This window comes from Carassius gibelio, chromosome B16 (assembly GCF_023724105.1).
Source record: "Carassius gibelio isolate Cgi1373 ecotype wild population from Czech Republic chromosome B16, carGib1.2-hapl.c, whole genome shotgun sequence".
Taxonomy (NCBI): domain Eukaryota; kingdom Metazoa; phylum Chordata; class Actinopteri; order Cypriniformes; family Cyprinidae; genus Carassius; species Carassius gibelio.
Window position 1 is genome coordinate 7,711,392 of NC_068411.1, and position 72,089 is coordinate 7,783,480.

At 38.9% G+C, this 72,089-nt stretch overlaps 2 protein-coding genes across 2 annotated transcripts; both read left to right on the top strand.

Moving 5' to 3' along the window:
* Positions 1 to 31,736: 31,736 nt before the first annotated feature.
* Positions 31,737 to 36,590, top strand: LOC127974511 (uncharacterized). Its single transcript, XM_052577845.1, has 2 exons — positions 31,737 to 32,881; positions 35,968 to 36,590. Exons 1-2 carry the CDS (start codon positions 31,861 to 31,863, stop codon positions 35,970 to 35,972), a joined length of 1,026 nt encoding a protein of 341 aa, XP_052433805.1. The 5' UTR covers positions 31,737 to 31,860; the 3' UTR covers positions 35,973 to 36,590.
* A 1,890-nt stretch (positions 36,591 to 38,480) lies between these two features.
* On the top strand, positions 38,481 to 43,158 carry LOC127974580 (uncharacterized). The gene is made up of 7 exons (XM_052577949.1): positions 38,481 to 38,833; positions 39,662 to 39,854; positions 39,958 to 40,026; positions 40,209 to 40,310; positions 41,477 to 41,882; positions 42,007 to 42,144; positions 42,335 to 43,158. Exons 1-7 carry the CDS (start codon positions 38,652 to 38,654, stop codon positions 42,553 to 42,555), a joined length of 1,311 nt encoding a protein of 436 aa, XP_052433909.1. The 5' UTR covers positions 38,481 to 38,651; the 3' UTR covers positions 42,556 to 43,158.
* The last annotated feature ends 28,931 nt before the right edge of the window (positions 43,159 to 72,089 follow it).

The window sequence follows — 72,089 nt, forward strand, 5'->3', positions numbered from 1 at the left end:
ATATTAATTCTGGTTCATACTGGTCACTTATTCTCCAGAAACTCCAAAGTTCCCTATAACTTTTTCAACAAACAGGTTTCATTCTCCTAAATTTCTATGGTAAACATATTCCTTCTTCCTTCACCGTAAGCATGATACGTCATGTTTTAAAAAGTAATCGCAGTCATACATGACCACTTCTGCATCTCCATTTCCTCGTTTAGGGTTTTCCCATAATATCTTAGATAATAAACCTGACGTATTAGTTTGATGTGTACGTGTGTGTGCTTGAATCATTTTCTTGCCTGTAAAGGCAATGCAACAGTGTAACTTCCAGAGACATCATCAGGCTGTGTTTGATGTAAGACCTACCACAGAGACGAATCGCTCATAGACAAATGAATGATCATAATGCTCAATATGGCAGCTATAGCAACGTTTTCAGTAAATACATTTTGAAACATTGCTGTATTTTTATTTGCAGGGCCAGGCTAAAAAAAAAAAATCCAGTTTGTTTGTTCATTTCTGTGTTTAACTGCAGAAAGACCAATTGACATACAGTATTCACAATGTTAAAATTTGAAAGTAGCTTGTAGACCTATTGCCTACATAGAAAATAGCTGAACGGGTGTGTGACTTGCCTTAAAAGGAATTTTTGCTGCCTTCAAGGCTTTCTGGGAAGCTCGTAATGGAAAGCTGAGAATTATTGGGACATGACAGGCGCTAAAGTGATTTTGGTAGGAATACAGTGATGTGCTCAACGGGCGTGTTTTATTCTGTCTTTTTCACTTAGATCCAAACAGTGTGAGCTTTTAAACAAAGTGCAACAAAAAGAAGAGCAAAGGATGCACATTTGGTGTGTAATCAATGTTTTATTTATGATTATGTGCAGGGCTTGACATTAACACTTGCCAATCCGCCAACTGCGGGTGGATTTTACTCTTGTCGGGTAACACAGTGACATAGCCACTTTGGTGGGTTGAATAATTTTAGTGTTTTTAAAAGGCATCTGAAATAAGCCATATTGCAGTGTGATACTACAACTCCCATGAGTATTACATGCACACTAGTGATGTGCATGCAACATCACCCCCGCAAATAAAGTAAAATTGCCTTACCCGCCCCAACCCAACCGGCAGGTTATGAGGTGGTCTATTATAACTCAGCTATCAAACTGCCCAGCTATTTTACTTCAGCACCGCATTTCACACACGTTCGTGCAAATGAGGATTAGTGCATGTAGCCGTTGAAGTCTCTATCCACAAACAGTATACATCATCTGCAGATATAAGGCATTTCATTGCACTTTAACAAGTAATCTGAACGGCCTATATATGTGCAATATTTTAAACGAGCCCTCACTAACTGAGTTTAATGCCACAGTTATGTTAGAATGCATCTCATTCTTGTTTCTGTTGCGGTGCATCGGTCTCGTCAGGTGCACTCTCCTGAGCGCTGTGTGACTGATGCATCAGTTCAATTCAACTTTACTCCAAATATATGAACCTGTTTTGAATAGCCTACTTTATATTTAACGTGTTTGTTTATGCCCAATATTAGTGTTAAACTGTTGGACTTCAAATGAAATATACTATTGATTTTCACCGTTGACTGATTTTGCAGAACATTTACACTAATAACTTCTGTGCGCGGATGCAGCAAATTTGTCACATTACGCATGATACAGTATGACAGCTGCGTCTGACTATATGTGAACTAGCTGTTTTACATACAGTATTTGTATATTTAACGTTAATTTATCAGTATGTTTGAAACTATTTTTTTCATTATTGGTGATTCCATAGGCTCTCTCTCGCGCACCTGTGCGGTTTAAAACACCAAATAGTTATGCTATGACAAGAACAAAGAGTCTCTCTCTTGCTCCACCCATGCACGATAATATCGTGTATCGTCGATCTGATCTGATTTGAAAAATGACCATATCGCCCACCACTACAACATATATGGATTTTTTGTTTTGTTTTGTTTTTAATGACCAGCCCCAACCGGGGGCAGGGTTTCATACATTATTGAAGCTTCCCCAGGCGCCGCCATTGGCTAGCGGACCCCCACCTGCTGTTAGCATTCCATTGACTCCTATTCATTTTGGCGTCACTTTGACAGCATATAACTTTACCTCTGAGGCATTGAAAGACTCCATTTGTCCATTAATTATTTCTAAAGAAACACGAAAATTTATAAAAGGCTCCATTACCTTGTATCTTACGTTATCGTCCCGTAGAAGCAGTTTTTGTAAAAATAGGCTAACTATTGCATCATAACCTGCAACTCTCTATCGCACAGTAGATAAATTACTGTATGGACAGGAGGAGAAGCTCGCAGGCAATCTTTTACTGTCTATGAGGCAATCGGGGGGACGTGGAGGATGCAAAATGATAAAATAATTAATCAGAATACTTACCAAAATTTGCTCCTGTTCACGCTCGCTGTCTCTGCAAGATTCGGTGGGTGATTCAGATTTCTCTTGGAACAGCTATTAGAAGACTAACAATTGTCAGACAGGATGCTCACATCACATATACGTCATCAAGCTCAGTTTGAGTCTGCGCAGTATGCTCGTCCCCAAGGAAGTGCGTGCTTCTAATTGACTTCACTTGTCTTCATTGAATCCAATGGTGTTGCTGTGTCCATTTATTTTTACTGTCTATGGCCCCAACCCACCCCGCAAATAAAGTGACAATTTCTTTACCTGCCCCAGCCCGAAACGCTGGTAACTCAGGGGGTCCGCGGTTTATGAGACAACCCGCGCATCACTAATGCAAACAGTGTTGCCTTGCGCTTGCGCGCTAATGACAGAAACGAAGAAACAGCTAGCTGCCCTGCTGGAGTTACGTCATTGAACGCCGGTGGAGCTATGTGGCAACATAATAACAAAACCCAGTGAGCAGACAACACGCACAAGAAAACCTGACGATGAAACCAAAAAGGAAGAAGAGACAAAGGAAAACAAAAGACTTTTCAACGAAAAGTGGAAGTCAGGTTGAGAATGGCTGGTATATGAAATGAGAGCATATTCACAACAACAAAAATGTGGCTCGTAAAAATGCTATGTGGCTCGTAACTTTGGAAAACCTCTAGCCACATTGGCTAGTGAGCAGAAAAGTTCATGTCAAGCCCTGATTATGTGCATTGCTGTGCCCATGCTTCCACAGAAACTTTTTCTTTCTCATAAAAAGCATTATTTCTTTTCTTTTCTCAGTACATTTACAATATATTTACTGTAATAAAAAAGGTTTTAATGTGAATTGTGAAATTTGTGAATAAAACAAAGATTAGTGGCATATCTCTTTCAGTCTTTCTTTCTCAAAATTTCACAATTAATTCAATGTGTTACTTGCTATTTCTTTGTAATTAACTGAGAAAATGAATTGTGAAATTTACTAGCAATTTTCTAAATGAAGCCCCCCCCCCCCCCCCCAATGTAAATTATACAGTGAAAATTCAAAGTGAAACCTCAGTTTAATTATTAACTCAGTGTTTCCTGTAACATGCAGGAAGCATGAGTAAGCCGGTTGAAGCATAGATCTATATGCAGGGTTTTTAATAGGAAGACTAGAGGAATAAACAATGAAGAACATGGGGAACAAGGAACAAAAATGAGCATATCAGCATCATTGCGTGCACCAACTGACAAGTAATAAATGAAACACTAAAGTTATATACACAAGGGCGAATAAAAGGACCATTCAGTAATTATGGCAGGAAACAAGGACAGGGGTGTGGTCAGTGAGTAGCCAAAGATCTTATTATTATTATAAATTTAAAAATCGTTCCTATCCTAACTAAAAATTAATCTCTAAATTCATAAAATAGATTTTTTTTGGATAGCCAATGCAGATGCCAATATTAGGGTGTAAAACTGTAGATACTGAGTAAAATAGTTAAATTCCCTGTAGGTTCTAAAAAAATTACATTTATAGTCAATATTTCTCTCATTTCCAGAGAGCTTGTCTTTTACACAAAGGATATCTGCGATGCTGCCTTAGAATCTGGCCAAAATTAGGTAACGTAAAAGGCACCATAACTATGCCGTCTATGTTTTGGAACAGCCCATGATGCCTTTACACTAGTATCTGGTCTCTGCTATTCATAAAAAAAAACATAATGCTCTGGGATTGAGATCATTCTTTGCTATTTTCACACAACAGTCAACAGAAGACAAATAAATGGGTCATAAGACACTGATACATACCCAGCATGCTCTTAAGTAAACTTCCCTGAAGTAGCTGCCTTTCGTTTGTTTTTTACTTACTTTCCCAGGAGTATTTGTCTTATAAACAGTCTTGTGCAATTACATTGTACATAAATAACAAGAAATATAATATTATTAATAAATGAGTATGGTTATTCACACACATGATATACTGCATGTATGAAGATGAAGGACATGCAATTTCAGATGTATTATGTAACTATTCATCATCTTTCCTCTTAAGGGAATACTTCATCCAAAGAATTAATGTGAAAGAATAAATAAATAAATTACTCATGTTCAAACCCATATGATGTTATTTCCTTCTCTACAACATAAAAGGCTGATTTATTTCAATCTGTCTGTAGAGATTTGTTGGTTGAGTGAATGTTAAAGACTGAGAGATCTTGAAGACACAGTCGAGCTCCTCTTGGGATCCACTGTAGGATTTGATTCTAATGCACTCGATGTGGCTTTTAAAGGACCACAATTACAGCTCCAAAACTGCAACCGCTTCTCTTTTAAATTCAATTCAATATAGTTTGTGCTCTGGAAACACAAATAGCATGCCTCTGAAGTGAGGAATTGTCTGTAAATGGTGGTTTGGTGAACAATGCTGCTGACACAGCTTCACTCGAGCACATAGAAGCAAATCCTAGATAATCTGGGACCTCCATCAATCATGTAACTGTGGCAGAGATTGATTCTTAAAATTACACTATGTTATATAAAAAATTAAACTTCAAAAACAACTTTTTTGGCTGTATTTTAGGCCATCTGCTAAAAATTCTTAACTGCTTTAAAAGGAACCTCGTAGAATTGAAAACATTAAAAAACCCTTCTCCTACCATGTAAATACAAGCAAAGAGTGTGTGTCGTGGTGCTGTTCTCAGTGTGCTTTGTCCAGAGTTATTGATCAGTTCTTACCTTGCTTTCACCAGTAATTGGGTTTCTAGCATGCTTAGTTGGCAAACACACAACCACTTGTGTTTGTGTGTCTGTGTGTGGTCAAGATTCCAAAGGTCAGCGTATCCTTTGCTCATTAACGGTGTTAACTAAGGCAAGCAACACCATTACCTTTGTCCATACTTAGGGTTAAAGATTTGAACAAAACCCTAACCATAAGTACTGAACTTAGGCACTAACTAATCCCACATTGTTTGTGATTCAGACATGGGGCTTGTTGAGAGGAGCATGTTAGTACTTTCCCAAGTGATCAGACATGAGATTTGTGTGTGTTGAGACCAAGAACATCCTACAGTAGCAACTGCATAACAACGTGCTGAAAAACACCCTAGCAACATCTTAGAACCCCCTAGCAACTTTGCATTAGCAATGTAATAAAAAGCTAATAGAATTACCTAAAAAACTGTATAAAATGTAGCACAGGCAAACAGTTTGCACTTTTATTCCAAAAATGTGAAAATATCCATCCAGTCTCATGGAATTAATTGGGCTTATGGGGACATTTTTGCAAAATGCTATGATATTGCATCTTGCATGTTTCATGGCACTCTTAAAGCTAAATGTCCGGTGAGTAATCTGTCAACTTTAATTTTTCATTAAATTTTAGTTCATTCATCTCTACAGACTGGCACAATGTTGGTTCTTGCATGAATTGTGAAATTTTGGAACCAAAATCTTACCAAACCTAAGTATAACCAATAGTATTAATGACAGAAAATGTTAGATATAATGCACTTGTTGAACCAACAAAGGCATTTTATTTTGCTTGTACAGTATGAGCAGTTCTGTGGAGTGTTCTCTCTGAAATGCAAGTTCAGTGCTGTACCGGGTAAGCTAACGAGCAAATTTACTGCATCAGAAAAGCCACAAATATAGAGCTGGTTATGGAATGCAAACGTAAAATGTATTCATGTACAAATCATGCACTATGCAGTCCCTCCAGAAAAACGCGGATTTTTTGTGTGATTGTTGCGGGAAAAAATCCTTGATTTTGCGGCACGTTTTCTTAAAAAATTTGATGGAATATGCGGGATATTTTTGCAATTTTATGCGATGAAATTGCGTGAACTTGCAAAAACTGCGGTTTGATGAAAAAGAGAAAAAAAGGTGATTCCCCAACACCTTTTTCTCACTAGGCTACGCGCGTGTGTAAAGAGTAAAAATTTCTTATTACTTCCTATGATAAGCGAGCATACTAAATCACAAAATATTTAAGTTGCAATCTCTTAATGCAACGTAAATTATTTTACATACTACTAATATAATTACAACTGTAAGTTTTTGGTACTGTTCTGTAACAAAAAACTGCAATCTTACAACTGTAAAGTTGCATCAACTTCTGAATGAAACTACAATAGTGTTAGTAGCCTAGTGAGAAGGGGGTGTTGGGGGAATCACCTTTTTTTCTCTATTTCATCAAACAGCAGTTTTCGCAAGTTCTCGCAATATAATTTGGCTCCACTGTCACGTAACAAATCGGGAAACTGCTTCGCGCGTTCTTTTCCGCTTATTTTTGTTGGCAAATAAGAATGATTTGAGCGCTTCAAGTTTCACCACTGCGGAGTTTGCAGATGAGGTTCACATCACGTAATTACATCACTTCATAAGGTTCCCATGGCAATAGGGGAAAATGGCGCTTTAGTTGTGTGAAGAAAACGCAACATTTTTCAACTTTCTGCTAATATATATGTGAGTTTTTTTGCATCGAAAATCATTCTAGCCCCACATATTTTGTTTTCTGAAATCGGTAATTTATGCAGCAAACGAGCGGCGTATTTGAAAAAATGCGACCCCGCATAAATATGCGTCCTTTGGCTGATTATGCATTAAATCAGGCGATCGCGTAATCGCGTTTTTCTGGAGGGACTGATTATGGTGAAAGAGTTCCATGTGAAAATAAGTCTTTATTAGCCCAGTCCCTGCCGTTGTTTAGATAAAAAAAAGTTGCCAGCCACCACTAGCTAAACTTTTCATGACCCCCAAAACATTTTGTTATATGAATATCTGAACATAAAATCAAGAACAAAGCATCTGCTTTATATATATATATATATATATATATATATATATATATATATATATATATATATAGATAGATAGATAGATAGATAGATAGATAGATATTATTATTATTATATGAAAATTGAATGCATGTAAACATACCTAGTGTTGTTGTTTTTTTTACTGTCACTGATGTTGATTTAAACTGAAATCTGGACTAAATGGGTGGTATGTTTTTAAAGTTTTGAGCCTGGATTGGAAAATGTTACTGGATACACACAACCACTTCCCTGATTTGTCTAAACCGATCCATCAGAGCTCTGAATGTTTCATATAACCATGCAGCCCGTTGTCAGACAGAAAGTGAAAAGTGTACCGTCATGGTACTCAGTGGCAATAAAACTTCTCCCCATAGCTGCTCTCAGCATGTCAGAGCAGTTGTTTGTGGTGCAAAAAGCAAATCTGCTGATAAAAGTCACAAGTGTCAAAATGTCAGAACAGAAAAACATGTTTACTTTGGAAAGACATCTCTTGCATAAGAGCTGCTCTGTGTCGTACTCTCCCTTCTGTTGTGTAAGCAGTCCCCGCAGAATAGTGCTTTTCTTGAAGTAATTAGGAGGTTCACATTATCTGGGCCCACCCTGAGCCCCTCTGGATGACCAGCAGCTCCCCTCCCCCGTCCCGGTGACCTCCGCTGGGTCTGAATCCTCCCAGGCCACCACGGGGGCCCCAAGTGAAGTTTAAGGGTCTGGTGAAGCAACTCAGCGGCTCCGATTGATTGTGGATTTATGGAGATGTAGCCAACACGTAAACACCATTCATCACAGCCAGCATCTGCTCCAGCAACACACATATTCCGTGATACACAGACAGTCTCATGTATCAAACAGGTGTATAAATACACAAAAATGATCTGTCACTCAGGATTACTGCAGAAACATGGATCTTCATAGCTGATGCCAAGGTCTGAAGGTTTGAATACTTTGCATAATGCTGTAGCTTAACAATTGTGCAGCCAGATGCATCGTTTTCCATCGACAGCCAACTAAAAGTAGCAAAGGATTGCTCTTATATATACTGGGATATAATAACAAATGACTGAATATGTGATTTGAATTAACAAATATGCCAATATGGATATACTTTCCTCTTAAATACAGTAGTGTAACTAACTATACATTTTCTGCTAGGTCGCTGGATTGTAGATTTACTTGTGAAAAAGAACTTCACTTAATCGTATATGATGTGAATTGGTAGTATACTTCAAATCTTAGAAGTATATAAAAAAAAAATCTGCACTCACTTTCATGATTCAATTTTAATGACTTGCTTACTGTAAGAACATTTAAAAAGTACACTTATAAGCAAACGTTTAAATACATAGCATACAAGATTGTGTGTGTGTGTGGCAGGATATACACAGTGTTTCTGACAATTCATTTCAACACTCCTGCACACATTCACTCACTTTTGCCAGACTTATTTTTAGTCCAATACATGAAAGAACACACTAAAAATAGGCCACAATGTACTGTGAGTGAGTAATATGAAGGAACTTTTCCGAATTGATTTTCACAGGTTTTTCCCTGTGTTACGCATTGCATTGTGTTTTAAGGTTTAAAGGAAATTATCGGTATAACACATGATGTCCTGGCAGGAAATTATTAGAACTATTTCCATTTCTTTATCTTGTCTAATCATTCGATTATCTAATTGATTGATTAGACATCAAGCCGTGACTAAACATGATAACATAATTATGTATTAAGTAATCAAAAATGGCAGAAATAGTGCAAACCATGTTTATTCTCATTGCAGTATAATCTATATAATATAGTTTGGGTTAAAGTTTAATTTTCTTTCTTTTCCTGTACTCTATACAGTATTACTCTGAGAAAAAGAGGCCAACTATAACAAATCAGAAAGATTCTTGTTGCCCTCCAAAAGCAATACTTTCCAGTACTTTATAGCTCATTTAATTCAATCGGTCATCCTGCTGTTTTACCGTAAAACCATTCACCTAAGGACCGGCTTAATCCACATCGGAGATGAAGACCCAATCAAGAGAATCACACTGTATATGCGTCATGGTCCACAGCCCACACACTCACTACTATTTCAAAACATCGAAATCTGCTGAGAATAGGTGTTACTTATTATTGTAAGACATTTTAATTGATTTTTTATTAAGAGAGACACTTGAGACGCATCTTAGGGGTGATTAATGGGATGGATGCTCTGTGGTGCGTAATGGGCATCAGTTTTCCGAGCATGTGCTTATTTGATCTGACACTAGGAAGAAGTTGTGTATGCCAAGAGACAATATGTGAATTACCCTCATTTGTCTTGAATTGGAAAACACTTCAGTTTTAATGGCGTCTCACGGCTTTGTTGGTGGCCTGCGCTCAGGACCATAAATAAATAAATAAAAATAAGCAGAGAAGAGAGCCTTAGTTGCTGTTTGACCACAAATCTTGTCCAACAGGGGTGAAGCATCTGCGTTCATGATTAAAGTGAATTAAGACGGAGAAAGTACTGATGCTTCATAGGGGAAAGCATGACTTTGCATTTGTCAGCAGTCTGGGTAGTTTCTGAGATTTTGCAACTGGTCAGTCAGTAAATGTGAATAAATATGACTAAAGCGATTAATCTGACAGACTCTGTCAAATAGCTTAAGATGTGTCAGTGGGTAAATAGTGTCACTTAAAAAAAACACATTTAAAGGAAAAATCTGTCATTGTTTAGTCAGCACATGCTTTTCCAAACCTGTATGACTTCTCTGGAAAACTTATGGAAAAGATGGCATAGCTTAGTCAGCGTGGTGGAGTGTGGTTTAAGAGTAACGTGTGAGGATGTCATTTGAGCCGTGCTGCATGAATCTCTCTAGCCCTGTAAAGATACAGACACAGGAGACTGGAGCCGCTCTTGGGAGCTGCTGTCCTATAAACCTCCTTTTCCCCGCAAACCAGTGTTTTACTACAGGCTAAACCCCGTTATTTTACAGCTCGCAGTGTATTCATCAAAGATTTGTCCCTTTAAACATAGAGACACAATATTTTCCAGAAAACTGGGGCTAGTCGTCACATGGTGAAGTGTGAGAGTTTGGTGTCGAAATACGGTATCACTTTAGTATAGGGATCAATTCTAGCTTTTAACTAGTTGGTTATGAGTGACGTGACTACAACTTAAAAAGTACAGTACCTTACTAACGATTAATAAGCAGCAAATTAGGAGTTTAATGAAGCAAAAGTCATAGTTAATGGTTTGTTAACATAGAGAACTGGACCTTAAAATAAAGTGTGACCCAGAATTCTTGTTCAAACTGGTTTAAATAACTTCATTATGTGGTAATTTTATCAAATATGTGATTATTTTTTAACCAAAACAATGGTTTGGTATTTGTCCATGCTATCTTTGTATATTACTGTTTTGTGGCAACAGGTCTTGTTAGAGCTGTTTTGTTTGTAGTTCTAAACGCCAGAAGAGAAGAAGCATTTTCACTAGGTTCCCTCTGAAATTAAACATGGCTTTGTAGAATGTCAGTGTTTCATTTATGAGTAAAACAGAGTCTGTGGTTTGTGATACTTGCAGAGTTATTCAAGTATTGTTCAGTGACATCAATTACACAGTCAGACCTCAAACATGAAGCCAATTCAAGTGACTCACAATCCCTTTCTAAATGTTTAATATGTTGGTAATCCTTGAAAGAAGTACTGTCCTGAGTAAGATATTGTACATAAAAGATATTAACATTTAGTCCACACGACAAAAAAATTGCTGAAATTATTAAAATAACCCCACTCAAAAGTTTGGGAACCCTTGGTTCTTAGTACTGTGTGTGGTCACCTGATGATCCTCGACTGTCTTTCTGTTTTGTGATGGTTGTGCACGAGTCCCTTGTTTGTTCTGAACAGTTAAAATGAGCAGCGTTCTTCAGAAAAATCTTTAAGGTCCTGCAGATTCTTCAGTTTTCCAGCATCTTTGCATATTTGAACCCTGTCCAGCAGTGACTTTATGATTTTGAGATGCATCTTATCACACTGAGGACTATTGAGGGACTCAAACACAACTATTTAAAAAGATTCAAACATTCACTGATGCTCCAGAAGGAAACAAGATGCATTAAGAGCTGGGGGGTGAAAACTTTTGGAATTTGAAGATCAAGGTAAATTGCACTTAATTTGTGTACCGGGAAACATACAAGTATCGTCTGTTGCTTACGAAGGGCAGAACTAAATGGAAAAAATATATATTTCAACAAAATAAGACAAATTTGGCCATCTTCATCGTGTTCAAAAGTTTTCACCCCCCAGCTCTTAATGCATCTTGTTTCCTTCTGGAGCATCAGTGAAAGTTTGAATCTTTTTAAACGAGGATCGAGGATCATCAGGTAACAGCACACAGTATTAAGAACCAAGGGTTCCCAAACTTTTGAGTGGGGTTATTTTAAAAATTTCAGCATTTTTTTTGTCTTGTGGACTAAATGTTAATATCTTTTATGTACAATTTCATACTCAGGACAGTACTAAATAAAAAATAACATGCATTTAGTATGATCTCTCTTATTTTTTGAAAATTTTCACAGAACCTGCAAAGGGTGTCCAAACTTTCGATCCCCACTGTGTATATATATATATATATATATATATATATATATATATATATATATATATAGTGAAAGCTTTTTAGAAATCCATCTAAAATTACTTTAAACTGAATTATTCTAATTGTTGTAACATGCAGTTCATGGCCTCATATTAACTGAGAGAACACAATGGTGTTTAATCAAAACTGATTAAAAATATATAAACGACTAGTTACAGTATCTTAAGCACATCATATATGAGCTTACATATAAGCAGGGTAGAGATGGGACTTTGTAACATTGTTTCAACATGTTGTGCCAGTTTCATGTTGTGTCACTGCTGGTGACAGCAATTAAAAAAAAATAAATAAGTGACATTTTTCTGTCTTTATATTGTTCAATTTTGCAGAAGTGAATTCAGTTTTGATTAAATGTTGTTTAGACATGCTGATGTTGCCGGACTGAGTTTTGAGAAGCTGTCAGTGCTCATCTCAGCGCTTATTAAGAGAAGTGGGAGTCTGTGTTTAGAGTCATGTCACTGAAGTTCACCCTGAAGCCTCTGGGAAAGTCATTAACTAACAATGAGTGATTAAAACTGAGTATACAAGAACTTTGTCTTCTGAATCCCTTGACTGCATCTCTTTTTGGACAAGTTTTGCAGATGTAGGCTATTATAGTTCATGAAGTCTTGTAGATGTTTTTACTCAAAAGTTTGTTGAATCTTCTTTGAATGACATCACCAAAATAACAGTAAAGATGTATTTGAGAAACATGCCTCATAGAACAATTTAAACTAAAATATATTAAAGGAAAAGTTAACCCAAAGGGAAAATCTGCAAAATGATGAGTTTGTTTCTTTATAGGAATATATTTATTGGAGAAATGTTGCATTAAATGACTTGTTCACCAGTGGATCCACTGCAGTGAAAGGGTGCCGTCAGAATGAGTCCAAACAGCTGATAAAAACATCACAATAATCCACACCACTCCAGTCCATCAGTTAGCATCTGGAGAAGCAACAAAAAGCTGAATGGCTGTAAGAAACAAATTCATTAAGTCATTTCCTTCCTAAAACATATTTGTTTAGAACTGTCTTGGCTTGTAAACAGTGCTCGATCTACGCAGATTGTCTCCTGATTCAGGCCAGCCAAAATTTTCAATGGTGGAATATGGATTATGGACTATATATACACATATTTTATGCATTAAAAAAATAATAATAGATATAAATTAGGAACCTTGAAAATAGCCAGTATTGATCACTGGCTGTTAGTTCAGCTTTATGCCAGTTTTCCGCTTCTGACGTGATGCCAGCAGGGAGTTTATGATGCAGTATCTTGTCAGTTGTAAGAAATGGGCCGTGAGGCTGAATTTATGCCGACTAATGAGGTACACCAATTTAATGTGGGCCTTTGTGCTTCTGTGAATGCATGAAGACAAAGAGACGGGCACATGAAGACTTAAGACGTCTATGAGGTGTGAAAGAAAGTAAACAGAGAATGTGAGGCTTTGTAAAGATGAGGGGGTTCTCTTGAGTTTGTGATTTGCAGCTCGGTGGGTTTTCAGGGCAGTCACAGAACCAGACGTGTGTGTGTGTGTGTGTGTGTGTGTGTGTGTGTGTGTGTGTGTGTGTGTGTGCACTTACTTATATCACTTTTGGGTACATTCACCAGAATACACACCAGTAAACTGAGGACCACCAAAAAAATTGAGGACATTTTGTATGTCCTCATTTGTTTGACTATACAGTGGCATTCAGCATGCTCTAAAATGGTTTCCAGGCTTAAAATCTCACTTGTCCCAAAAAATCACTTTTAATTGATTTGTGTACCTGAAGTGTGTATGCCCCCCCACTAAAGTGTGTATAACACAGCGCCCTCTAGGAGTACTGCACTTCCGGAAAAGATACACACTTTGGGGATTCTGGCCAATCAGAGCGCAGGAAGCCGCTATGGGAGCGGGACTTGGTGATCTGACCAATCAGAGGCCAATACGTCATCAATAAAGATGGCGGAGGCAAAAAACATGTTGATTGTGAATGAATTGACAGATAATCCACATTAAATTACAGATAAATTCCCAATAATTAGTATTAAATAAGATTAGACCAATATGCATTTGAGCAGCAGGAGCTCTCGCGATTCATATTAGCATGTTTTACAACTTTTAATCCTCGCGTTTTTCTCTCGCATCAGAGTCTGCTCCGTGTGCGTGTGTAAAGATCGCGCTGCCCCGCGTCACCATGACTACAGCACTTACATCGGATATTAATGCTGTAGGAACGAGTTTGACGCGGGAAGGGACAGACACGTACATCATGTGAATTTGAAAAGTAACATATTTCCTTCCAAAAGCGGAGGGGCAACTGTTTAAATCTGTTATTGTGGGTGTGGTGATATACATCTGAGTTTATTCAATAAAAATATACAAGCAATTAAAATATGTGAAAACAGGCAGATTCGCTTGCTTTTATAAGTGATGTTATTTGTTTTAAGTGTTTTCTCCAACTTTGCGTCCTGCCATTTCCCTGACAGCGCAGCCAGGCCCCTCCCCCACCCAGAGCACGCGCGTCTGTAACCAGAGCAACACATTCACTTACAGCAAACAAGCAAACATTCTCTTTATGTTATATAATATTATATTATTTTATATTACATTATATATTATATTTATTATATTACATTACATTATATTCCTTCATTTATTATATAATTATATTATATGACATTACATTGCATTATATTACTTTATATTATATTATATTTTTATATAGAGGAAAGAAGGTACAGCAAACATCTTTTTATTTTATATTCTATTAATTATATTTGAAGTTTTTCTTAGTCGCTTTGGGGCATTTCTCAGATCACGACTAAAATTCTTATTCAACCTCCACGTTATCTACTTACTTGTGCACCTCAAAAGCAATTGCTCATCATTTGAACAAATTACAAATGCAACTGATTATGTACACGTTTTATCTGTTTCTTACATTATCAATTGCTTATGCCATGTTGATCAAAATGTATGGTTCTCTGCTGAATACTCCCAAGTCTTACTCCCCAAAACATCTAGGTATTAATTCATTACGTCATTAAATGCAGAATAGTAGTTGTCATAAACTGTCAAGCAAATTTTCTATACACTTCTATTAGACATTTTTGTCCTGAATTGTTGAATTGCAGAGGTGAATTCTGATTTTCACTAATGAAGGGGAATGTAAAGCATTCGATCATCCAATAATCCACCAGTTCCTTAAAATAGCTCAGAGTGCATCTCATTAAGCTTCATCTGAGAAGCATACAGACAGAGCACAACACAACACAGTGTTACACACTCTGGTAATTTAAGAACAACAAGGTACAAACAGGGTGAACAGCATGGAAGAAGTAAGTATGTGTGGTGGAAGAATACAGAGGTAAAACAGAGGAAGAGGTAGAAGAGGACAAGATTCTGAAGAAATAAGGGCCACTATCATGTTCTCAATATCATGACCTTATGGCCGAAGCGGGTCAAAAGGTGAGCTGAATGTTGGGAGAACAACCGTGTGTGTCCTCAGTCATTAAAACATTTTAACAGGTGTGCTTCTTCTTCTTTTATTGGCGGTTGGCATACCAATTTGGTGCATTACTGCCACCAACTGTTTGGGGTGTGGAGCTTCAATGCGGATTTCTACTAATATGTATTGAAAAAAAAAATATAATAATAATAATAATGATATATATATATATATATATATATATATATATATATATATATATATATATATATATTCTTGGTTATTCTTAAATTCGATTAAATAAGTCTGTTTCTTTAAGGTATCTCATGCTGGCCATGCTGATGATTTTGATGCAGAAAAGGAAAGTAAACCCTCTACTGATAAATGTGTGTAACCTAATTCTTTAACTTGTTCTAACAGCATGATTCGTTCTGTTCTGTATGCTTCACATTCTATTAATATATGCTCTACCGTTTCTCTCCCCCCACAATTAATGCATAGTCCTTGAACAGGTGTGCAATCACACAGTGTTCACTATACTGTAGTCGTGCAATACAGCATATTTACATTATATATTACAGCAGTCTACTTGCATTTTACATTGGCAACTCCGGTCCTGGAGGGCCACTGTCCTGCAGAGTTTAGCTCCAGCCCAGATAAAAACTCACCTGCCTGTATATATCTAGTAATCCTGAAAACATTGATTGCCTTGTTCATGTGTGTTTAATTAGGGATGGAGCTCAACTCTGCAGGACAGTGGCCCTCCAGGACCGAAGTTGCCTATCCCAGAGGCATAATGTAAAAAACACTTATACAAAGTATACAGGTGCTGGTCATATGATTAGAATATCATCAAAAAGTTGATTTATTTCACTAATTCCATTCAAAAAGTGAAACTTCTATATTATATTCATTCATTACACACAGACTGATATATTTCAAATGTTTATTTCTTTTAATTTTGATGATAATAACTGACAACTAAGGAAAATCCCAAATTAGAATTTTGTGAAAAGGTTCAATATTGAAGACACCTGGTGCCACACTCTAATCAGTTAATTAACTCAAAACATTTAAATCGTCTCTCAATAGTTCTGTAGGCTACACAATCTTGGGGAAGACTGCTGACTTGACAGTTGTCCAAAAGATGACCACACCTTGCACAAGGAGGGCAAGACACAAAAGGTCATAGCTAAATAGGCTGGCTGTTCACAGAGCTCTGTGTCCCGGCACATTAATAAAAAGGCGAAGGGAAGGAAAAGATGTGGTAGAAAAAAAGTGTACAAGCAATAGAGCTGGTAAGTCCCGCCCCTTCCGTAAAACCCAGCTGGACCTTAAAGTTGAAAAACCGTCAATGCAAGTGAATGGGAGAAAATAATTATTTTCTGGTCCCGTTTGAATTGTGCCATGAATGTGAACAGTGACAGTATATGGTATGATTTATCGGCTAGCAGTTGTGGAAAAGACATAACGAGAAAGACTACATGTCGCCTATGTGACGTCACCCCATAAAGTTGACTTACCTGTGGTTTTCGCCAACCTCAAAGATTTTGTCCTCTCCCTGAAAGAAGGTGGTGAAGTGCACCAAAGACACAGCCATGTTTAGCGGGATCCGTGAGCTAGAGCCATGTGCTAGTGTTGTTGACGTTTCAAACATGTCGAAAGCAGCAAAGAGTTGTAGTCCACAAAGTGCTGTCACAAAAAGTCTACCCCTATCAAACTTCTACCTGCTAAATTGTAACATTCTTCACACGAAAGATTATATAAAAAATTCACAGACAACATATGTTCACATTCATGTCACAATTCAAACGGGACCAGAAAATAATTATTTTCTCCCATTAATGAAATTAATCCCATTTGCATTGACAGTTTTTCAACTTTGAGGTCCAGTGGGGTTTTACGGAGGGGGCGGGACTTACCAGCTCTATAGGGATAACCACATCCTGGAGAGGATAGTGAAACAAAACCCATTCAAAACTGTGGGGGAGATTCACAAAGAGTGGACTGCAGCTGGAGTCAGTGCTTCAAGAACCACCACGCACAGACATATGCAAGACATGGGTTTCAGCTGTCGCATTCCTGGTGTCAAGCCACTCTTGAACACTCAGAAGCGTCTCACCTGGGCTAAAGACAAAAAGGACTGGACTGCTGCTGAGTGGTCCAAAGTTATGTTCTCTAATGAAAGTAACTTTTGCATTTCCTTTGGAAACCAAGGTCCCAGAGTCTGGAGGAAGAATGGAGAGGCACACAATCCACGTTGCTTGAGGTCCAGTGTAAAGTTTCCACAGTCAGTGATGGTTTGTGGGGCCATGTCATCTGCTGGTGTTGGTCCATTGTGTTTTCTGAGGTCCAAGGTCAACGCAGCCGTATACCAGGAAGTTTTAGAGCACTTCATGCTTCCTGCTGCTGATCAACTTTATGGAGATGCAGATTTCATTTTCCAACAGGATGTGGCACCAGCACACACTGCCAAAGCAGTACCTGATTTAAGGGCCATTGTATCCCTGTTCTTAATTGGCCAGCAAACTTGTCTTCTATGGGGTATTGTGAAGAGGAAGATGTGACATGTTAGACCCAGGAATGCAGAAGAGCTGAAGGCCACTATCAGAGACACCTGGTCTCTCATAACACCTGAGCAGTGCCACAGACTGATCCACTCCATGCCACGCCGCATTGCTGCAGTCATTCAGACAAAAGAGACACAACTAAGTATTGAGTGCTGTACATGCTCATACTTTTCATGCTCATACCTTTCAGTTGGCCGGCATTTCTAAAAATCCTTTCTTTGTATTGGTCTTAAGTAATATTCAAATTTTCTGAGATACTGAATTTGGGATTTTACGTAGTTGTCAGTTATAATCATCAAAATTAAAAGAAACATATTTGAAATATATCAGTCTGTGTGTAATGAATGAATATAATATACAAGTTTCACTTTTTGAATGATAGTTCACTGTTATATTGACAAAATGACAAAGCATTTTGACTATCATGTTTGAGAGCAGTTATTGTCATACAAAATAACAAAAAGTGTTTAAAAGAATCATGAATTAAGCTGGCACGTTTAAATGTTTGTTAACATATTTATTTGTTCTTACTTTGATTTTATAGCCCTAGCCCTAGCCCTAGCTGAGATCTGCTTCTGCTGCTCATACTGTGATCAGCCGCCCTTCCCCCTCAGCACTCTCTGATCGCGCGCGCGCCCTTCCCCCACAGCACTGTCTCTGACTGACTCACTGCAGATGAGATGCTTGCATATCAGCCCTGCTGTGGGTTTGCAGACTTCAATTGACTGTTTTGATTAATAAATGCTATTACAGTTTTTTTTCAATCGCTTACAAGCGCTTACCCATACTTTAGATACTTTTTCTAAACTCTTAACACAGACTCACACCTACAAAACACAATTGGCCAAATGGATAATTTTCTTCTCGAAAACACATTTTGTTAAATTTATACTAAATCTTAATTTCAAAATAGAACACATCTTTCTGTCAACACACCAACTTTACCAAAACACTGGAAATCTGACTCAAAATTAAATTATTCTGTCAAAGAATAACACTTGTTTTCACCTCAAAAGGTACATGCAGTCAATCAAAGTACACCAGGGGGCTGTTCCATAAAAGCAGCTTAGAAAAGCGGGGATTAAAATCCAAAACCTGACTTGAATGAGCCGAGCTAAACATCCGCGCTTAAATTGGTTCCATAACAGTAAGTTGAGGATCATGTGATTTTACTAATTTGAGTCAGGTTTAAATAGTCTAGATAATTGCGCGTGCACGCCATTGTTTAAAAGTCCTGAAAAGTCGAGCATGGGTCAATCGATTTACTGTGGGCTACCATGGCAACAAAAGGAAAAGATAGAGCAGCGATGTTCACGGCAACGGAACAGCGTTTGCTATTGGAAACATATGAAGAATTTAAAGATGTCATCACCAAAAAAGGCAATACAGCGGCAATAAATAAAGCAAGAGAGAAAGGTTGGCAGGAAATTGCTGATCGTCTCAATGCGTAAGTAGCGGTGTAAGTTATTTAAAATAATTTATCAACATTGAATGTGTGTCACAATACATTGCAAAGTTTGTGTGTGAATAACAGTAACGTTAATTGCTTTCACGCAGCAGCAACTTAAGTGAAGGAAAAAGAACCTGGCAGCAGGTGAAAATAAAATATAAAAATATAGTTCAGAATGGTAAGTAAATCTAATGGGATGTATAGATGTAATCAATGTCAGCTTGAAGTTACAACTATTCAGGGTTTTTTTTTATGTATTTTTTTTTAATTGCAGCGACCAAAAAGAAGACTGAGGTTGCTGGCACTGGGGGAGGGCCACCACCAGCCAGCTTCACTCCTGCAGAGGAGCTGGCTTTGGAAATTAATAAAGGGAGGCCCGTCCTTGAGGGAATAGAGGGGGGGACATCATCTAAAATGATATCACGTAGTATAAGGAGTGAGTATATAAAAGGTGTGTGTGTTTTATTAGCATTATTCCTTCCTGACTAACTGATTTCCTCCTTCCTTAAGCATTGTAAACCTAAGTACATCATAGCAGTAATGTCACGTAGAAGTACTTGTGCTACTGTAATGGTGCATTTTGGTAAAAAAAATATATATTTTTTCTATCAAGATTCTGTATGCTGTATGGATCCACCAGACATCATGTTGCCTGTGAGTATGAGACCTTTTAAAAAGACATGTAAGCTAATGATTTTAACTGAGTTTAATCAGTGGTCACAGGGAGAAGTGATGGGAGTTGAGGAGGATGAGGAGACTGTGTCTGCATGTTCAAGGAGGCCTGAGGTAGTCACAGGTTCCATGTGATACTTTATTGAATATAAAAAAAGTGTACTTGTGTGATAAAATGATCATAATGTGTTTTCAGGATGCTGACACTGTTCTAGAGCCCTCTCAGTCTGGGACCACATGTGACAAAGTGAGTATTAAGAAATGAAAACAATGTGACAAGAGTATTCAATGAAATAACTTAAATCTATGTTGCTACAGAACCCAGAAAACATAAAAGGAGTGTATAAACGCTACCTCCTTAAACAAATGGAAGCGATTGATATCGACATCCAGTATAAAAAACTGAAGATGAGGAAGTTGGAGCTGGAAATTCAACAGCTACAGAAAAATGCAAGTAGAACTACCATTTTTAAAAAAGGAAAAGGAAAAAAAAAAAAGACCTTTTTGATCACTTTCCACAACATTTATTTGTGTGTTTTCACCCCTAACAGGCAGATTCACTCTGAATAAAGACAAATCACATTATATACTTTGACTTCTGTGTGTTTGTTCAACTAAGGAGAAAGTTGAGGGGCCAGTGGAACATTTTAAAGGCTACACATGGTTTAGATCATATTAAGCAAAATAATTATTTGCATATGTGTCTCGTATAAGTCTGCCTGTTTCGTTTTCTTCCAATACTGCCTCATTGCCCCAGTCTTCCTCTTCAGCAATCCTTGGTTGCCTCTCTCTCCTCAGACAAGCAATGTCATGGAGCACTACACAAGCAACTACAATGTCACATGCCCTAGGTGGAGTCACTCTGAGGTGCTTCAGGCACTGAAACCTTGACTTTATCAGCCCAAATGCCATCTCTATACGACCTCTTGTGCGTGCATGGGCAATGTTGTAGTGGTGCTGTGCCTCTGTCTGGGGCTCCTGATAGGGAGTCAAGAGGTAAGGCAGGCATGGGTATCCCTTGTCTCCCAGCAAAACTCCTGAGAATTCTCCTGCATAGACAGAATGAATATATAGATATATAATGTTTTTTTTTTTCTTTTTATAAGACTTTTTGCAATTTTAAGTGATTACTAGCATACCTCTTGCTAGTTGCTGGTAGAGAGATGAGGCTCTAAAGATTCTGGAGTCATGCACAGAGCCTGGCCATTTGGCCTCTACATTTGTGATGATGCAATCTGCATCACTAATCATCTAAAATAAATTTAAACCTGTAGGTCACTACATTTTAATTGCAATGAACTAAACACTGGTGCCCAGCTTAGTACAGAACACTCAGTGCTAGAGCATAGCCTTCAATATCATCTCAGTGGGACAGTACCTGTACATTGATGCTGTGTACTGATTTCCTATTCACAAAGTCCGCTTCATGTGGACCAGACGGACACTTAATACGCACATGGGTGCAGTCCAATGCACCGATAACATTTGGGAAACCTAGGAAAATTATTTTTTTAAATTTTCCCATGTAAAATCAACAGTCAAGAAATATTTCCATGTTTTATAGTTATTTGAACTTACCAGCTATTCCATAAAAGGTATGTTTAATGGTACGAATAGCTTTGTGGCCAGGGAATGTGATGAACACATTGAGTAGTCTTTTTAAAGAAAGGTACACAGTTCGTACAGAGCGGCAAACTGATGCTTTGCTGATATTCTCTGCATCTCCAACTGTGTACAAAAATGTTCCACTGGCAAAAAAGCGAAGTGCAATGCACACCATCTGTGGGACTGTGAGCGCTCTGTTGCGGTGTGTATTATTTGCAATGTATGGGCTTAGTAATCTACAAATATACGCAATCCCATCTCTTGAGAACCTATATCGCTCATACAGGTAGCTGTCATTAAAAGCCAATGGGTCTGACCTGTCTCTGAAAGTTCTCTCTCTTTGAAATGCCCTCCGCAAGACTATAGCTCCCTCATCCACCACCTCTTCTATGAAAGGACATGCCATGATTAAGTTTGGAGACGAGTTCAGCTCCCTATTTATATACTTTTAATTAATTACCAAACTCATTAACCAAACTCACCAATTAAACACACAAGTTTTGAACATTTCTTAGTGTATTTATACCTTATAATTTCTTACATTTATTAGTAAAGTACATTTCCTTATTTATTTATATTTAAAAAAAAAATATTAATAGTGGTTAAGTAAAATAAAATGACATCGAAATACCAGCAGGTGAGTATAAATGGTATGCTCGTTAAGTCTGAACTCAGACTTAGCCTGACAGTTAGCCTGCCCCGGACCAGGTTAATTTGCCAGCATAAGTTGCCGGGGGAACTGAGTTTGAACTTTTTTAAGTTTGATTTATGAAACCGAATCTACCAAAAATAAGCCTGACTAACCGAAATAAGCCTGGCTTATACTCTAATCTTGGTTTATGGAACAGCCCCCAGGTTTCAAAATACTGGCTATTGTTGACATTACAAAAACTGCATAGACTTTTCAGTCTCAGTTTTACAGGTATTTGCATGCAAAACATGCAATTCACTGTTTTACACTAAATTTCTTGGTTAGGAACTGTATGTCCAAATGTACAGTAATGTTTACATTCAAAAGCATTCCAGTAAAAAGCTATTTTTTTCCTTTACTGTTTACTGCAGGAGGTACAGTAGAAACGCGGTATGATAGAACAGAAAAGCTTTGAGAGTATTGCTTACAGTGAACAAAATATCCATCTCACTGCTCCTGCTCTTCTCCCTGGCCCCCTTGCTCTTACTCTTCCTCGTCCATACATTACAGTGTTTGTCTTTTTCTGTTTCCAAAAATATTACTCTTCAAAGTCCTCCTTTTACTGTATTGTATAAGTGTCAATGTAATAGAAAAAAAAATAACCCCTGCAATTGAGTCTAAGCCAGATTGGAATCAGCTGTGGTTGGCCCAATTTACACAACATAAATCAGCTAAGATAAATTGTTTTTGAACTGGTATCATTGCAGAAGCAGAGGTTTTTATACTGTATCTAAGGTTTGGAACATTGTTTTAGCTATTGTGGGATGTTGTGTGTTAACATTTGTAAATACTACAAAAACGATCCATAATTTTGTTGGGAGGTATAGCTTGTCTGTTCAGAAAATGTAAGCATTGTGGAAATGTGTTCAATGACTCCATATTGTGTAAAAACGACATGAAATGAGTGAATGGTATGGCCACAATAGACAGATGCTGTGCTAATTGTGTTTAGAGTTTTGAAAATATGACAACTGCTTGGACAAATGCTTGTTAGCGACTGAAAACAACTGTAATAGAAAATAAGATGTCTGTTCAAGAGATCTAGGTTGCTCATTTAGACAGTTGTGAGCTCTTGTTTACAGCAGACCTGCACATTTTGAATATTCATATTTGTAATCCTCTTAAAAGCTTTATGATGTGGTGTTATTTCAGAAAATTAAGTACACGTTGGGTACATTTTTTTTACAAACCAGTGCACTTACTGGTTTGAAAATCTTAAGAATGATTCAAGAAATTATATATCTATGTATCTCTCTCTCTCTCTCTCTCTCTCTCTATATATATATAGAGAGAGAGAGAGAGAGAGAGAGAGAGAGAGAGAGAGAGAGAGAGAGAGAGCAGTTATAGTCATACAAAAGAACAAAAGTGTTTAAAAGAATCATGAATTAAGCTGGCACGTTTAAATGTTTGTTTACAGATTTATTAGTTCTTACTTTGATTTTCAACTATAGCCCTATAGCCCTAGCTGAGATCTGCTTCTGCTGCTCATACTGTGATCAGCCGCCCTTCCCCCACAGCACTCTCTGATCGCGCGCGCGCCCTTCCCCCACAGCACTGTCTCTGACTGACTCGCTGCAGATGAGATGAATGAATGAACTAACAAAAGTCTTGTGAGCTCTAGTTTACAGCAGACCTGCACGTTTTGAATATTCTTATTTGTAATTCTCTTAAAAACTTTATGATGTGGTGTTATTTTATAAAAATAAGTGCACACCGGGTACTTTTTGCTCTTTTAAACCAGTGCTTGTACGGACATGCGCACTGGTTCCTAGTTTGAGGTGGGTGCTCGGTTAAAAAGTGATCATGTGCTCTGTCCACTAGAAAGACTAACTTCATCACATTTTTTTTTAAGTTTGAAGAAACAGTACTGTGGTCAAAACAAATATCATTGCCACCAGATAATTTTCTATTAGGCCAAATAAATGTAGTCACAATTTCAACGTGAAATCCAAATACGTAACTACGTCATTTACGCAAGTCAGCGACGGTGGTGTTTTCCCGGGAAATGCAGACACGTGACGATGGAACGCGCGAAACAGACGACAAACAACCCACCAGGAGGAAAGGTGAGATCAAGACTTGTCCTGAAAATGCATGATAACTAAATACATTGTGTAATATGAAATATAGTACGATGTATGTTTATTTTAGTGGTTTAGTTATTTTTTGTAATAGGGTTTTATTTACTTCTCGATTGTATTTGAGTTTGCTTCTAAGCCTGTGTCATTTGATGATTTGTTGCAATAATGAAAACAAATTGTATATATAAAATTGACTATTAAATATAATTTTGTTATTTTTCATATAATAGTACTTTAGGTTCTACAAAGTAATCAAGACAACCGAGTCAGTGGTAGTTTTCTAAATCATTGTTTTTCTCAAAAGTGTTGTAAAATATCAACAGTAATTTGAAATAATTCATTCTCATTTTTTAATATCATTATTTTATATATTATATTTTATGTAATACATTATTACATTATTTGCCCCCGAATTGGTTTTTTAGTGGAATGTTTTATTTTAATAATTTATCTTCACTGAGATTTTTTTGCACAATGACCATGAATTGATACTTTATAAAAATTGTATTTTGTTTCAAGCTCCAAAGCAGACAAAAAGCACATTAAAAATAGTCCATATAAATCTAGCTGGTTATTGACTGAAAATCTCCCATATACTTTAGCTCTTAAATCAAATATAGATTGACATCAATTGTGGTTACAAGACACACAAGAACCAATGGTTTTTGGCATTAATGACATTTCCATTAAAAAAAAAATATATATAATATAAAGATTTGTTCCACAGAAAAACACAACACCGGTTTGGATATGAGGGTTAGTATGTTAATTATGTGTGTTTTTGGTGAACAATTCCAGTAAGATCAACAGGATTTTTTAAAATATGCTTGTTTATTTCATTCACCTTATATTTATTTGTATTTATTTTTTCCAGTCATTTCAAGAAAGAAAGTCGCCATGCTGGGAAATAAAAGACGTAGGAAACCTCTGCAGGATGCTGAGCATCACATTACCTGTAAAACTGACAAGCCTGGGCTTCGAGAGCAGTTCATCAGCAAATATAAAGGCAAGTATAAATGACTAAGCAGTTTAGTAACTAATAACTAGGGCTGGGGGATATGGCAAAAAAGTTATCACGATAATTGTTTTATATTAGTCGATATCGATAATTATCACAATAAATGTCAAATCTTTATTTCTTTCAAGTTTAAAGGCAGATATTTGCTCCTAAGTGAAAGTTGTAGAAACCAGAGCATTAATTGTGGTTTTAAACTACTCTTTATTGTCAGAACATATCATGACAAACACTTGCCAAACAGGTGAACATTTCACAAATCTGAGGTAGAACATTCAAACATTTGTTATTTTTCCTTAACAAAATAAATATATTTATTGGAAAATGTATTTCTTAGTTCCTGGATGTGCTAATGGGGGATATTGTTTCAAGTCTTGAAACAGGTTTGTGTTGCCTGACTTTGATGGCACGGATCTTCAGCACAGTTTACAGTGCAGGCAGCAATATTAATATTAGATATATTTTGTCTCAAAATGCATATTTGACAATGATTTGCAGCAGTATTAGATTCAGTTAGGAGCAGATTTACTATGTAAAATTTATGTTCATTAACAAAAACAGTAACATCTTTTAAAACGACCTCAATTTTATTTGGTAAAATGTAATAATCTGACTGTTTGAGTTTTATTAAAATTAACCATTGGTCATCCAGTATCATGCATTTAGATCATGATAACCACAAAACCAAATACTGTAACTATTTTATTAATCCTTTAATACATTGTCTACATTACAGTTTTTTTCAATCGCTAACAAGCGCTTACCCATACTTCAGATACTTTTTCTAAACTCTTATCACAGACTAACACCTACAAAACACAATTGGCCAAATGGATAATTTTCTTCTCAAAAACACATTTTGTTAAATATATACTAAATCTTAATTTCAAAATAGAACACATCTTTCTGTCAACACACCAACTTTACCAAAACACTGGAAATCTGACTCAAAATTAAATTATTCTGTCAAAGAATAACACTTGTTTTCACCTCAAAAGGTACATGCAGTCAATCAAAGTACACCAGGTTTCAAAATACTGGCTATTGTTGACATTACAAAAACTGCATAGACTTTTCAGTCTCAGTTTTACAGGTATTTGCATGCAAAACATGCAATTCACTGTTTTACACTAAATTTCTTGGTTAGGAACTGTATGTCCAAATGTACAGTAATGTTCACATTCAAAAGCATTCCAGTAAAAAGCTATTTTTCCTTTACTGTTTACTGCAGGAGGTACAGTAGAAACACGGTATGATAGAACAGAAAAGGTTTGACAGTATTGCTTACAGTGAACAAAATATCCATGAAACACATAAGAGCATTCTGAACAAAAAAACAACAACAGAAAAAAGCCCAGAATAAAAAAAGGAGAGGGGGGGGTAAAATAAAAACAATCTCTCACTGCTCCTCTCACTGCTCCTGCTCCCGCTCCTCTCACTGCTCCTCTCACTGCTCCTGCTCCCCTCACTGCTCCTCTCACTGCATCTCTCACTTCTCCTGCTCCTCTCACTGCATCTCTCACTGCTCCCGCTCCTCTCACTGCATCTCTCACTGCTCCCGCTCCTCTCACTGCATCTCTCACTGCTCCTGCTCCTCTCACTGCATCTCTCACTGCTCCTGCTCCTCTCACTGCATCTCTCACTGCTCCTGCTCCTCTCACTGCATCTCTCACTGCATCTCTCACTGCTCCTCTCACTGCTCCTCTCACTGCTCCTGCTCCTCTCACTGCTCCTGCTCCTCTCACTGCTCCTGCTCCTCTCACTGCATCTCTCACTGCATCTCTCACTGCATCTCTCACTGCTCCTCTCACTGTTCACTGCTCCCGCTCCTCTCACTGCTCCTGCTCCTCTCACTGCTCCTGCTCCTCTCACTGCATCTCTCACTGCATCTCTCACTGCTCCTCTCACTGATCCTCTCACTGATCCTCTCACTGCACCTGCTCCTCTCACTGCTCCTGCTCCTCTCACTGCTCCTCTCACTGCATCTCTCACTGCATCTCTCACTGCTCCTCTCACTGCTCCTCTCACTGCATCTCTCACTGCATCTCTCACTGCATCTCTCACTGCTCCTCTCACTGATCCTCTCACTGCACCTGCTCCTCTCACTGCTCCTGCTCTTCTCACTGTTCACTGCTCCTGCTCCTCTCACTGGGCCCTTGCTCTTACTCTTCCTCGTCCATACATTAGTGTTTGTCTTTTTCTGTTTCTGTTTCCAAAAATATCACTCTTTGTCCAACTGCTTGGACAAATGCTTGTTTGCGACTGAAAACAACTGTAATAATATAAAACAATCCAATATGTACAGTATTGTTCAAAATAATAGCAGTACAATGTGACTAACCAGAATAATCAAGGTTTATATTTTTTATTGCTACGTGGCAAACAAGTTACCAGTAGGTTCAGTAGATTCTCAGAAAACAAATGAGACCCAGCATTCATGATATGCACGCTCTTAAGGCTGTGCAATTGGGCAATTAGTTGAAAGGGGTGTGTTCAAAAAAATAGCAGTGTCTACCTTTGACTGTACAAACTCAAAACTATTTTGTACAAACATTTTTTTTTCTGGGATTTAGCAATCCTGTGAATCACTAAACTAATATTTAGTTGTATGACCACAGTTTTTTAAAACTGCTTGACATCTGTGTGGCATGGAGTCAACCAACTTGTGGCACCTCTCAGCTGTTATTCCACTCCATGATTCTTTAACAACATTCCACAATTCATTCACATTTCTTGGTTTTGCTTCAGAAACAGCATTTTTGATATCACCCCACAAGTTCTCAATTGGATTAAGGTCTGAAGATTGGGCTGGCCACTCCATAACATTAATTTTGTTGGTTTGGAACCAAGACTTTGCCCGTTTACTAGTGTGTTTTGGGTCATTGTCTTGTTGAAACAACCATTTCAAGGGCATGTCCTCTTCAGCATAGGGCAACATGACCTCTTCAAGTATTTTAACATATGCAAACTGATCCATGATCCCTGGTATGCGATAAATAGGCCCAACACCATAGTAGGAGAAACATGCCCATATCATGATGCTTGCACCTCCATGCTTCACTGTCTTCACTGTGTACTGTGGCTTGAATTCAGAGTTTGGGGGTCGTCTCACAAACTGCCTGTGGCCCTTGGACCCAAAAAGAACAATTTTACTCTCATCAGTCCACAAAATGTTCCTCCATTTCTCTTTAGGCCAGTTGATGTGTTCTTTGGCAAATTGTAACCTCTTCTGCACATGCCTTTTTTTTAACAGAGGGACTTTGCGGGGGATTCTTGAAAATAGATTAGCTTCACACAGACGTCTTCTAACTGTCACAGTACTTACAGGTAACTCCAGACTGTCTTTGATCATCCTGGAGGTGATCATTGGCTGAGCCTTTGCCATTCTGGTTATTCTTCTATCCATTTTGATGGTTGTCTTCCGTTTTCTTCCACGTCTCTCTGGTTTTGCTCTCCATTTTAAGGCATTGGAGATCATTTTAGCTGAACAGCCTATCATTTTTTGCACCTCTTTATAGGTTTCCCCCTCTCTAATCAACTTTTTAATCAAAGTACGCTGTTCTTCTGAACAATGTCTTGAACGACCCATTTTCCTCAGCTTTCAAATGCATGTTCAACAAGTGTTGGCTTCATCCTTAAATAGGGGCCACCTGATTCACACCTGTTTCTTCACAAAATTGATGACCTCAGTGATTGAATGCCACACTGCTATTTTTTTGAACACACCCCTTTCAACTAATTCAACTAATTGCCCAATTGCACAGCCTTAAGAGCGTGCATATCATGAATGCTGGGTCTTGTTTGTTTTCTGACAATCTACTGAACCTACTGGTAACTTGTTTGCCACGTAGCAATAAAAAAATATACGAAAAACCTTGATTATTCTGGTTAGTCACATTGTACTGCTATTATTTTGAACAATACTGTATATCCCACATTTCATGGTGCAGTTAATATTATTAGGCTAACGTTACAGTAAATCCGTAGTAAATGGTGGGAATTTGTAGACAAAGAAGCCTTCTGACTGACCACAGTGTTTCTCCTGTTTGTCAGCGCGGTTTAATCGGCCTTTAAACTGGTTTAAATCACTGAAACGTGTGTTCTTGGCTGAAGTCAAGCGCTTCTCACTGGATCTGATGACAGAGACCGATCAGAGTAAACGCATCTGCTCTAGTGAGCTCGCGAGTCATGCTGCGCTGCCGTTTGGACTTTGAGCTGAGCGGATAAACGGTCCGTGTGGCGCGTGGGTCAAATGAGTTCGGTTCCGCTTTTGGCGCATAAACATTATCGAACATTTATCGAACTCTGGATATCGTTTTATCGAGAAATTATATTGTTATAATTATCATTATCATTTTATCGCCCAGCCCTAGTAATAATGTTAATCTACAAAACTGAGAATTTAATGTAAGGCAAGTCATATGGTTGTTAGGCCACAAGTTAAACAGTACTTTATAAATATATATATTTTTTATTGTGCAGTCCAGATTCCTGAATAGAGTTCTGCTGGCATGAGCCCTAACTGTACGTACACACCGCCGCCGACTTGAGCTGCAAAGAAGCTCTGGCCGCCCTGTCAAGAACGCTTGTCAAAAAGTACGGGGAAGCTTGTTGACGCTTTGGCCGCTCTGACATAGCATGGAGAAGAGAAGTGTCACAACATAAAATGTAATAAACAGAAAAAACAAGCAATACACTGAAGAAACCTTTTATAATGACAGAATTATTATAACCGTTTTGGTCACATTTGTTTGGGAAGAAAATAATAATTAGCTATTATTGTTATATTAATATTATATTTACTTTAATGTAATTGGTCAAATTGGTGTTACCGTGAGCAAATTAATTGCATTCCCGCTTAAAACGAGCGCTCGTAAATATTTCAAATAAGTTGAGCTCATTCTCAAATGTGTATCACTGTCGGATAATCGTGAAGTTGTTGTGTTTGGTGCTGCTTGAGAAGACATCGGACTCGGAGATTTTGGGTTCATGAAACCCTCCAGGGCCGTTATCAATTCGGAGAGTATCACCGGCTGGTGCAGCAGCTGCGGCTCGATGACGAGAGGTACGTCCAGCGGAACTTCAGGCTGGACACAGTTTGATAGCGTGTTGATAGAACTAATGTTTTGGAAGGAACGAAAGTTAACATCGTATGTTTCTCCGGAATCAGCCAGCGCGAAGGACGTCTATATTCCGATTGGTTGCTGCCGTTTTGCTGCTGTTTGCGCTGAACATAGCTCATTACCATAAAGTTGAGCTACTTCAACTTTCAGATTGACGCTCTAGTCGCTCAAAACGCCATGCCAAGGAATTTGACGCTCCTTGCAGCTGAGAGAAGCCAGCTTCCATTGAAAATGAATGACTTCCGGTAACTTTGGAAGCTCAAGTCGGCGGAGGTGTGTACGTCGTACAGTAAAACAAAGCAGTTGCATTTTTGCACTTCTGGTTCCATCAACCCAAAGTCAATGTTTATTTGCACATACATAACCCAATTATGCATAATAAGCCAACAGTTCTGGTGGTCATGTAAACGCAGACTAAGGTAATCATAAACGGCATAAGCATAAACCAATCGACACAGCTAGATTTTGTCTATGTGTGACGGTCACGGGAAGACCGCACATTCAACATGGACTTTAATACACACACATACTCACAAACACACACAGAGACTGTTTAGTGATAAGAGTTTATTGTAATTATTGATCAGAGTGAATGGAATACCTGTAAATGATGTGTATTGTTCCCGTGTAGCATTTGTCCCGTGATTTTTAGAGTCCCGGTAGGAAACCATGGCAGGAATTATTGGTTCCGCTTAGGGTGGGAATCTACCATGTATTAATTGAGCGAGGGGGTTTCAGGGGCAACGCGGCCGAGTTGTTGCTGTTATTTCCTGTTTAATGTGAATGATTTAATAACATCAAAGTAGATTTATTAATTATAACATCATGCCAATATGTTTCTTTTAGACGCTGTATATTTAGGTGAACATGTGTAAAGTGTTGTATGTGAGTTTGTCCCTCCCCATGGGGTAATGGTGCTGGCCACCAGTATAAATGTGAATGACTTTGTAATGGAAGGTAGTCTGTGTTTGTTGCTGCAGTGGAGAGTGTGGCCTGAGGGTTGTAGGTATTGTAGGTATTGTGGGTATTTTGTTTAGTTATTTTGAAATTGACCTTGTTGTTAAGGAAGTTATTTTTGGAAACTTATTTTGCATTTGAAATTAATTTGGATTTTTCTTTTTGGTTAAGACTTTGTTCCTAATATTTTTTTGCCATGTTTAATTATATTATTGGGCTTGGATGATTGCCCTTTTGTAAGTTTAAATAAATATTTGTTTACATTTCAAAGTTGTGTATTCATACTGCCTCTGTTTAATTTGGCTACAAAACTTGTGGTGCCTATTAGTAGGCTGACCATTACACTGGTGTCAGAAGTGGGATAGCCAGAAGAGAGCAGTAGGGATTTTTTTTTTTTTTGTTTGTTTTATTTTTAACTCTCCACTGCAGTCAACAGTGGCATAGTGTCGGCTCAGAATGGCTCCTAAAAAGGTGCGGACGGATCAAGCTGAGGTGGAGGAACCCGGTAGAGCTGTTGGGGAAGGTGATGTTAGTGAAGTGGAACTGGGGAGCGTCACTGAGGATGTCTCACTTGCAGAGTTGAGAGACCTGTTCCGTTCACATTTCGCACAGCAGCAGGCTCGAGACCGTCGCCTGGAGCAAGAGGCTGACCGACAAGATGCTCGGTGGAGAGCAATGCAGCATCAGTTCTCTCTTCTGCAGCAGGAAGTGCATGTAAGGACGACGCCAGATCTACGGCCTGGTAGTGATATTCAGACTGGCCTTTTATCACAACCAACAGTCCAGCGAGTGCCCTCAGTGTTACGGGATACATCAGTCAGCCGACAGATGGAATCACCAGCTGCATCTCCACTGGAAGGCCAAGGCCAGAGTCCATTGAGAATTGAGAGAGAGCCACACCTGCAACGACTGAGTGAGACAGATGACGTAGAGCATTATTTAGCTACTTTTGAACGAATAGCGATGGCGTGTCGGTGGCCAACAACCGACTGGGCAGTTAGGTTAGTGCCCCTCTTGTCGGGCAAGGCTAGGGCTGCATATGTATATATGGACATGGTAGACTCACTTGATTATGACAAAGTCAAAGCAGCCATTCTTGCTAAGTATGACATAAATGCAGAGACTTATCGGCTTCAGTTCCGGTCAACAGAAGTGAAGGAGAATGAAACCCCAAAAGAGTTGTATGCCAGACTAAAAGAAAACTATGCCAAGTGGGTGCAGCCACAGCATCATACTAAGGAGGAGATTGGGGAGACAGTCATTTTGGAGCAGTTTTTGCGCATGTTGGCCCCTGATCTGCAAGTATGGATTAAGGAAAGAGGCCCTGTCTCTGCTGCAGAAGCCGCCAACTTAGCAGACACCTTTGTGGCAGCGCGACGCAAGACTCAACCATGGACATTCAAGCGTTGGAAGGGGAGTAAAGATTCCAACAAGTTCCAACACTCCTTCCCCACTACAGTAAGAGCCATCCATGAAGGTAAGTCTGTGAGTGATAAGGTTGGTTCGGCCAAACAAAGCCCTGGTTTGAAATTTGGTGTGAATAGGAGTTTGATATGTTACCATTGTGGACAAGAAGGTCACAAACAGTCAAGGTGCCCTAGTAATGCTTCTACCCAGGTCAATATGTGTACATTTCCAAGATCTAGCGGTGTAGTAACCCCAGTTATATTGCCTTGTGTTGAGGTAGTTCTTAATGGACAAAAGGTTAGAGCACTGGTAGACACAGGAAGTATGCAATCACTGGTGCGTTCAGATTTGGTCTCTGTAGATATGGGGAGTCACACTTCTATAGCACAGATTTGTTGTGTTCATGGAGAAGAAAGGCAGTACCCCACTGTAGGTGTTCAAGTTAATGTACGCGGGCAGGCTTATATATTGGAGGTAGGTGTAGTGGATGGTTTGCCGTATCCAATGATTTTGGGCAGAGACTTGCCTGTTCTAGTAGACCTACTCAGAGATGACAATGAAAGCATGATGGTAAAAGATTGTAGTGTAGCTTTGACCCGGGCTAAGGCTCAGAAACAAAATGCAGATAGTCAGTCCTTGAGTATGTTACCTTACTTTGGAGTAGATTTGGAAGCTCATCCAGGTAAGTCGAGGAAACCTAAAAGACAAAAAAGATTAGAGAAACTTCGTTTTACTGTGACGCATTGTGAGGAACCTAGTGTAGAACAAGGGATGGCTCCAGTAGACATACCTCAGGGGATTGGATTGTGGCAGCAAGAGGATTCAGTGATTGGTTCGCTATATAGGCAGGCTCAGGAAGAGGGACAAGATAAGAACTCTACCGCAGGTGGTTTAGGGAATTTGATGTTTGTTAAAGATGGTGTGTTGTATAAGGGGAAGGGGATAGAGGCTCGCATAGTAGTCCCTCAGAAGGCAAAGGAGATGGTGCTTGAATTGGGCCATTCTATTCCCTGGGCTGGCCATTTAGGAAGGCAGAAGACTTCAGCTCGGATTAGCCGACATTTTTTCTGGCCAAATATGAATAAAGATGTGGCAGAATTTTGTAGAACGTGTCCTCAGTGTCAGAAGACTTCCGGTAGAGGTCCCCCTAGAGCCCCATTAGAGTCACTTCCCGTAGTTGGTGTGCCTTTTGAACAGTTGGGTATGGATGTGGTAGGGCCATTAGAACGAAGCAAAACTGGAAATCGCTTTATGTTGGTTATGACCGATTATGCAACAAGGTACCCAGAGGTTTTCCCTCTTAAGACAGTCAAGGCTAGGACCATTGCAATATGCCTTATGCAGTTGTTCTCCCGAATGGGTTTTCCTAAAACTATCTTGACTGATCAAGGTTCCAACTTCATGTCTAAACTTTTACGACAAGTGTACCGCTTGTTGGGTATTAAGGGCATAAGAACCACACCTTATCACCCACAGACTGACGGTTTGACAGAGAGGTTTAATCAGACACTTAAACAAATGCTGCGGAAGTATGTGAGTGAATCTGGAGCTGACTGGGATCAGTGGATTCCCTATTTACTATTTGCTTACCGGGAGGTCCCTCAATCTTCTACTGGCTTTTCACCTTTTGAATTGTTATATGGCCGGGAGGTGCGAGGTCCCTTGGCTCTATTGAAGGAGTGCTGGATGGGAGGCCAGGAGGCTCCAGAGACTCAACATGTCCTTTCTTATGTTCTTCAAATGCGAGAGAGGCTGAAGAGCATGACTCAGCTAGCCCAGTCAAACTTAGCTCAAGCACAACAACGTCAGCGAAAATATTATGATCAAAAGACCAAAGTAAGAAGTTTTGAGACTGGAGAAAGGGTGTTGGTAATGTTACCCAGCGATACCAGCAAATTGCTCGCTAAATGGCAGGGACCTTTTGAAGTGGTCCGTAAGCTTGGACCTACTACGTATGAGGTTGCCAACTTGGGGAAGAGGCGCTCAAGTCGAGTACTGCATGTTAATTTGCTTAAGAAATGGCATGAGAGACTGCCTCAAGTGGCTGGTGTGTGTTTGATTCGTCAGGTGGAGGATGAAGATGAGGTGGAGGAGCAATATTTACCCCGGCCGGTAGTAGCCACAGTTGACCTCAATCATCTTTCCCCCCTTCAACAGTCACAGCTTCAGAAGATTTGTCGCCCAGGGGTGTGCCAAGAGAAACCTGGACGCACCACACTGATTCATCACAACATCACATTACATGAAGGGGCTGCCAATCGACGGAAGAGCTACCGTATCCCTGAACGGTTATTACCAGCATTGAAGGAAGAGGTGAATCAAATGCTAGCCATGGGTATTATTGAACCTTCTAGCAGTGAGTGGTGTAGCCCTGTAGTCTTAGTTCCAAAAAAAGATGGAACCCTACGCTTTTGTGTGGACTTCAGGTATTTAAATTCAGTTTCCAAATTTGACTCCTACCCTACTCCGCGAATTGATGATTTGATTGACCATCTTGGAAGGGCTAGGTGGCTGACCACACTTGATTTATGCAAAGGCTACTGGCAAGTCCCTTTGAGTGACACTGCAAAAGAGCTGACCGCCTTTAAGACCCCCTGGGGGCTCTTCCATTTTTGTACTATGCCGTTTGGACTGCATGGGGCACCAGCGACATTCCAAAGGTTAATGGACCAAGTGCTAGGTGGGCTGGAAGGATACGCAGCAGCTTATTTGGATGATGTCATTATCTTCAGTTCATCTTGGGAAGAACATCTTGAGCATCTCAAAGTGGTGTTTCATCGTATTCAATCAGCTGGTTTTACTATCAATCCCCGTAAATGTGCCATAGCAAAAAAGGAAACTGAATACCTAGGATATGTTATCGGTGGTGGTGTCATTAGGCCACAGATACAAAAGATGCAGGCAATTCAAGACTGTTCCCTGCCCCAAACGAAAACTCAAGTGAGAGCATTCTTGGGTATGGCTGGGTGGTATAGGCGCTTTGTGCCTAATTTTGCGGTTCGAGCAGCACCTTTAACTGATCTGACACGGAAGACCTGTCCTGTCCAAATTCAGTGGACTGAGGAGGCAAAGCATGCCTTCCAGGACATTAAAAATGCCCTATGCAATGATCCTGTGCTGTCTTGTCCTAATTTTGAAGAACTTTTTGTTTTGCAGACTGATGCTTCTAATACTGGCATTGGGGCAGTGCTGTTGCAAGGGGCACTGGGAGATAGACATCCAGTGGCCTATATAAGTCGCAAGTTGTATCCCAGGGAGGTGAGATACTCCACCGTTGAGAAGGAGTGCTTGGCCGTTAAATGGGCCCTGGACACGTTCAGGTACTACCTTCTTGGCCGGGAGTTCCTCCTTGAAACTGACCACCGGCCACTGCAATGGATGGATCGAATGAGAGACTCAAATGCACGAATCACTCGATGGTATCTATCTATGCAACCTTATCGTTTTATTGTCCAGCATGTTCCAGGAAAGAGTAATGCTACAGCGGACTTTCTTTCTCGCCTGCCGGCTTGAAAATGGGTGGAGGGGAGTGTGACGGTCACGGGAAGACCGCACATTCAACATGGACTTTAATACACACACATACTCACAAACACACACAGAGACTGTTTAGTGATAAGAGTTTATTGTAATTATTGATCAGAGTGAATGGAATACCTGTAAATGATGTGTATTGTTCCCGTGTAGCATTTGTCCCGTGATTTTTAGAGTCCCGGTAGGAAACCATGGCAGGAATTATTGGTTCCGCTTAGGGTGGGAATCTACCATGTATTAATTGAGCGAGGGGGTTTCAGGGGCAACGCGGCCGAGTTGTTGCTGTTATTTCCTGTTTAATGTGAATGATTTAATAACATCAAAGTAGATTTATTAATTATAACATCATGCCAATATGTTTCTTTTAGACGCTGTATATTTAGGTGAACATGTGTAAAGTGTTGTATGTGAGTTTGTCCCTCCCCATGGGGTAATGGTGCTGGCCACCAGTATAAATGTGAATGACTTTGTAATGGAAGGTAGTCTGTGTTTGTTGCTGCAGTGGAGAGTGTGGCCTGAGGGTTGTAGGTATTGTAGGTATTGTGGGTATTTTGTTTAGTTATTTTGAAATTGACCTTGTTGTTAAGGAAGTTATTTTTGGAAACTTATTTTGCATTTGAAATTAATTTGGATTTTTCTTTTTGGTTAAGACTTTGTTCCTAATATTTTTTTGCCATGTTTAATTATATTATTGGGCTTGGATGATTGCCCTTTTGTAAGTTTAAATAAATATTTGTTTACATTTCAAAGTTGTGTATTCATACTGCCTCTGTTTAATTTGGCTACAAAACTTGTGGTGCCTATTAGTAGGCTGACCATTACACTATGTTGTTCCAAACCCGTAAAACCTTCGTTCATCTTCGGAACACAGATTAAGATATTTTTGATGAAATCTGAGAGCTGGATCACTCCTCCATAGGCTTCCAAGGGACTGAAACTTGTTGGCCCAGAAAAGTTATAAAAGAGATCGTTAATATAGTCCAAGTGACTACAGTGGCTCAGTCTTAAGTATATCAAGCGACGAGAATACTTTTTGTGTGCAAAAAACAACAAAAATAATGACTTTATTCCACTATTCATTTCCTTCTCTCTGGGCCTCGAGTGAGTTCACGTAGTAAAACTGCGCAGTGGGTCTGTGGTACACGTCACCACGTAGGCTCACTATTGGCCGACGCTGGTCATGTGTGTGATGCGTGTGACGTGCAACACAGACGCACTGCACAGTTTTACTACATGAACTCACTCGAGGCCTAGAGAGAAGGAAATGAATAGTGGAATAAAGTCGTTATTTTTATTTATTTTTTGCGCACAAAAGTATTCTCGTCGCTTGATAAACTTAAGACTGAGCCACTGTAGTCACTTGGACTATATTAATGATCTCTTTAATAACTTTTCTGGGCCAACAAGTTTCAGTCCCTTGGAAGCCTATGGAGGAGTGATCCAGCTCTCAGATTTCATCAAAAATATCTTAATTTGTGTTCTGAAGATGAACGAAGGTTTTACGGGTTTGGAACAACATGAGGGTGAGTAATTACTGACAGAAATTTCATTTTTGGGTAAACTATCCCTTTAACCTGTGTTCTGTGGCTTATTGAAGTGAGCATGTGTGATGTGTGACAGGAAAGTGTCCTTATTGTGGATTTAAGCACATCCAGAGAGAGCAAGCGTTTTCTCTACCCAAGAAACTCTTAAAATGTGTTCTCATCTCATGCAGAGGTGGTACAGTCAAAATCCTGCATCCGATACTGGATGAGAGGAGAATATGAGTCTGTAAGATTCCCACTGATATTCTGGAATACTCTTGGGCTTTATTTAACATCACAAGTGACATGACATATGAAATACACAAAGTCAGATACACATATGGTTTGCTTTTGACGTCATTAACCTGATTTACTTATAAAGGCACACAATCAGTCAAACATACATTACAAGAATGTAGAAACATTATATATATTACACAAGGATATGGATTTTCTATAGGGTTCTAAAATCCTATAAGGTTTTTGTGGAGGGAACTAGGTGAGGTGAACTACCAGGTTGCCCTTCAAAAATACGTCATCACTGCGGCACTCTGTTCTAAACAATATATAGCCATGATCATATTGTTTGTGTAAGAAAATATGTAATTTTAACTGTATAATTTTAAGACTTAAAAGTATGAAAAGCAAAGCATGCTTTGAGATTAGCCTGGCTGACTATTTTCCTTCAGTAATTTCCCTTCTACATCATATAATGTACATCATATGGTAGAGAACTTTTAGTAAGAATCAAAATAATATTTGACATTAAAGAAACTGAAGCTAATGTATTTCTCCTCTTCAGGGCGTGGAGTTTTCACCACTGGAGCTTTTTTCAGAGGTGATTTTGTTCTTGAATACAGAGGTGAACTTTTGAGTTCACAGGAGAGTCTGGACCGAACTGGACACTACACTGAAGCTGAGAACACGTTCCTGTTTGATTTTCAGTGGCATGGCAAATATTGGTGGTGAGTACAGAACTGTTGGATTGATGTAGTAGGTATGCTAAAATATCTGGGACTGTAAGATACTTAGTTCATGCCTGTAGTTCTGTTCGCTCGTTTCTTTTGGTCCAGATACGCTTAGTGTTCAGATTGGCATTTCTATCGTTGAACCTAAGTTATGATTGACCAGTCTGTCCTTTTTAGGGTCACATATTCCTGTTTTTGGTTTATTTACATGTCTCTGGTCCATGTTATGTTCATATTTCATTTGAACTGCACCAGAGTTCATTTGGAAGCCAACTGAGACCCTTCTCTTCAGCGTCTCGGTCCGCTTGTTTGGTCGCACCAGGTTTCAAATAGCAGCTTTCACATTTATTCAGATGAACCACATTAACAGTCTAAAAAAACATGCCAGATGTGAACACACCCTAATACTTCAAATTCACCATGAACTGACATAGAGTACGGAGTGTAGTTTCTTTAAGTCATCAAAAAAAATTCCCCCTGTATTCCCTAAAGAGAACAACATGGTAACTTTTAGATGCTTTTATCTGAGAGCTGTACATTACCATACATTGCAGTACACTATCATATAGATCAGTGGTTCTGAGACCCTCCTCTGCAGGTTCTGTATGTCTCCTTCACCTGATGCACTCAGATGAGTTCATAGAGCCATGTTCTGATGAAGAACTCCTCATCTCAATCAGGTGGATTAAAACACCAGACATACAGCATATGCAGAGCGGTGGGTTCCCAGGACTGGGGTTCAGAACCACTTGTAAAAATAACTGTACATGTCTAGCATATATACTAAGATTATAAGTATTGAGTGTTCATTTTATGTTTTTATAGCATGGATGCATCTAAAGAAGACTCGTCTTTGGGAAGACTTGCAAACGATGAGACCAGAAATCCTACTTGCAAAATGAGAACTGTTGAAGTGAGCAGAAAACCTCACCTGTGTCTGTTTGCTGTACGAGACATTCTACCAGGAGAGGAAATCACTTACAATTATGGAGACTCAGATTGGCCATGGCGAGTCAAGGTACTATCAATAAAATGCTAAAGAGATTGATCAGTAATTCATGATAATTTTTTACTCTAATTCTGATTAGTTACCATGTGATTGTGGTCTCATATTTCTCAAGCCTTTGAATAAAGCATCAGCAGAATCCACTGATAAAAAGCCAGCCAGCAGTTTGCGCCTGCATAAATCCGTAAGTCCACTTTAAAACATCTGTATCATTATTCTATATTATTGACTCTCTCAGCATAGAGTTGTGTGTGGAATGATATATAAAGTATAGGACAGCTAGAGGAATGAACATTAACAAGTTTTTTTGTCCTTTACAAATATTCTGATATTTTGATATTCATTGGTTTCTTTTCTGACATCTAGCCCCATTGTGCAGCTTCTGTTTCCTCTCCTGAACTGGACAAGGTAAACAGCAATGGTCCTCATAAGCAGTCAGGCAAAGCAAGAACATCAAGGAATAAAACGGTAACCATCTTAAACATGCAGCAACTATCTACTGATGTTTACTGCCAGCTAGTTAAAAATGCAATAAGTGATTTCTGAGAAACACTTAATATTTGAAATCGACACCCAAACAAACAGACCCCTCCCTTCATTGCTCCGCCCCCAAAATAATGAACACGCAACACAGTCAACCACTATTAGCTGGTGCTCAGGTGTTCAAATAGAAAATATCTTTATTGCTGGCAAACCATAGAATGGTTTGGTTTAAGTTGATTTGTAGGTGCATATCGACTTCATCAAGCACCCGTGTCATTTGAAATGTATTTATGTACTCACAATTAAAAAAACAAACAAGAAATTATTTAACGCTGCAGTCCTAGTTTTTCGTCTTTGTCGCCATTTCTGTTCGAAATCTGCAATTGCAGTCATTCGTGGAACTATCAACTTTACATGGGTTGTGCTTTAACACGGCACAGCGCGAATGAATCCAATGTTTTGAGGAGAATGCGCTGCTGTCAATCACATCGCGTCGGTGTGGATACTGTCATTTGCAATGACAGATTATACTTTTTGGAAGTATGAGTCATGACCAACAGAAGAATGTTCACCGGAAAATGACACTGGAACAAGTAACATCCACTTTTGTTCTGACCAACTAAGGGGAAAAAAAGCAATGCAGTAAATCGCGCTGATGAAAGGTGGGGTATGTGATTTGCAAAACGGCCGGGAGATTTTGAAAATACACAACTCCTATGGTCTTACCTTCTTTCCTTTGACTCCACCCATTCGAAGAACATGGACATGATGGGGGAGGGGGTATAGTACGACCGTTTGATTGATGCAGTTACTGTCTAATGATTCTAGGTAGTTTTGGAAATGATTGGCTGGAGTTTTTCGAGTCCTGCCTGTTCCACAGATGATTAAATTGCTTACTTTTCATTTCAGTGCTTCTAACTCAGTGGCTGTAAGTGGGTTAGGAATAGGATTTCAAGTGATTTTGAAAAAATGGACAAAAAAGACAATTACATACCCCACCTTTAAATCTAACAATCGCTTATCAATTATCATATCACATCAAACCGTGCAAACTATACTTTGTTCTCAAATTGTTAATGTTAACAACATCAGCATTGTGTGACTACATTTAAGGCCCTTCAGATATTTATCCTTGTTTTCGTGTGGGCCAGGCGGCCAGTCTCTTTTTTTCTGTAGCCACTCCAAAGTCCAAGTCACCCACGTCACCTTCAACCTCGCCTGTGCAGCCCTCATCATCCTCGCCTGCCTACAGAGGAGGAGAGTGCATCAACAAAGCTGCTTGCGAATGTGGCATAAAGAACCCTGAAGCACTGTCATCAACTAGGCTCAGGAAACACATAGCAACCATGTCTAAAATTCTTAACCTTAATGAGAATGAAGCAGACCAACTGGCTGATTTCCTTGGTCACGATATCCGAATCCACAGACAGTATTATCGGTTACCAGAGGGAACACTGCAGCTGGCAAAAATGAGTAAAGTCCTAATGGCCATGGAGAAAGGAACACTGTCTGACTACAAAGGAAAGAAACTTGATGACATTGAAATCGACCCAAATGGTATGAGTATACATGCTCTGTGTGTATCTGTGCTATACATATTTGCAAAACAATGTATATATTCATGTCACAGATACTAGGTATAAGCAATAAAGTGTTCATTTTTCGTTAATTAATTATTAAGAGCAACTTGAGGCCCAAGGTGATTCCATGTCAAGTGATGAGGAGGATTCCAGTGACCTCTCTCAGACACCAGCACCAGCACCAGTACAGACTGATCAACCTGTTCAATCTGATCAAGCTGTTTCACAGGAGGATCAAGGTAAGAAAAATCTCTACATTGCACAAACAACAATAATCAAATAAACATGAATTGGCTCCATGCAGCAATATCCAGACAAATTCAAAAAAAAAATTATGCATTGGGAACACAGTCTTGATTTGCTCTTTACTCACCGATTTAGTTGTAATGAGAATGTGTAATGAGAATTTACTTTTTAATTATTTCATAGGTTCTTCAAATGCTCCAAAAAAGAAATGGGAGGACAGTGAGGTAAAAGCAGTAGAGAGACACATGATGAGTTTCATCAAGACATGCAAAGTTCCTGGTAAGCAAGACTGTGAAAGATGCATTCACGCAGAGCCAGAAGCTTTGAAGCAGCGAACATGGACTGGTGTGAAAAATGATGTGCGGAACAGGATCACGACTCTTAAAAGAAAGGGTGGTTTGTAGGGAGGGACAAACACTTCAACACTTTGCACATTATGCTCTTTTTGTAGGAAATGGAGCTAAATTAAAAGAAATGAGGATAAAGGTGTAGAAATATTTTGTGGATGGAATGAAACAGAATATAAAGTGAAAAGTTAGAGTATAAGAAGGCTAATGAAGAAGTAGAGGATAGTAAGAGTCAATTTTCTTTGTTCAGTTACAATATAGTTGGATGAAATGTCATGTTAAACTTTTTGATATTTCTGTCATAGAGGGAGGGGAGAATGTAAAGATGATAAAAAAGGGAAGAGTGAATAGCTGTGCTGGACATGGGCTATGGCTGGATGTAACCGATTGGTGAGAGTTGCTGTGTGCAGACTAGAGAAGCTGAAAACTGAGATGTGATGTCAGACACTTTCTGCTTCCCGTAGTGATGCAGAGCCAGAAGCTTTGAAGCAGGGAACATGGACTGGTGTGAAAAATTATGTGCGGAACAGGATCACGACTCCTAAAAGAAAGGGTGGTTTGTAGGGAGGCACAAACACTTCAACACTTTGCACATTATGCTCTTTTCGTAAGAAATGGAACTAAATTAAAAGAAATTAAGATAAAGGTGTAGACATTAAAATTAAGAGACGCCCGCGCTGTTTGCATACTTTACCACAGCTGAAGTAGAAAAAATGCATTATTTTCCAAATACACAGATATTTCGGAGACATTTTCATTCAATACATGCACTGCTTGATACAGTGTCTGTTTGTACAAGAATAAAATTCAACATAAGCCTAAATACCAACGTAAAGAGGGAGGAGAGAATGTAAAGGGGACGTAAAGAGGTAGGAGAGAATGTAAAGGGGACGTAAAGAGGGAGGAGAGAATGTAAAGGGGACGTAAAGAGGTAGGAGAGAATGTAAAGGGGACGTAAAGTGGGAGGAGAGAATGTAACGGGGACGTAATGAGGGAGGAGAGAATGTAAAGGGAATGTAAAGGACGTAAAGTAGGAGAGCATGTAAAGGGGACGTAAAGAGGGAGGGGAGAATGTAAAGGGGACGTAAAGTGGGAGGAGAGAATGTAACGGGGACGTAAAGAGGGAGGAGAGAATGTAACGGGGACGTAATGAGGGAGGAGAGAATGTAAAGGGAATGTAAAGGACGTAAAGTAGGAGAGCATGTAAAGGGGACGTAAAGAGGGAGGGGAGAATGTAAAGGGGACGTAAAGAGGGAGGAGAGAATGTAAAGGGGACGTAAAGTGGGAGGAGAGAATGTAACGGGGACGTAATGAGGGAGGAGAGAATGTAAAGGGAACGTAAAGGATGTAAAGTAGGAGAGCATGTAAAGGGGACGTAAAGAGGGAGGGGAGAATGTAAAGGGGACGTAAAGTGGGAGGAGAGAATGTAACGGGGACGTAATGAGGGAGGAGAGAATGTAAAGGGAATGTAAAGGACGTAAAGTAGGAGAGCATGTAAAGGGGACGTAAAGAGGGAGGGGAGAATGTAAAGGGGACGTAAAGAGGGAGGAGAGAATGTAAAGGGGACGTAAAGTGGGAGGAGAGAATGTAACGGGGACGTAATGAGGGAGGAGAGAATGTAAAGGGAACGTAAAGGATGTAAAGTAGGAGAGCATGTAAAGGGGACGTAAAGAGGGAGGGGAGAATGTAAAGGGGACGTAAAGAGGGAGGGGAGAATGTAAAGGGGACGTAAAGAGGGAGGGGAGAATGTAAAGGGGATGTAAAGAGGGAGGGGAGAATTTAAAGGAGACGAAAGAGGGAGGGGAGAATGCAAAGGGAACGTAAAGAGGGAGGAGAGCATGTAAAGGGAACGTAAAGAGGGAGGAGAGCATGTAAAGGGGACGTAAAGAGGGAGGAGAGCATGTAAAGGGAACGTAAAGAGGGAGGAGAGAATGTAAAGGGGACGTAAAGAGGGAGGAGAGCATGTAAAGAGGGAGGAGAGAATGTAAAGGGGACGTAAAGAGGGAGGAGAGCATGTAAAGAGGGAGGAGAGCATGTAAAGAGGGAGGAGAGCATGTAAAGGGTACGTAAAGAGGGAGGAGAGACAGCGACGCCCTTGCTGTGCCATAAGGCAACAGAGTACAACTAGAGTGATTGGAGAGCAGGAGGACTCAGATAGAGCAGATTCTCTAGAGCGACTCACGAGCTCTGATGATGACACAGCTAATCCACGATTGGCAGAGTACACCGCTTGACAACGATCACGTGTGTTTCATGTCTCTTCTCACACCTTCAGTTCCACTAAGGATCACATCTGTGCTTTATAACAGTAAAAGCTCTTTTCACATAGTTGCGATAAATGTTTATCAAAATAAAACAAATAAAACAATGTAGACCCCACTTCACTGGTATTTAGGCTTATTTTGAACTTTATTCTTGTACAAACAGTAGTGCATGTATTGAATGAAAATGTCTCTGAAATATCTGTATTTGGAAAATAATGCGTTTATTCCACTTCAGCTGTGGTAAAGTATGCAAACTTAGCCTGAGCATCACTACAGGAAGCAGAAAGTGTCTGACATCACATCTCAGTTTTCAGCTTCTCTCGTCTGCACACGGCAACTCTCACCAATCAGTTACATCCAGCCATAGCCCATGTCCAGCACAGCTAATATAAGGGAGGAATAGAGGCAGTAAATGTAAAGAGGATAAAGAGAGGGAGGAGTAAAGCGGGTAAAAAGAGTGAGGAGTAGAGTTAAAGAGGATAAAGAGAGGGAGGAGTGAAGAGGGAGGAGTAGAGTTAAAGAGGATAGAGAGGGAGGAGTAAAGAGGGTAAAAAGAGGGAGGAGTAGAGTTAAAGAGGGAGGAAGTAAAGGAGGAAGTAGAGAGATTTTGAAGAAGGGTGGATGGAGGAAGTACAGAGGATAGTTGGGCACTGAGAATCATTCCCACCTCCAAGTTAATTGATTTTTCATTGTTGTTCTTTAAAAAAAAAATTTTTTTTGAAGTTCTGTCATTAACTGCAATGTGCACTTTCAACACAATGTGTCCAAGACTGTTAATATTAAAGAGTCATTTAATCGGAGTGTGTGTGTCACTCGAGTCCCCAAAGAGTCATTTAATCGGAGTGTGTGTGTCACTCGAGTCCCCAAAGAGTCATTTAATCGGAGTGTGTGTGTCACTCGAGTCCCCAAAGGGTCATTTAATCGGAGTGTGTGTGTCACTCGAGTCCCCAAAGGGTCATTTAATCGGAGTGTGTGTGTCACTCGAGTCCCCAAAGGGTCATTTAATCGGAGTGTGTGTGTCACTCGAGTCCCCAAAGGGTCATTTAATCGGAGTGTGTGTGTGTCACTAGAGTCCCCAAAGGGTCATTTAATCGGAGTGTGTGTGTCACTCGAGTCCCCAAAGGGTCATTTAATCGGAGTGTGTGTGTGTCACTAGAGTCCCCAAAGGGTCATTTAATCGGAGTGTGTGTGTGTCACTAGAATCCCCAAAGGGTCATTTAATCGGAATGTGTGTGTGTCACTAGAATCCCCAAAGGGTCATTTAATCGGAGTGTGTGTGTGTCACTAGAATCCCCAAAGGGTCATTTAATCGGAATGTGTGTGTGTCGCTAGAGTCCCCAAAGGGTCATTTAATCGGAGTGTGTGTGTGTCACTAGAATCCCCAAAGGGTCATTTAATCGGAGTGTGTGTGTGTCACTAGAATCCCCAAAGGGTCATTTAATCGGAGTGTGTGTGTGTCACTAGAATCCCCAAAGGGTCATTTAATCGGAGTGTGTGTGTCACTCGAGTCCCCAAAGAGTCATTTAATCGGAGTGTGTGTGTCACTCGAGTCCCCAAAGGGTCATTTAATCGGAGTGTGTGTGTCACTCGAGTCCCCAAAGGGTCATTTAATCGGAGTGTGTGTGTCACTCGAGTCCCCAAAGGGTCATTTAATCGGAGTGTGTGTGTCACTCGAGTCCCCAAAGGGTCATTTAATCGGAGTGTGTGTGTGTCACTAGAGTCCCCAAAGGGTCATTTAATCGGAGTGTGTGTGTCACTCGAGTCCCCAAAGGGTCATTTAATCGGAGTGTGTGTGTGTCACTAGAGTCCCCAAAGGGTCATTTAATCGGAGTGTGTGTGTGTCACTAGAATCCCCAAAGGGTCATTTAATCGGAGTGTGTGTGTGTCACTAGAATCCCCAAGGGTCATTTAATCGGAATGTGTGTGTGTCGCTAGAGTCCCCAAAGGGTCATTTAATCGGAGTGTGTGTGTGTCACTAGAATCCCCAAAGGGTCATTTAATCGGAGTGTGTGTGTGTCACTAGAATCCCCAAAGGGTCATTTAATCGGAGTGTGTGTGTGTCACTAGAATCCCCAAAGGGTCATTTAATCGGAGTGTGTGTGTGTCGCTAGAGTCCCCAAAGGGTCATTTAATCGGAGTGTGTGTGTGTCACTAGAATCCCCAAAGGGTCATTTAATCGGAGTGTGTGTGTGTCGCTAGAGTCCCCAAAGGGTCATTTAATCGGAGTGTGTGTGTGTCGCTAGAGTCCCCAAAGGGTCATTTAATCGGAGTGTGTGTGTGTCGCTAGAGTCCCCAAAGGGTCATTTAATCGGAGAGTGTGTATCACTATTTTTATTTGTATAGAGTTTTTTTGACAATTACTACACTTTACAGAGGAACATGCCTAATGTCTTAAAACCCCAGTGTGTAGCCAAAGATGACTCTGGTGAGGAAAACTCCTTAAGATATTTTTGTGATAATGATTAGTTTACAGTCGATGCTAAATTAACTAGAGGGATGCAGATTCGGTCAGTGAAAGGTTCTCTGCCATGAAGTGAAGTCAGTTTTATTTCTATAGCGCATGATACAATACAGATGGTTTCAAAGGAGCTTCACACACATAAAATAACTTGCAAATGTCAACAATTATGAAATGACTAATGTAGAGCTGTTTTGCAGTTGAAATTAAAGACAATAGTGTTATTATTCATCTCAATTCTGTTCATCTTTTGCTTCTGATAGTCAATCAGTCAAGTCAATAACATTTCTGAATGTTAATTGTCATTCCCCAACTGAGCAGCCAAAGGCACTTGATCTCAAGCTACAAATCAGACAAAACATGTAGGCTACCCATTTACAGTGATCTTGCTGAAAAGAAGAAACCCAGTTTACTCTCTCACACCTGTATCTTTGCACTAGCTTGATTTCACTGTCCAGTATTGGAACTTTAATTGTAATATTCTACTTCTGTCTTCTTAGGATAAATAATATATACCATCTCATCAATGTCCTGAAAGTATACCTTAACCAGAGTTTGTGTATCACCATGGTCCTCAAAGTATGACTTGATCAGAGTTTGTGTTTAATGTCCCCAAAAGCGACATATAAAATAATGTCCCTAAAGTGATGGTAAAATGTCAGGTCTTTAAGGAAGGCTTTTATTGATAAAATCAAGTGATATTTGTGATGACAGCTTCTCCAGAAGTGCAGTCATATCTTTCTTTAGTCTCTAGACCCTTCAGAAAGGGGTGTCCCTAAAGGTAGGGTTTCCAGTCATACGTCCTCACATTGTGGTTAAGTAGGTATGTGTGTGTGTGTGTGTGTGTGTGTGTGTGTGTGTGTGTTTTGAACAGACCACACCGGGCCACCCGCCACTGACAGGGTCAACAGGGCAGGGGTCAGGAGAGGTCATGCCTGCTACAGCTAATTATACAACAGCCTATATCCTCCCCTCTGACCACAGACAGGGGTAAGGGGATTATGGAAAATATGTTGGGAAGTTATGAGAACGCCCTATAGAGGTATACACCATGTCGGAAATGAAGAAGGAAAAAAGAGTTCGTTTGTTATTGGAGTCCATGCTGAGGGAAAAATACTTTGAAGACTCAGAGTTCAACAGATCTTTTGAAACATAAGCAGTAAAGGTTTTTAAACAGCAATTATTATTATTATTTTTTATTATTTATTTATTTTGATTTAGCTAAAAGAGAAAAACATACTTAAAACAAGTTTTCTTTGCTGGGAATTCAACAATTAATGCCTTAAATAAACTACCATTCATAAGTTTAGCGTCTTTTTTAAGGTTCTGGAAAAAAAAATAATTTTTATATAATATATATATATTCTGTTCACAACAGCTGCATTTATTTGATCCAAAAAAAAAAAAAAAACTGTTTCCATGTGAATATACACACTCAAAAAAATATTTAACCCCAAAAGTTAAAAATTATTTAATTCAATTAGATGTCAATTTTCCATCCAATGTAATCACATAAATCCAACGCAAAAGTTAATATTTGTTTAAGCTTCACCTTTTCATGTTCAGTTAACGTAAATGAATTAAATAGATTTTATGAAAACTGATGAACTGTGATTTAAGCTTGTATAATACATAAACTTTACTCATTTTCAATAACTTGTTACTTGCTTTATATAAGCACCTTACATTTTCTTAATTCTATTGAATAAATGGACAAAACATGTTACATTTTCAAACCTTTATTGTTGTAATTGAAAGTGACAAAAGTGAAGTGACATTCAGCCAAGTATGGTGACCCATACTCAGAATTTGTGCTCTGCATTTGCACGCACGCACGCACGCGCACACGCACACGCACACGCACACGCACACGCACACACACACACACACACACACACACACACACACACACACACACACACACACACACACACACACACGGAGCGGAGCGGAGCAGTGGGCAGCCATTTATGCTGCGGCGCCCGGGGAGCAGTTGGGGGTTCAATGCCTTGCTCAAGGGCACCTAAGTCGTGGTATTGAAGGTGGAGAGAGCACTGTACATGCACTCTAGTGATGTGTCGTTCTTGAACGATTCGTTCATTTTGAACGAATCTTTAATGTGACTCGGGAAGAACGAGTCGTCTCGGGGAGTGATTCGTTCAGTCGCGCATGCGCATTATTCTATGGGTTCTGTTCTAGTAGTAGTAATTCACCTGTCATTCAATGCAGTCTTGAGCCGGAAAGAGAATTGATTAGTTCATAGTTCGAGTCTATCGGGTTTTTGACTCGTTCCTCAATCACGTGACAGCCCAATACGTTAAACCCAATGCAGCATGAGCCGGAAAGAGAATTGATTAGTTCATAGTTCGAGTCTATCGGGTTTTTGACTCGTTCCTCAATCACGTGACAGCCCAATACGTTAAACCCAATGCAATATGAGCCGGAAAGAGAATTGATTAGTTCATCTCATGAGTCTTCAGGTCGAGTCGTTCCTTAATCACGTGACAGACCCATACGCTAAAACCATAGACACTGACAGTAAAAGAATGCAGATAATTGAATAGTTCATCTTTCGGTTCTTCGGGTTTTTCGTTCTTTTGTACTGTTTGACAACATTGGCTAGAGTAATTAGTTCATTTACAACTTTCCTTACAAAATGGGTGCGTAGTACTTATTTATTATTAGTATTATTTACTCTTACAGTAACGTGATGCATTTCTGGTTTCAAATTGTTGTTTTTAATTTCTGTCATGGTGGTACTTTTCCATAACACTGAATGTGGAAATAAAGAGTTGGTTATGCTTAAAATGTTGATCTTTTTTTCTGTCTGTTTGTTTGTTTTGGTTTAGTTGTGCAGTTATTAAATCAGATTGTCTGTGTAAACCATACTTTTGTAACATATGACACTTTATAAACATTAAAAACACTGTACATACTTTTGAATAGTTGTTTATTGTTTATTACAGAAAAGCTTTGTAACAAAGAGGACAACTATTCCAAAATAAATTAAAATAATAAAAATGTAAATAATTAAAAATGAAATTAAAATTAAAAGATAATAAAGACACAGGGTCTAATAACCTTAACAAATGAACTTTAAAAGTACAATATAAAAAAAATAAAAACTAAATATTGCACAACAAGCTATTCCCAAAATAATTTTAAACCATTTGAATAAAAAATAAATGAAAATTAAGAGATACTAAAGCTATGGAGCCTTATAACAATAACAAATTACCTTTTAAAATCACAACAACAAAAATATTGCACAACAAGCTAGTCTTTTTCTAAATAAATAAAAATAAATAAGCTTTAAAATAAATAACACACTGTGGCTATATTTTTAGGACTTGCTTTAAGGCATGTTTACATTATTAAAAAAACAACAAGCTCCCTGACCTTGGATGGGCTGAGTCTGTGAGTTCTTCTATCTGAGATAATCTGCCCAGTTTTAGAAAAAAAAAATTCAGATGGCACGGATGTGGCCACAATGCAAAGTCTTGTCTTTGTGACTTCAGAAAGGCTTGTGTATACTGGTGAACATCTCCTCCACCAGGCCAGAGGGTCTGATGTGCGGGGTAAGAGTGGCTCTGCAAGGTTGGCCCTCATCTCCATCATAGCATCTGGGGTCTTAGAAGAAGTAGCAGAAGGCCTCAAGCTTGCTACCCTCTTGTCAAAGTCTTCCCAAAACATGGCCCCTGCACTGGCAGTGCACCAGGATCTGAAACTCCTCACTCTGAGCTGGGTTAAAACTGTTAAAGCTGAAGTTATCATAACCTTAATGTCTTTAACATTTGTCTTTAACATTAATAATTCAAATTCAAAATGTTATTTGCTTTTAATGTATGTCATTATGTCCTTTTTTGAGCAATCTTCTTATACATATATTACACCAATATGTCAAGTCTGCCTAGGAAAAGCAATTATTATACCAGCAAACTCAAAATTGGAGTAAAAATGAACAAACTAGTCTATAAATACTTTTTATTGTAAGCTTGGATTATTATATTATTATATAGCCTAGTGTTTATTTACCGATAGACAGTCAAGAAGACAAATTAATCAAAATTGTATTTATAACAGGGTTTTATTTATTTATAAAATAATAACAAACCACAGATCCTCAACAAACAGTAACAAAAACACGGTGACAGAAATGTCAGAAATAGCGCATGGGGCTGTCACGTGATTAAGGAACGAGTCAAACTCGACCCGAAAGACTCATTGAGATGAACTAATCAATTCTCTTTCCGGCTCAAGACTGCGTTAGTTTCGCGTATGGGGCTGTCACGTGATTAAGGAACGAGTCAAACTCGACCCGAAAGACTCATGAGATGAACTAATCAATTCTCTTTCCGGCTCAAGACCGCGTTAGTTTTGCGTATGGGGCTGTCACGTGATTAAGGAATGACTTAAACCCGAAGACTTCTTGTCAGATAAGAGGTGAGATGAGCTAATCACAGACTGAAGACCCAGGTAAAGAATGAGTATTTTTTTCTTTATCTCATAGCATTTTATTTTTGTATTGTTTGTAGTGTGATCAACGTTTGCGTAAGTACTAGATGTGTTGGGGAGGTAGCACTTAATATTTTAATAACATTTTGCTAAAATGAACGAAATGAACGAAATGACTCGAAAAAAGATTCGTTCATTTTGCTGAACGAGACTCAAAAGTCCGAGTCGGTAAAATGATCCGAACTTCCCATCACTAATGCACTCCCCCCACCCACAATTCCTGCAGGCCCGGGACTCGAACTCACAACTTTTCCATTGCCAGTTCAACTCGAACCATTGGGCCGCAACTTCCCTATATTTATAATTTTAGCTAACTTGGCAGGTCCTCAACCCAACCACAAGCTCCACACTTCACCACAATGGTAACTCGCACAAAATACACCAATATAAAGTCTTTTAAAATGCCCATATAATAGAGCATTAGACATGAAAAAGTCTCCTTATTATCACATTTTACTAAAAACTGCATAAAATAACACTTTATTTCAACATTTTCTCTCCCCATATCCAGTCCTGTGCAAAGCATGATGGGAAGTGTAAAACTTATTTTGAGGTACTTGATTGAAACATGTTCTTTCAAAATGAAAACTTTATGTTAAACCAACAAGTGACAGTTTTAAGTCAGTTTAACATGACACAATCATGTTGAACTGAAAAATAGCCAAAATGGCATTAATTCAACATGAATTGTTCAGGTAAAGTGAACAAATGTAAAAAATCATTTTTTTGAGTGCAGTATTGAAGAATGTAATTTATTTCTGTAATCAAAGCTGTATTTTCAGCATCATTACTCCAATCTTCAGTGTCAAATCATTCTAATATGCTGATTGCTGCTCAAGAAAAAAAAAGCTATTCTTTTTAATATTTTTGTTGAATCTTTGATATATTTAAATTTTTCAGAATTCTTTGATCATGTACAGTTGAGCTCAAAGGTTTACATCCCCCTTTCAGAATCTGCAAAATATTAATTATTTTACCAAAATAAAATAATGCATTATCACTCTTAATGCATCAGTGAGCGTCTGAACCTTCTGTGATAGTTACATATGAGTTCTTCAGTTGTCTTCAGTGTGAAAAGATGGACCTCAGAATCATACAGTCATTGTTGGAAAGGGTTCAAATACACAACAATGCCGGAAAACCAAAGATTTGTGGATTCTGAAGGATTTTTCTGAAGAACAGCAGACAGTTTAACTGTTCAGGATAATAAAAAAATTAAATAATAAAAAAATAAAAAAAAATAAAAAATCAGCTGTGGATCATTCAGTAAACAGCACAGTGTTAAGACTCATGGGGGTGTAAACTTTTGATCGGGGTCATTTTTATAAATTCAGCTATTATTTTCTCTTGTGGACTATATGTAAACATCTTTTATTTGAAATATCTTATTCAGGTCAGCTGTTGAGACAAACGACTAAACTTATCTTTACATCCCATAGCATCTTCCTCATGTTGGCTTATTATGGACACGTCTTACTCTATATTTTCATCTTATTGCAAATTTCTTTGTCACTGTCACATGTAAACCATACAGCAAAATCTTAAGCGAGCACACATTTCAACCGTCATACCGGCCAGGCCTTTATCAGGACCTGCTCCTGCCGCTTTGAGCGCATGTATTTGGTGTGAGGAGGATGTGGTTAATGTCAGAGAAAACCGTCTGCTGCCCTCTGCCATATCTGAACTTGTGTTTGTGACAATATCACGGTTCTGTGTGTCTTGGCTTGTTTCTGAGGTTAATCCCAGCGATGTTTGGGGTGGGCCATCCCAGCCGTATCAATCACCCTCAGACAAACTAACAGTCTGAATCGAAACATGTGTTCAGTGTTTGAGCTCAGCTGAGCTAACAGGACCAGAACATATTGTGTGTGTAGACAAGGCCTGGTCTAACTCAAAACCAGCACAACTGTCCATTCATGAACAATGAGGGCAACCGCACTGGCATTTCCCTGCAAAGAAGATAGCTGTGCTAAAGAATGCACGTTTAACAAATAATGAAGTCAGGATTGACTGGATTTATAAGGTTTACATTAAACAACTGTCTGCTTGAGCTCTGGCTTGTATATATATTGTTCCTGAGGGTAAAAAATGTAAAGAAATCCCTTTTATTTTTTCTCAATAATTTCTGAGTTTGTCTCAACTTTTTAAGACACATTTTATGACAAAATTCAACATATTTTTTAAAACAATTCTACTGTCCAGAACACACCATTGAGATCAATTCAAAATACTCTGGTCTCTGTCAACCTTTATTCGTATGGAAAAGAGAACAAATCATTCCTCAGTCCCTGTTTTTGTGTTCCACTGAAGAAAGAAACCATATTAGAATAAACTTTTTAAAACTTTTATGCAGAGCATTCACTGCTCACATGGCTACTGGTGATGGTTTTTTAAGCAAGGATAATGTAATTTTACTAGAATATTACAATAAAGACATTTAGTTTAAATAGCTCAATTAGTTTTTTTCTTTTCTTTTACTTTTTACTCATCAAAATATCTTAAAAACTAAATTGTATCACAATTTCCACAAAAAAAATCAGACATGTTTCTTGAACAGCAAATAAGTATATTAGAATGATTTCTGAAGGAGTAATGATGCTGAAAATGCAGCTTTGATCACAGCAAGCGGTTATATTTTAATAAAATAAATGCACCCTTGGTTAACATAAAAAAATAAAAACATATTTATACTTTTGTGCAAACCATAAATATTGGTTAAGTGAGTCAAGCTACTTTAAACACAAGTTCAGATTGCTAAAGCAAACGTACTGTAGCTGATTTAAGTGACTGTGTGATTCACTGAAATCCATTGACAGCATGTACTAATATTCACTCTGTATACAAAGCTTTTTCCACTGAATTTATCCCCTGCCAACTAGAAAAAGTACAATAAATTAAGTAATGCTACATTGTACAGTTATGCCCGTAGGCATATGAGTAAGTGAAAGAGCTGTAGTTTGGCCGTGAGGATCTGGGTGGGTCTGGATGTGGAGCTTGTCGTCTTTACACACAGCTCCTCTGGGATTGTCACTGGCATCATGTTTTATTAGATTATTGGATGGATCAGTCAAATCAATTTCACCAAGCACATTTCTGCACCTCTATAGTTGCACAATATCATGAGAGAGGCAGCACGATTTGGCCAACAAAATCATATCGCAACTGTATTTTGACTATAATATGCTAAAACATTTAACATTGCCTGTTTCTCGCTTATACATCAAAACTCACACTGAAAAACTAGGATTTGATGCTCAAAACAGTGTCATGTTTTACTAGCAATAGTGTACAGCAGTCCGGTTTCAGGAGTAAAATCCCATTTATTTTCTCCATGGAGGAACTGATTTTGAATTATAACATATAAACATTTGCAGGCATGTCTATTGTTGAACAGCGTTAAGTACAGAGGCTGGCATTTTGTCTTTTTAATTTTCAAATGCATTTTTGCTTCTAATCAGACATTTGTAATGATGTCATTACAATTATAACTTCGTAGCTGGTTGGTTTGGTTCATGGTTTATAACGTTTTAACGATTTGTTTTTTAATCTTCCACTAACAAGTTGTTGCATACTGTTGCACTCTACATAAATATTTTTCCATTTCACACTTAAAAATATTATCAACTCAAAATTCAAGTCAATGAAAAAGTTTATATTTCACACTGTACAAGATCTCAGCTTCTCAACTTTATTTACTTGCATAGTTTTTCCCAGACAAGAATATTATTATTTTTAAGAGTATCAACATAATTAGGATTATTTTTGCAATGATGATGGTGATTACTATTTAAATTAAATCATATTTAATTTAATATAACATAAGATATTATTACATAATTTGTATTCATTTATTATTGTTAATAATATTAATAATTGTATTAATCATTGTTATTATTATGATTATTAAAAATTCTCAACCACTGAATTGCTTCTTCATTTGTTTGTTTATTGTTTTGTTGTTGTTTTTACAAACCATTTTGTAGTGAGAAAGAGAACCTGACTTTCACCATTTACAATGCACATTATGCAGTTCCGATTTTAAGTGAGACAAGCCACTTCCTGGTTTGAGGTTTGCACTGTTTGCAAAGTTTATTTCCTTTAATAGTTGTCTTTTGTGATTTAGGTGTTTACGATTGTATTCGAGTGAACTCTGCAACCCATCTACATTATAGAACCACTATAGCTTTTGCTTACTTCTCGAAACTGAGCAAATAGCATCGTCAATGCAGAGATGTGTGCTGGTATTGTATAGTGAAAAACTTACTTCACACTTATTAGGTCATCTGGATCTGATAAAACTCACTGCATCTGCACTGCATCCACCCTGAGCGATAATGGTACCTAAACACACCCCTCCCCATATGTGCTGCCTTACACACACGTTTTTTACATATTGCATAATTGCACAGCAGTTCCTGATTAGCCTGTGTGACGTATGAGCTACGTCTGAGATATGGTGAGTCAGGACTGAAGGGATACACACTTTTCCCTGCTGTCCGCCTGCCATGCTTTTATTTTTTGGACTGCTTTCTTTTATTCTTTTTCGTACACATTAATAAAATGAATGCTACCCTTGTGAAAATAAAGTATGCTTCTACATACTTTTAAAAAAGAGAACCTTTTACAGAAATAATGTACTGTAGTTATATTCTTAAGTGAAAACTTAATCTGTTTGGGAACACTTAATTGTTGTTAAAAGAAAATGTGTCATTATTTTATATTTCTAATAACTGCAGTACATTTTGACCCAGTTAAGTAGGATTTAAGTAATCTTTATATATAAATCCACAGGTAGGTCTACTGACTTTGAAATATTCTTAGTTACTGCTGAATGTACTGGCAAGCATTTATGCTAAACTAATATATACTTTAAAGTCATTACTGTTGAAATGCGTAAGTCATATAATTAAATATGTTTGTAACATGCTTATTGCTTATTACACATGCTTATTACACATTTGTAATAAGGTTGCAATTTGTTATATTTTAAGTAGAAAAAATACTTATTAAGACTACAGTTGATTATAATCAAGTACTTTATGTGTGCTTTATCATTTTAGTTAACAGATCAAGATGTGTACTTCTTTAATTAAAGCATCACATAAGCTTATTAAAACAGTGATTTAATATCAACTTTAAATCTTTTAATTTGACATTAGTCATCAAACTGTCTCTCTTTGAGTACACTTAAGTGACCTTTTAGTTAATTAACATTGGAATATCTGCAAGTAGAGTTACATATATATATATATATTCACAATATATATGTATATTCACAAGAGTAACCTTTTATATCTTTGGTTGGAAGAGAAACCTTGCAGCGATTATTTTATATTTCGATATGTCCATGGCGAAAAATATGACACCAAACAGAGTATGAAGCTGTATTCTGAGCTTTAAAGAGAGAGAGAGAGAGAGAGAGAGAGAGAGAGAGAGAGAATATGTGTGCCTTTGTCAATCAGACAAATTGACATCATATCAAGCTTACTAGTTTATCTGACTAGTTTGATCCTCAATATTTGTAGTAGCTGTGCTAGAGCTGAAATCGGGCCTTAAAAGTTATGCCAGACAGGAACCGAGCCCGACAAGTACATTTTGATTGAAAGCTTTTTAAAAGTCAAACAGCCCGACATTATTCAAATATGTGCACACACACAGCTCTTTTGCCTTTTTGTCAAGAATGAGTCATTTATACATGCCTATTTATTTATTTTGATTAATTTATTTATAACTAATGTAGACTAGACCACTTGGAAGATGAAACAAAGAAATAAAATAAGTCCTCTGTCACATCTTAAAATCACAGCACTCTAAATAGACATTTATAGGCTAATTTTAGCCTATAAATAAACCAATAAAAACAAGTCTTTTTTAACAAATGAATTTAAGATAAATTTTAAATTAAGATGGGTATTTGGCAATAACGAAATTATGATTTTCCGGAAATTAAGTTTCGGCCGGATTTGCTTCACCACTAGCAGCTGACATTTAATAAAATAATAATGCCAACATTATCGTCTACATTATGCATTTAAGACTCAATTAAAGGCAGGGTAGGTAAGAAATTTATAAACAACTTTCTTCCAAATTTGTTTAAACTTTCTATATATATCAATGCATAATTAAAATGTAAGTACTCTGATAAAAAAAAGAGTATAAAAATCGAGTGACTCTAGACCGTTTAATCTGTATTAAACACAGCTCATTATTTCCATTCAGGACGAAACATAGGATTGGCTTAGGCGACTGTCACTCTCTCGCAACCATGGCAACCACCCTTTTGCCACACATGACCTGCCCACTTGCGCACGCACGTTTGATTTGAGGAAATTTAAGAGGCACGGATCCTAGGAATACCAAAACAATGGCAGAGAAACAGCAAGCAAAATTCACAGTACCAGCCTATGCAGTTAGTGAAGGCAAACCAGGCAAAAAAAAGGAAGACAGTAACTGTACAAGAAAAGGCAATGAACAAAAAGTATTTGGATAAACAAAGAAATAAAACGCGAGTTAATATCGGCGTGGCTTTCCAGCGATGGCGAGAACTGAGGGAACTCAAGTGCTCCTTGCCCTGCACTTCGACCACCCCGTCCTCGGCGTCTAGTTCCTCGGACCCTAGTTGCACGGCCTCTTGCACGACCTCCTCTGCTTCGCCCTCGACCCCGGACCTGTCCTCGAGCTGACGATGCAGTACTTGTCTCTGGAGTGTAGTCCTCATCAATGAGGACAATGCTTTCATCATGGAAACTCTTACATGCAGAACAACGTTATGAATCTTACACGAAATTCATCTTCATCACAGTGTAAATGATGATAATGGAAAAACGTGTATCATGCAACCTGTTTTTAGCTTGGCCTTATAGACAACTAGCTCGTTAGCGAATCAAAAAATATATATTTTAAACTTTACCAATATCAATATGCTAGCTTGATAGGGAGTACTAAAATACATCTTGTTTGTTTAGCTTCATAATTATAAAGTTATTTTTATTACATGTGATTCTGACACGATGTCACTACATGCACTGTGCTCCTTCCTCTCCGCTCGTCTCAGGTAAATAATGCGTCTTCCAGCTCAGTGGTTGGAGTCGCGTATTCATGTGTTTGGGGGCGTGGCTTTGGAAGGAGCCCAGAAGGGAGGGGGTGGAGTGAATGGAAATAATGAGCTGTCTTTAAAACAGTCGTGAGAGGTCTACAAACACTCGATTTTTATACTTTCTTTTTCAGAGTACATACATTTTAATTATGTATTGATATATAAATAAAGTTTAAACAAATATGGAAAAAAAGTTTTTTTATACATTTTTTACCTACCCTGCCTTTAATATTTAGTTATCATTTAAAATACCTTTACTCACAGAGATTAGGCTAAACCTACAGTACATGTTTTTGTGGAGGAAAATGACTGAATCCACTCTAGATGGCTTCAGCGTGTTCCTGCACTCACTGATGGTGCGTCATTATTCACTCATTATTCTCATTATAAACATGTTTAAAACTTTTCCACACCTCAGACTTTGCTTTAGCTGCTGGAGCAACCATACATTTGGCAAGCCTCCATTTCACCTACTCAGCTTACTTTTTCGCATCTTTCTTGCGCTCATCAAAACACATCACATGACCGCTCGTTTACCTCACAAACCGGAGCGCAAGGCCGAGCCCGGCCCAGGCCCGCGTAAAATTATATAAATTAACCCCAAACCCGACTTAACCCATCGGGTCCTGTTGGGTTCGGGCAAAGATCTTCAGCTCTAAGCTGTCCTTTAAACTTTTCTAACATCTCTGTGAGGATTTTAACATGGTATCAGTGTGCGATTTATTGTAATGTTTTCATAACAAATTTACCAAAATGACTGTCAGTATTCTCTGTCATTATCATAATTCATAAATCTAAATTTTTGAGTGGACTGAGATTATATTACGCAAGAGAAGATTATAAATATTTGGTCTAAGTTGTCAGCAACCTTGGCCGAGTGTTCTTGGATTCAGGCCCTGCTGTTAAAAGCTGGTCCCTGTATGCAGATGCAGATGGACGCCTTTGTGCGAAGTGTTACATCTCATGCTGTTTTCCCAAGTTTTATATGAGCGTTGCATTTTGAAGATGTTCTTCAGTTCAAAATAAAATTAAAGTTTAGAAATTGCATTCTATTGTGATATGCATTACACATCCTCTGAAAAACACATTTGATCCGAATTTCATAAACACGAGATTAATCAGATTAATTATACATGGCTATGGTCAACAAATCATTCAAACAACCTGAACTTATGAGAATGTGCAGTCCTACATATCCCCTCTCGTGGCAGCGAGGAACATGCACACCCTCTCTTCCAGTTGCCTCTGACCTAGTGCTTTGTGTTGTTATAGAGTTGTGTTGTCAGCACAGATATCATAAACATCCCATGGGTGAATTCAAGGCTACAAGATCAGAGTTCACCAAACCAGATTCATCAACAAACCATCATGATAGTAGGGGGTATGATGTATGATTCATATTCCCGTGCTGTTTCTACATTCATTAATCAGCTTGGACAGATTCTGGCCTGGTCATGTACTCGCACTACATAGATATCAAGCCAACTCTATACAGACAGAAAGATAGTTTAAGAATTTGCTCCTTTTCATTTTGAATTGGAATTAAAGTCAGTGGATTTAAATGAAGTGGAAGTGAAATAATTCAACAGGCAATGGCATTCTGAGAAATGTTTTTTGCAAACTTAGTGGGGTTACACACATTCCTTTGAATTTAAATTCAGTTACTTCATCAAATTTCAATTCTTGTTCCTGTTTGCTACATCAATAAAAATACCAAAACTGAACTGGAATTTAAAACTTGTCGAGCATTTAACAACCAAACATGCATTGTCAATTAGACATGTTCCAGGGTTCGGTAATGGGGTATAGCACGATAATGAAAATGTACGATATTGTTATCGTGGGCACTGCCAAATACAGAGAATAATTATTTATTACAAATTATTCTGAAAATGCCTTTGCACTCTGATGTAAACAAGTACACGTGAGCAGTGCATGGTTGAACGCGTTAGAGACACACTGAATGAAAGCGCGTTCACTCTTCAACAGCATGTGGTGCTGGAAAGCGTAAATGATGCCATTACCCTGGAAACAAGCAGCTGCCCTACTTTCTGTTTCTGAAACTTATTTAAATTATTTAAATAGCCATTCAAATTTTTGTATTCACTTTAGTGTTAATTACATTGCCATATACTTAAATATTTAGACTTGATAAGCTATTTATTTTCAAACTTTTTAACATTTATTTTGGACTATAACATGACGCAGCCATATCACCCTGTAGCCCAAGACAGTACCTGGATGGGAGACCTCCTGGGAAAACTAGATTGCTGCTGGAAGAGGTGTTAGTGAGGCCAGCAGGGGGTGCTCACCCTGTGATCTGTGTGGTTCCTAACGCCCCAGTGTAGTGACGGGGACACTATACTGTAAAAAGTACCGTCCTTAGGATGAGACGTTAAACCGAGGTCCTGACTCTCTGTGGTCATTAAAAATCCCTTAATTAAATGTCCTTCAAAAAGAGAAGTGTGACCTCGGCATCCTGGCCAAATGTCCACATTGGCCTCTGACAATAATTGCCTCCTAATCATCCCCATACACTGATTGGCTTCATCATTCGGTCTCCTCTCCCCCAATAAGCTGTTGTGTGGTGGCGTTCTGGCGCAATATGGCTGCTGTTGCATCATCCAGTTGGATACTTGTAACAACGATACTTCAACGCTCTGACAAACACAAGAGGAAAGACAGGGCATGAGTAGCAGCTGGTGATAATGAATAATTAACGGAGACGCCCACATGAAACAATCAGTGCTGACGCACTCACACTCCACCACACTCCACTCTGGTGCAAAACCAGAGGCCACGGTTTACCAACCGTGACAGTACCCTCCCCTCTAGGAATGCCTCCTGGAGTTCCCAGACGACCCTACCTGTTGATTGTAATCATCAGTCAGGGAGTGATCAAGTATGTCCCTAGCAGGTACCCAACTCCTCCAAAACGTAACCTTTCCAGTCCACCAAGTACTGGAATCCTTGTCCCCTTCACCTCGAGTCCAGAATATGATTAACCGAATAGGTGAGTTCCCCATAGATACAGTCGGCATCTAGTCATAGCTGGGGGCGTGGTGAGGGCGGAGTCGGCATGGGGGAAAACACTGCGAGCATCGTGTGTATCTGAATGGCAAAATGCACATATTGAGCACTCATTCACAGAGACACGTAGAACAATTGTAGTCTCTTTTAACTTTAATATTCATATACACTAGTCCATAATGATATTTGATTCATTTTACATCCCTAATATGGATGTATTCATTCAAAAATTGCCAAATCCCGTGACGTTCTGCTTTATACAGCAAGCTCTATTTTTGACTGGATTCTGCGATTCAATCGTTTCGCAAACACAGACGGGGTGAATTTATGAATGAAAGTGTAAAAGTTCTGACACAAAACTAAGTTGTTACGTGTCCACATGCTTTTTTATGTGGGTTTATGTTTGACACTAGGCTAACGTTACATAGTTTTGCTTCAGGTAGAATGATAAGGCTAATTATATATGCATTCCACTTTCTGAAACAACCTTACACAGTTTTAATAATGTTAATAATGAACACGATGTTAATATAGCCTGCCTGTGATGAAATGCCGACTGCACACACACACACATGCTTAGTCTTGGGATTCCACAACTTCCCTTGATCATCCTCACAACTTATTATTATTATTGCTTGTAGCCATTTTGTAATCTTTTCCGGCTCTGTATGTTTATTAGGAAGGAACTTCAATTCATAATTTGTTAGTTTATTGGAGGTACACAAAACGACACATCAACTCTTTTCGGCGTGATTGTCCCGTGTATTTCAATTGTCGCCAAAGCAATGTTTTCCCCAACGGGCTAAATTCACATCATGTGACGGGGCATTCCCGGGGTCGTTCCCAGACCAACCGTCTGTATCTATCTACGAGTTGCGGCGGTGGGGGAACTGGGGTGGGCAGGTTAATTCATTAATAAAACACGGGCGTAATCTTGGAAACATGGAAGGCGGGATGAATCCTCCTGTACGATTTTGGTACTGAAACCCAGTATTAAAATGGCCCTGGGGCTAAATTATGAAAAACCGTAGTATCAGTAAGATCTGACGGTATCGGTTCTGCTTTCGGTACTGGAGGGGAAAAAATTAATGTACTATGTATTTTTGTCTGATGTTATCGTGCACATTTTATCTCACCAAACATTTCTAATGTGCGATCATATTGAGATATTTGTCTGTGAGATCTGCAAGATCTCTCATGCGCGCCGCGGAGGCTGTCTGTCAGTCACACACACACCACAATGAGCGCGACGCACGCTCAACAGTATGAAAACTCCCGCTTAATAATAAAGAGTGTCGATGGCGAAGAGATTTGCTTAATAATGTTATCGTGCACATTTTATCTAACCAAACATTTCTAATTTGCGATATTAAGACATTTGTCTGTGAAATCTGTGAGATCTCTCATGCAAGCTGCGGAGGCTGTCTGTCAGTTACACACACACACACACACACAACAAGAACAAGCGCGGCGCACACACACACATAAGGGGCCATTCACATATTGCATCTTTTGCGCGCTCAAGTTCGTTATTTCAAATGTAGGTGCATGGTCATAATGGAAGCGACGCGACGAGCTAATTTTTCCAGGCGCGTCCTCACCGCATCAAGTTAAAAACATCTCAACTTTTCAGAATGCCGCAAGCCCACTGCAGGTCATGTAACTTCCTTACCTTTTTCGTAACAATGTTGAAAGCTCAGCCAAAATGAAGGAACAGCTGATAGCTGTATGTGGATTTTTTAATTAATTTAGTAGCAATGCTACTGCAAGCAGTTTTTAGTGCTGCAAATACATTTATCCATTGCTGAAATTTCCGCGTCGTCATGGAGAGAGCAGGTCATGGTTGCTTAGCAATGGCAGACTCCTCAGGAGCGCAAGTGCCCGAAGGCTTTGGGGAAAAAAATTAGAAAGCGGTGTGCCTAGCGTTTTCTATATGTAAATGGCCCCTTACAGTACGAAAACTCCTGCTTAATACAAAGAGTAACAATGACGGAGACAGCAAAACATTCCAAAGTGTGGTTATACTTCACTAGAGTTGATGCAGACAATGCTGGTTGTCATAAGTGCAACAAAATTTTTGCATGTAAGGGCGGAAACAAAAGCAATCTGTCAAAGAATCTTTCAAAAGTGCATGATGTGAAAATTCAAAGTTTTCGACTGCCTAACACAACACAAAGTACCAATAAGAATAAGTACCGGACCGTTAAGCAGTATCGTTAAGAGTAGTAACACCCATCCCTAGTGGTGATTGGCCTTGGCCTGAGTGCACGCCCTCACCTGGAGCAGATGCTCGCGGTCTCTGGTCTAGGTGCAGTGGCACCTCTGAACAAAAGTGTGAGTGGAGGGGACCGCGACTTTCAGACTAGGAAAAACAGGAGGCTGGTAACCTATGCTACACTCAAACGGGGAGAGGCCCGTGGCTGACACTGGTAATGAGTTATGAGCGTACTCAACCATAGAGAGTTGTTGGCTCAAGGAAGGAGGATTCTTGGAGACTAAACATCGCAAAATTCTTTCTAAATCTTGGTTAGCCTGCTCAGACTGGCCGTTGCTCTGTGGGTGATAACCCGAAGATAGACTAACCGTTGCTCCTAATAATTTACAAAACTCTCTCCAAAATTTTGACACAGATTGGGATCCCCTGACAGAAACCACGTCTACCGGGAGGCTATGTAACCAAAAAACGTGATCAATTACAGTGACCGCTGTTTCCTTGGTTGAAGGTAATTTGGGCAAGGAAATGAAATGTGCCGATTTCGAGAATGGGTCCACTACGGTCAAAACGACTGTCATGCCATTAGAGGGCGGGAGGGTGGTAACAAAATCTAGAGCGATGTGGGACCAGGGTCTCGAAGGGACAGACAGCAGTTAGGGAAGCCTATCTGGAGGTCAGTTAGACAACTTACCACTGGCACAAACTGAACAGGCCAAAACTAAAGTGTGAATGTCGAGAGCCATCAGTGGCCACAAGAATCGTTGCTTTACTAAGCACTTAGTGCGGCTTATCCCTGGATGACAAGCTATATTGGAGCAGTGACCCCACTGAATAACGACGGGCCGTAACTCCTCCTAACAAACAACCGATTTGGTGGGCACCCGGGCGTAGGCGATACCCCTTCTAAGGCAGTCTTGACCTTCGATTCGACCTCCCATATGAGTGATGAGATGACTATACTCTCAGGTAAAATACACTCGGGAGTCACTGGGCGTTCTGAAGGATCAAAAAGACGTGAAAAAAGAATCGGGTTTGATGTTTTTGTAACCTGGGCGGTACGATAGGGAGAAATCAAAGCAACCGAAAAAAAAGTGCCCACTGAGCCTGCCTGGAGGTGAGTCTTTTGACAGTTCTTATATATTCTAGATTCTTGTGATCTGTCCAAATGATGAAAGGTACCCCCGACCCCTCCAACCAATGACGCCATTCCTCCAATGTTAACTTGATGGCCAACAACTCTCTGTTACCAATGTCATAATTATGTTCGGCAGGAGAAAAACGATGAGAAAAAACACGCAAGGATGCATCTTGTTGTCTGAGGCAGCACGTTGGGAAAGAACTGCACCTACGCCCACCTCTGATGCGTCGACCTCCACCACGAACTGGTGTGTGGGATCAGGGGCTACTAAGATGGGAGCCGAAATGAATCAGTTCTTGAGGTTGGAAAATACAGTTTCAGCTGTATTAGACCATCTGAATCCAGTACTGGGGGAGGTCAAGGTGGTCAGAGGTGAGACCAGTTGGCTGAAATTGTGAATAAAACGGCGATAAAAATTGGTGAACCCCAGAAACCACTGTAGGGCCTTACGGGAATCTGGACTTGGCCAATCTATCACAGCCTTAACCTTGTCAGGATCTATAAATATTCCCTCAGATGAGACGATGTACCCTAGGATGGGAACAGATTGTGCATGGAATACGCATTTCTCCGCCTTGACAAAAAGCCTATTCTCTAGTAATCTCTGGAGCACTCGTTTGACGTGTGGCACATGTTCCTGGAGAAATTTGTATGTCATCCAGGAAAACATACATAAACTGATCTACCATGTATCTCAACAAGTCATTCACGAGTGCTTGGAAAACCCCTGGCGAGTTGGGAGAGCCTGGACGGCATCACCAAGTATTCAAAGTGCCCTCTAGGGGTGTTAAAGGAAGTTTTCCACTCATCCCCCTTCCTGATGCGGACAAAATGATAAGCGTTGGGTAAATCCAGTTTTGTGAAGACGGTAGCTCCCTGTAACCTCTCGAATGCTGAAGACATCAACAGCAAAGGATAGGTATTCTTTACCGTGATGTTCTTCAGCTCTCGGTAATCAATACAAGGTTGCAGGGAACCATCCTTCTTACCAACAAAAAAGAATCCCGCCCCCGCTGGAGAAGAGGAAGGGCAGATGAACCTCGATGCCACGTCATGTCATGATGCTGGGTCCACAGCAGTTTCACTGGAAGGAGAGTTGATGATGTTGAGGACTTCCCGGTGGAAGTCCAACCCGATAGTAGCCTCAAACTTACCGGCTGACTCTTACCAGACAGGCAAGCAGAAGATGTCCAGAGCCACCGCATAGTCCTCAAGACATCCGCCTCTCTCTCTCTTTCCTCCCGGGTCAGTCGAGCTCTACCCACCTGCATGGGTTCGTGATCGACAACGGGACTGACCATGTTCTCCCGGCTCTAGTTATCACTATCCGGGGTACTGAGAAGGTGTGTGTGACTGGTCTGCACCCCCAGGAAGTCAATCCGAAGGTCCACGCGGAGCGCCAAGTCGATGAGTCCGTTGAGGCTGGTTGGCAACTCGAGGAGGTAGATCTCTTTGTGAACACAGTCTGCCAACCCATGCAGGAACATATTCTACTGCACCTCCTCGTTCCACTTGCACACAGCCACCAAGGTGCGAAACTGGATGGAACAGTCTGCCACGGAGTGATTTCCCTGCTTGAGGTCCGCAAGCTCTCGGGTCGCTTCCTTACTGGCCTTGGCCCAGTCGAACACCCTCTTCATTTCCTCGGAGAGGGAGTGGAATGAGGCGCAGCATTAGTCATGGTTCTCACACACCGCCGTTCCCGACAGAGCAGCTCTACCGGAGAGTAGCGTCAGGACAAATGCCATCTTGGACTCATCAGTCTCAAAGGTGCTGGGCTGTAGAGAAAAATGCATGGAACATTTTGTCAAGAATATTCAGCAGTAATTGGGCTCACCAGAGTAGCTTTCCAGCACCGAAAGGTGAGGTTTGGGCCGGTAGTGGTTCTCGGGGATGGCCCGGGGAACGGATGGTGTGGGTGGTGCAGCGGGAGTGGTCAGCTGATGAATTTGCTGGGTGAGTTCAGACACCTGTGTCACCAGCGCTTGGACAGCACGTCCGGTGTTGACGATGCTCTCCTGCTGCTGATCAGTGCGGGTGACGCTGTGGTGAATTAAATTGCAACATGTTTTAAACTTTAAGCATGTGAAATTTCATTATCCAGTTTTTCATGTTTTTCATTCACCACAGCAAGTGTGAGTTAAAGCTGATATTTAATAAACAGTCATAAAAACAAATAACAAGGAGACAGGAGGCTGGGTGAGTGCTGTAGGTCTGGTAGCGATCCAGGGAGTGACAATGTTCAACGGTGATCCAGGGCGTGGTGGTGAGTAGGCAGCAGGAGAGCGTGACACAGGAACTGCGGTGAGTGAGCCGTGAAGGTGAAGCATGAAGTCCGTGGAAGGTAGATGGGGTTCCGAGGAGTGGATGGGGTTCCGAGGATGAAGACAACCCAGTGACGGGAAGAAACATGAAACAGGAACGAGAGGTCAGGATATAACACTGGGACTGCATTCAATGCTCTGACAAACACAAGACGAAAGATAAAGCAATATGTAGGGATCGGGTAATGAGTAGCAGCTGGTGATGAACAATTAACGGAGACGCCCACATGAAACAATCAGTGCTGAGGCAAGACAAACACACACTCCACCACAAAACCCGAGGCCACGGTTTACCAACCGTGACAATACTGCACACTGGTGGAGGTTGAGGAGATTCCCCCCCATCATGTAAAGAGCTTTGAGTGCTATATAAATTATTATTATTATTATTATTATTATTATTATTATGCCCTAGATATTGTTTTAAAGTGTTTTGATTCTTTATTATTTGGTCACACTTTACATCAGGGCTTCATTAGTTAACTTTAGTTAATTCATTAGTTAACATAAATTGCCATTTTTTTTCCCCTAAACATTAATTTTAGATAATTCAAATAATTAATAAAACATTTGTTAAAATCAAATGTTGCAACTGTTTTTTAATGAGCTAACATGAATTAAGAGTGTGTTTGTTTGTTTGTTTTTTTTTTTTTTTACAAAGATTTTTAACTTCTGTAGCAAATGTATTTGCACAATTCCTCATTGTGAATTGTAATGAATTAATTAAGGGTAACTAATTAGTTATATTTTAAAGTGATACCCATTGGTCTTTATAATTCTTTTGCACTTTAATCTGTGTAAAATGTTTAACTTTATATTTGTGTGTGTGTGTGTGTGTGTGTGTGTGTGTGTATTGCTTTATTATTTTTAAAAGTTTGGTTATTTTTAATATAAGAAAAAAAATATCAAACCCATTATATTGTTTTATGACATCACTTTTTGCAACTTAATTTCAATATTGTGATATTACTGTATACAGTGTTAAAAGTAGTAGCAATTAATTGCAACATGAAAATTTGACACCGGCATATCCCTATTGCCAATACAGTTTCACACAATATAAATTGTACACATAAACTGCCAAAGAATTTCAGAATATCAATTACGTCCATATTGAACACATTATCAATTAATATTAATTTGAAAAAATATGAATGCAATGAGCCATTCACTTTAACTGGTAAACAATTCCAAATGTTTGGAGCACCACAAAAGTGGTTTAGTATTTTATTCCCATTTAAAAATAATGAGGTTTTAAAAGGAAGTGGCTATGTTTCCAGGTTTAGTGAGTCAGTGTGACCTGGCTCCATGCTGAGTGTCTACATACAACTCTCTCAAAGGAGAACAAACTTCATGTGTCTCCTGTTTTGTGGACACCAACAAAAACAAGCCTGTTAAATCAATTTGGGCAGTAATATTGACTCTAGTTCAAATGATGTATTGGGTGTGGTTCAGTGTCTTACAGTAGTTCACTCAAAAATTATATTGTGTTTACTCTTGTATAATTTGATTTTAAGGAAATTGAAAGACTGTCCAATGTGTTTTTCCATGCAACGAAAACGGTGTAATAAATGTCAATCCTCAAAAATTCACTGAAAATCTTGTCATCTGCTCTCTTCATTAAAGTAAAAGAACAAGGACTCCAATAAATCTTTTCAATGAATCAGCTGATCTGGGGTGCATTTCCCAAAAAAATCTGCATGTTCTGTCAAAACCAATAAACTTCAACATAACTAACGACCATAGTTAGCTAACAATAATTTAAGGATCTTACATCATTTTTTAGGCTAGATATTGTTATTCTGCAAAAGAAAAAAAGTTGTATATGGCTTTGTAATGTAATGACAGTAAGTGACAATTTTTATTTTCAGATGATTTTTTTTTTTATATATTGATCTTACAATGTTGCATGTGTTTTAAGTGCATACTTTATGCTCTCAGCTTTTGCTAATAAATTTCTACAACATTTTCAGCAAAGGTAAATGATTTCTTAAACATAATTTTTAGGTGTTCAACAAGGCTCTGTCATGGGCCCATTTCTTAAATAAACAGGCCACCCACTTACATAAGTAGTCTAGCAATTGACATTCTTCTGTTACATGAGCACACATAAAACAGACATGAATTTTGAAGCTTCTTCACTGCCATGGTTATTACTGTTAACTTGAAAAAGGATGAAATAAAATAAACATTAACTGAACTAAAATAAAATAAAAAACTTTTTTCCAGCATTTTTTATTTTTTATTATTATTTTAATTGTAAGTACTAAAATAACTGACAATAAATTAGTTGAATTTGTTTCAGCAGTCTTAAACAAAATATCCATACATACAACATGTTAGGTTTACGTCATGAAGTTCATGCTGGAACAATGGATGAACAGTTTGTTAAAAAAAAAAATGGATTGATGCAGGAACTTTTTTTCCAGTCACATAGTGAAATAAAGTTTGTCACAAGGTTTTTTTTTTTTTACCTTAACAAACAATTGCTGTTGAATAATGAAATGTTGCCATTTGTAACCCTGCAAATGGAATATAGATTAGTTATTATAATATAGTATCTTTTATAATTAAATCAGACTTTAGGCGATACTAGTTGGAGGGAACAGTCTCATAATTACACACACAGCAATCACTTTCTAAAGTCATTCTGAATCACAGTCAAGTAGCATGAAAAACTGGATAATGAAATTTCACATGCTTAAAGTTTAAAACATGTTGCAACATTGATATTAATGCTAAAAATAGATCATTCCTGCAGCCTGAACCATCCTAAGGTGGTAAGCAGCTCTTCCAGACTGACTAAGCTGGTTAAGCTTGTATGGTTTAAAGGTTTTAGAGGGGTTTAGGTCATTAGGGCAGAATTGCTTGGGCTGTAATGCAACGTATTCCACATCTATCACTTGAAGATAACTCGTCTGGAGAAAGCACACAGAAGCATTAGACGGAAATTCTGATGACACCAAGTGTGAGATCATGGAATTGTCTGTAGATTCAACTAATTGTAGGGGAAAGGCATTTGTGGCTTTTTTAAACATCTTGTGCAATATCCTCATAATCATCCTCAGCCACATCGTTTTTTCAGCATAGTCAGTGGCCTCATTAGCATCATCATTTCCCTCAGCATCATCATAATTTGTAGGTTTGCACATTCAATCTTAATAGCTTAGAAAACACTTCCATATAATAATGAGCCTCAAACAAATCACATTTATTCCACAACTTTCTCTACCTTACTTAATAATTTCTTGTTATTCTGTTTAAATTAAACCAAACATGTGTGTGGTCAGCCTTCAGATGTAAGTTGTCCTGTCCCTTTGTAATGCTCAGATACACCCCATTTGAGCTTAGCTCAGTCCACCCAGGGGCGATGAAGCATTTGCTCTGATGGAAATGGGTGGGGATGCTTGCAATATGATGTCCAATAAATTAAATTCTTCAAAAGCAGCACAGTGTGTACTAGTACACATTTGAGCACTTAAATCATTGTGTTGCTCTACTTTTTACAAACAATCTGTATGGACCTTAGTCAAGGTAGATGCTATAATTAAAAAGTGAAAAATATACAGTTAAGGCCTTAGATCACATTTCAGGGACAATGTTTGGTCTCCTGTGTTCCAGAGTTTAGTTCCTATTTCCAGTTCCCTTGGTTACTAGTATGCCCTGGTTTGGAGTTCACTTGTGTCTAGTTTAGTTCCTTGTTTTCCCAGAGTGGATTACCTTTTTGTCTGTTTAATAAAACTCCTGCAACTATATCCAAGACTCAACTCTTCCCTGCTACATCCATGACACATTCTGGCACAGACTCGTTTTCATCTTCATCTATGTTTACCAGTCTAAGGTCTGTATAACATGTGTTATGCCTCCTCCAACAGATGACTTAATTTATAGAAGCTCAAAACATATCGATGCCTTCATTACATCCCAGCACACTGCCCTAGATATGCTTGCTCAATTTTGAGAGCAAAGGTAAATGATTTCTTAGACACAAAATTGTTAGGTGTTCAGCAAGACTGTTTCATGGGCCAGTTTTTTTCATGCAAATAGGCCACCCACTTAAAGAAGTAGTCTAGAAATTGACCTTCTTCTATTTAGCAAATTACAGTTAAACAAGCTCACATGAAACTTGAAATATATCACATGAAATTTGTATATATATATATATATATATATATATATATATATATATATATATATATATATATATATATATATGTATAGTGCCTTTCAAAAGTATTCTTTTTTTCATGTTGTGTTATGTTGCTGCCTGATGTTGAACTGTTTTAAAATATTTTTTTTTTCCACATCAATCTACACTCCATACACCATATTACAGTCTCAAGGCTTTTTTGATTGATGCGCCAAGCTTTTGTCACAGTGTCTGGTCTTTGTTTCATTGGGTGTCCACTAGTGGTCTCACTTCCACTTAGTCACCCCACTGCAGGCACTACATTTCCCACTAAGCCTTGTCCCTTCATCACTGTTAATTGCACACCTGTTACTTGCACTCAGCTGTCTTCACTTTCATTGTTTTCACCTGTCTATATAAAC

Excerpts from the sequence above, each read along its gene's own strand:
- LOC127974580 (XM_052577949.1), top strand. The coding sequence starts at position 38,652 with ATGTATTTCTCCTCTTCAGGGCGTGGAGTTTTCACCACTGGAGCTTTT. Across the intron at positions 38,834-39,661 it reads TGGCATGGCAAATATTGGTG|CATGGATGCATCTAAAGAAG; the intron begins GTGAGTACAGAA and ends ATGTTTTTATAG. Across the intron at positions 42,145-42,334 it reads TGTTTCACAGGAGGATCAAG|GTTCTTCAAATGCTCCAAAA; the intron begins GTAAGAAAAATC and ends ATTATTTCATAG.
- LOC127974511 (XM_052577845.1), top strand. The coding sequence starts at position 31,861 with ATGGCTCCTAAAAAGGTGCGGACGGATCAAGCTGAGGTGGAGGAACCC.